Raw genomic sequence first — 51,439 nt, 5'->3', positions numbered from 1 at the left:
ATAGTGATTTGGGGACCCAGACCATCCCTTAAGCCTGCTGTCGTCCACATGGTCATGGCTGAGTGGCCGTGGCCTGGGTCCTGCCGGTGGAAGAGGACGGTGAGCCTGGAGAGGTACACGTGATCTCGGACAGGCCCCCTGCCTGCAGGTAGCACAGCCTGCTCCTAGTTACGTTCCTTTGCTGAGAAATTCGTCACATGACCACAGCTCCCTGCAAGGGAGTCTGGGAAAGGCAGGTCTAGCCAGTGCCCAGAAAGCAGAAAACGGTTTGTGGAGGACAGTCGATGTTCTCTGCCACTGCCTGAGAACCTTTACAAAGAGGACTTTAATTATAATCAGATCTGTGCTTCCCGGGTGCCAAGTGCCAGTCCAAGAGCTTTATATATATTGACTCATAGAAGTTGTGTATCTAGGAACTTACAAAAATAGAACCTTAATTATAATTACAGCTGCCATTTCCCCAGCACTTCCAGAGTGCTGCATTTTATTTGCATGAGATCATCAGGTCCTTAGAATAACTCTGTGAGGAAGGGATTGTGATCCATTAATTCATTTAAGCAGTATCTTCTGGGTCCCTGCTGTATGCCGAGCATTGGGAATTTAGCAGTGAGTAACATAAAATCCTTGTTCTCCTGGAGCTTACATGGGGCCGAGGTGGGGGGTGGGGGAGTGCAGTGGGCAGGGCCACTGGTAGAGACAGATAGTAATCAAGCTGGAGGGAATGCTGGGTGGTGGTAGATGCCGTGGAGAAGAATAAAGCAGAGAAGGGAGAACACTTCTGGAAGGCGGTTGCCATTTTAAATAGTATAGCCCTCCCTGAGGAGGTGACAGAGACCAGAGAGAGCGAGGGGGCTGTGCACTTGGGTGGGAGGAGGCAGGAGCCTGCCACCTGTCAGGGCAGAGCTGGAAGGATGTGGGCAGAGGGGAGCAGAGGGCCAGCTCCTTACAGCTCTGTTGAAACCTTGGCTCTCGCTCTGAGAAGGGACGTGCTAATTCATAGAAGTTTGGCACCAAAGCTCCTTTGAAAATAGAAGCCTAATTATAATGATAGCTGCCATTTATTGAGCATTTACTGTGTGCCAAGCCCCGTTCTAAGGCGCTTTACGTGTGTTAACTCATAGAAGCTTGGCAACTAAGAACCTTCAAGAATAGAACCTGAATGACCATAATGGCCATCATTAAATCAGCACTCACGGTGGACCAGGCCCTGTAAGCGCTTTGTATGGACAATCGCATCGGATCCTTATGAGGTAGGGGCTGTTATTTATTCATTCATTCAACAATGACGTATTGAATACCTTCCAGACGCAGGCACTATTCTGGGAGCTGAGAGTAGAGCAGTAAACATGATGAACAAGAATCCCTGCCTTTGTGGAGGTTCTATTATAGAGAAGACAGAGACTTAGATATTTAAGTAAAATATATAAAAAGTATAGAACGTTAGAAGGTAGTAAGTGCTGTGAAGAGAAACAGAGTGGGTGGGGAGGCTTGTGTGTGTGTGTGCGGCAGTTCCAAAGAGGGTGGTCGTGGAGGCTTCAGGGAAAGGGGGACTTCAGGCAGAGATGGGGAGTAGGGAAGAGTGGGGCCCCTGCACTGTCCACAGGAGCAGTGAGTGCAAAGGCTCTGAAGTGGGGCCCTACTTGGGATGTTGGCGGAAGAACACTTAGGGCATGAGACCCGTTGCTGAGGAAGGCAGGGGAAGACTAGGGGAAGGACAAGGTCAGGGAGAGGCAGAGGGCCGGGCCCTGCCGGCTGTTCTACCAGTTTGGGCTCTGCGTCCCATGTCTGAGTCCTCGTCGTAGCCCTTAGAGGCACAGGGGCTATTATCGTGACCATTTCACAGCTGCTCCAGCTAGGGCACAGGGAACTTGACTTAGCTGCTACAGGTCGGTCACACGGCTAATAAGCAGAACGCAGCTGTGATTCCAGATGACTGGATGCGGTGCGTACCTTCTTAACCATGAAGCCACATACCAGAAATGGCAGCCTGGCTCTCCACAGCCACCGTCTGACTGGCCAGGAGCGTGTTTGGTCTCCATAGAGTTACTGGGGTCTTCTAATCATGTGGGTTACCAACATTTAAAACTGGGCAGATTTCACCTCAAAAGGGAGGTTTTTTGGCTTCCCTTGAAAATCGTGAGATCTCGATCGCTGAGCCCACAATCCCAAGGAGCAGTAGCTTTCTGGAGCTGAGGAAGGCTTACCTCCTGCTAATGGGCGTTCCCTCCCACGTGCCCATTCCTCAGCATGTGGCATCTGGACCCCTCACACCTTGCCTGCTTCACTGCTTATGGTACCCTGCTTGGCCACAAAGAGCGTTTGCATCCTGATGCCTGTTACAGGATCTCATACCAAAGCATCTGTCAAAGCCCACACTTTTCATCCTAGAAGCTCAGAATCTGGGAACCTGACATTTATCCACTCTTTGAATTGAGACTTTCATAACCATCACAGCTTAACATCAATGAATCTCAGAATCGTCAACGCAGAAATTCACAGCTCGTTAAAACACCACGGATGGATTTTAGTTCCTGGAGCAGCATGCTTAAGCCCTCTTCTGCCCTGAGACAGGGCTTTGTTTGTTTGTTTGTTTGTTTTTTTAAACCAGACTTTATTTTTTTAATGCAGTTTTAGGTTCATAGCAAAATTGAGGGAAAGATAGAGACATTTCCTGTGTACGTCCTCGCCCCCACACACGCATACCTTCCCCTGGCATCCACATTCCCCACCACCGTGGTCCGTTTGTTACAACTGATGAGCCTATATTGACACAGCATAATCACTCAATGTGCATAGTTTACACTGGGAGTCACTCTTGGTGTTTGTTGCACCTTCTGTGGGTTTGGACAAAGCGTAATGACCTGAGTTCATCATTATAATATCATAGACTGTTTTCACTGTCCTAAAATTCCTCTTGTGTTCATCCCCCGACACAATCCTTGGAAACCAATGATTTTTTTTTTTTTTTTTTTTTTTTTTTTACTTTCTCCATAGTATTGCCTTTTGCAGATTGTCATATAGTTGGAATCATAAGACAGGGCTTTCTAAGCATAGATGTAGAGAATTATCTGTTCATCAGGAAAAATTCCTAAGGATATGAGAGGACTAGGAATCAAGAGACCTAGTCTGCTGCCAGGGTCGGCGGGGGGGGGGGGGTGGTCATTCAGTTCCCCAGGGCCTGGTTGAGCTATGGAAACCAAGCTAGGAATTCCAAAGAGAGGATTGAACACAGGGGATTGGGTGTGCAGCTGGTTGAAGGCTGAAAGCACAAATGTGGACAGTTGAGGCCCCCAAGATATTCGTGTCTGCACAAAGCTCCCACCTCTAGGACCGGGCACAGAAAGAGAAGGGACATTACCAGAACCCAACAGGAGTCTGGAGGGACAGGCCATGTGCGGCTGTACCTACACCACAAGAGAGGCACGGTACCTTGTGCTGAGGGTGTAGAAATGCACTGGAGCCTGAGCCGCTGCTGTTAGAGGGGTTCCAGCAGCCCAAAGTGAGGGGAGTCCCTTCCCCCTCTTTCTGTCTACCTTCTGCCCAGACCTCTCTTGGGCAGAACTTGAGGAAGCCAGCTCTGGAGGGAATCTGGGAAATACAGTTGCAGAAAGCCCAGCATTACAGAGCATCATCGGGAGGGCTGCAGGCCGAGAGACTCTAGTGGGCACAGTCGAACATTTTTCTTGAGCCTCTGCAGTGAACATTGTCCTAGGTACTGGGGAAGTGAGGAAGACACACCGCCTGCCCTCAGGAGTTTGGATTCCAGAGTATGGACACAGATAATGACACGCACAAGCGGGATAGTCCCAGGTGTTGGAGGGTGCTAGGAAGAAATAAAGCCAGGGTGAGGTTCAATGGTGCTACTTTGGCCAGGCAGGTCAAGGAGGACCTGTCTGAGGAGGTGGCATGTGTAGAGTCCTGAATGATGTAGAAACAGCCTTGTAAAGTTCTGGGTTAGAGCAATCCAGGCAGAGGGAACAGCAGGTGCAAAGGCCCTAAGGCAGAAGCCAGCCTGGCATGTGTTGCTGGAGCGTAGTAGAGCAGAGAGGGAGTTGAGACTGCTTAGCGGGTGGGGGCCCCATCATTGTTGGATTTTCTGGGCCTGGGTAAGGTGTCTCTGGATGTTATTTATGGAATCTCTTTGGAGGATTTTAAATGAGGAGTGATATGAATTGACTTACACAGGGGGTGGTCTGTAGTCCACTGGAGGGGGCAGCAGTGGTGGCAGGTGCAGGGGGAGCAGTTAGGAGAGCGGCTACGGGAAGGGCCGGTCAGACTCGGGAATCTAGTAGTATACAGTTGACCAATCTGATGGTAGTGGTGTAGGCGGGGGCCGTAGGAGTCACACTGGCCTGTTTTAAGGTTTTGAGACTCCTATTTGTCATCATCCAAGTGATTGTCTCATGGTTGGGGGGGCGTCTGGGGTTTGAGCTGAAGATAAAGATTTGGAAGTCACCAGTGATGCTATTTAAAGTCCTGGGAATCTATGACATCTGGAGAGTGGAGAGAACAGGAAGAACACAGGCAGGGCGGCTGTCTGTCTCAGGGGAGCATGTGTGATTAGAGCCTTAGGTTTGGACATCTGGTTTGGAAACTTCTGGGCTGTCACCAGGTGCAGAGGAAATATTTGGCTTTGGTGAAGCCGACATTTTTGGGAAAAGTGATGGCCAACTGACTCCAACCCAGTTTCCCCACAAGTCACCCCAGCAAAGAGATCCAGGCTAGCTAGCCCTGCACGAATCTTGTACAAACAAATACACACACACACACACACACACACACACACACACACACACACACAGAGCCCCCTACTAGAGGTAGTATTTCCCAGGGTGGGAATCCCAGTTTCCAGGCTCAGAGTAGATTGTATGTCTTATCACTTAGACAAGAGGTCAGCAAGCTTCTATTATAAAGGGCCAGATGGCCCTTTACTATTTTAGGCTTTGTGGGCCATACGGCCTCTGTTGCAACGACTCAGATCTGCTGTTCTATGCTGCAAACAGCCTGTAAGTTACGCTGCCTGTGACGGAGACCAAAAATAATGGTGACTTAAACAAGATAGAGGTTTATTTCTCTCTTACATGGTAGTATGGAAGTGGATCTTCTAGGGGCGCCTGGGTGGCACAGTCGGTTAGGCGTCCGACTTCAGCCAGGTCACGATCTCGCGGTCCGTGAGTTCGAGCCCCGCGTCGGGCTCTGGGCTGATGGCTCAGAGCCTGGAGCCTGTTTCCGATTCTGTGTCTCCCTCTCTCTCTGCCCCTCCCCCGTTCATGCTCTGTCTCTCTCTGTCCCAAAAGTAAATAAACGTTGGAAGTGGATCTTCTAGTGCTAGGATGAGGACTCCGTTCTGTGGAGTCAACAAGTGACGCAGGCTTCTGCTGTCTTGTTGCTCTACCATGGTCCTAGGTGGTTGGGTGCCGTGTCCACACTCCAGGCGGAAAGGTACAGGAAAGGCGTGTCCCTCTCTGAAGCTTGAGCACTCTACCCAGGAAAGAACCTGGGTCACAGGGCCACACCCAGCTGCAAGGGACTTTGGGAAATTGTGTTTGTAGCTACCACGTACGTAGCTAAAAATTGGGGGACAGCTATCAGTCTCTACCGTGTCCCCGCTGTGGGTTTTAAAAACATCCATCAGTTCGAATAGGATCTATAATTATTGCATGCAGGGCACCGGCCATTGACTCTAAGGGCAGGGCAGGTCACCCAAAGTCCTGACCACATTCAGCAGTGCCCTGGAGGGACACTCCACAGGGTTAGGCCTTTCAAGAGCTGAAAATAGGATCTTAATGGGAACTCTCCCAATGTTGGCCAAATACAACAGGAAACAGAAGGTATCTCTGTTTGATTCCAAACCAGATTCCCTGCAGGGCCAGGCCAACTCTGACCTGAGCTCTCCCCTCCCTGTGCCCTTATATTTTCTGGGAATATCTGCTCAAAGGCCAGAGTTCCTTGTTTAGATATTTCAATACAGACCTTTTCTGTTTTTAGATACTATTTGTTATTTTATTCATGTCATCTCACCTACACCCAGAAAAAAATACTCTAAGACCAGAATGGTACATAAAATTACTTAAGTGGGCAATAAATTATCGGGGTGTGTGTGTGTGTGTGTGTGTGTGCACCCGAATCCACCCAATACCATGGCCCCTCTGTGAGTGGGAAAGACTGATGGGGGGTGGAGTGGGAGGAGATAAGAACTTGATTGTAACCCCTACATGACTCAGAATACAGCTCCCAACTTGGCTGCCCCATCCCCAAAGGCCCACGTTGCTGCACATCTGGGATCCTTCCAGTGACATTACAGTCCCACAACACCTCGCCTTCCCCTCCCCTATTCAGGCACAAATCTGGGGGAACTTGTTCCTATGGCCCATGGCATCCATCTGGGAAGAATTAAAGGTGATTACACAATCTGTAGCTAGTTGTGATTTCAAACTATTTAATTGGGAATGAGGGAGATACAACAATTTTCCCTTTTGCTTGCTTTTTTTTTTTAAACAAAAGATTTCACTATTGTCTAATTTCACTGTATCCCTGAAGGCCTTTGTGTCCTCCAAAGACTGAAGCTCTAGATGAGAATCTTCTGGGTCCTATTTATCAGAAGTCCTTTGCCTGTCCCGGGAGGGAAGCAAATCCTTCCAAGGCCCCCATCCTATACCAGAGGTGGGTTCCAGCAGCCACAGAACCCCCGCTGCCCTAGGGAGGGCTTAACCTTCACTCAGAGCTCCCCCCGGGCATGCCGGATGTAGTGTTGATGCAGCCCAGCCTCCTGGGCAAAGTCCTGACCACACTCAGTGCAGGCGAAGGGGCCAGGAGGGGTGCGGGTCTCATGCGCCTGGCGGTGCCGCCTCAGAGAAGCAGCCTGCCCAAAGGTCTTGCCACAGTCAGGACAGGGGAAGGTAGGCGGGGCAGCGGCGGGTGCAACTGGCACGGAGGGCCTGGTGGCTGGACCGTGGCCACGCTGATGGGCGATCAGGGCCTTGGAGGAGGGGAAGGAGCGGGCACAGGTGAAGCAGATGAAGAGAGCCCCCTGCAGCTTCTGGGCCACGAAGTCCGCTGGGTGCTCCCGCTTCATGTGACGCTCCTGGAACTTGGAATCGGCGAAGGTGATGAGGCAGCGGGTGCACTGCGGGGCCCCCAGGTGGCCTGAGGGACGTGGGGAGAGGTCGGGGGAAGCCAGCAAGAGTCACCAGGACCTCTCCCAAGCCCCAGAGTCATGCCAACAATTCACATTCAGTGCTTACCACGTGCCAGGCTCTATGCCAGGGCTGGACAGTGGTCCAGACAAACTATTACTGGGCCTGTTTTATGGATGAGCAGACTGAGGCTCAAAAAGGTGAGGCAACCTGCCTACAGTCATGAGGCTAGGTATGAAATGAACCCATGGAGTCAGAACTGGAACCCCGGGGGTCTGCCCTTCCAACAGAGCCATGAGCACAGCCCCTGGAGCGAAACTGCCTGGAATCGAATCCCGGATCTACCTCTTCCTAGACAAATACAATAGTTTCCTCATCTGGAAAATGGGGTAATGACCCTATCAGAATCTACCTCACTGGGTGGTCGGGAGGAGTAAATGAATTACTTTATATAAAGTGCTTAGAACAGTGCTACACAGTGGTTTGCAGTTACTGGTGCTGAGAAAGGGAAGAGCAGCCGGGGCCTTCATACCTCCCTCCCAGAGAAGATTTAAGATTGCCAACCTGTCTTTTGCCTCTGCTTACTGGCAACATCCAACCCACAGCAAAACCCTTCCTTGAAGCTTTCCCCAAATCACCTACCACAAAGCCCCAATCCTAGGGTAAGTCCTAACTCTTACTGAGAAGCCTTCACAGTGCCCCAGGGTGCGTGTGCTTCCTTAGCTGCTATTAGCAATAAACCAACTTGTTCAACTGTAGGCGTGTTCCTGGTGGTCTTTGGCTGGAGGGCCTTGACAGGGTGGCGGCTCATTGTTACAGATAATCTCTTTGCCTCAATTCTCTCACCCGAAAGTAATACTTAACCAAGTTCAAAGGGTCTGTCCGGAGGACTTGAGATAATGACGGTTTAACTCATAGAACACGCCTGGCATGTAATAAGCATTCAGCAGAAACTGTTGCCACCATTCTGTCGAACTGGTTAACATCAAACCTTCCCTTTCTCTGCCGCTAATCCCCATAACAACAGCCGAGTCACCGGAGTAGCCGCAGCCTCTTGTGACAGACTGGGAAACCCAGGCCCAAGTCACACTGAAAGTCTGGGGGCCAGTTGGGACCGGAACCTTGGGCTTCCTCTCAGTCTCTGCCCTTTCCCAGTCACATCTCCCACCCCAAGCCCCTCTGGATGCTACTCTGTCCCTCTGAACTGTGGCCCCTTGAAGCTAACATGGACAGATCAGAGTGGGTACATCTGAGCAGAATAAGAGTAAGGGTGGAGTGTGGCGGTTCCCGGCAGGGCAGCTCAGAAACCATTTGTTACAGCCCCTCCCCAGCAGGCAAGTCCTTGTAACGCCTTGGACATTGAGATACTACGCAAATCCTTTTAGGAGCCTCAGCCCCTGCACCCCACCCTCCTCTGGCCAGCAGCACTCACACACGTCGCCTCCTGGACTGCGGGGACTCCTCTCCTTGGACGAATCCTGCTGCTCCATGGTCTCTTCAGGATGCGGGTCCTCCATAGTGGCTGGGATCCCTCTGGTCAAGAGTAGCACGCATGACAACAGTAAATCAAGTGAAGTAGCTCATCTGTCTACAGCGTTAAAGGGCCGCTAATCCTATGACCTTTGACGGGCTCTCTTGCCCCCGTAAGACACCATCTTCTTGAACTGTAACCTAATGGAGCTCTGCCCTAGAGAAGTTTCAACCCTCCCAAAAGATTCGACTCCCTAGGTTTGTGACACCCCTTAGAGCCTTCTCACCTGTGTGCGACCTATGACCTACATCAAAACTAATTCCCTGAACTCAGGGCACGGAACCCTGGATCTTTGACACCAGCCTCGCCCCCGTCTCCCACGTGTCTTGAGGCGGGTAGTGGCATCCAGGCTTTAGCTCGCCTCTTCCCCGGAGGCATCTTTCTCTGACATCCTGTAACTCTCCTTCCACCCTGAGCCCCCGCCGCCCACGCGCGCCTTCAACCGCGGCGTCCCGCTGCCCCCGAGCACTGCCCTCGGGTCCCTCCTCCCGAGGCGGGTAGCCCAGGCCTCTGCTTTTCTCCAGGCAGCAGAGGGCTGCCTTTCGTTGCGCCGGTCCGTCGCTCGTCACAGCGCCGCCACCCGGAGGGAAGCGGGGTAGGGCCCACCGAGGCTCAAGGTCCCAGTGGCTTCCATGCCCTTTCGCCTGAGGAGCCTCTCCAAGCCGAGATGCCGGATGCCATCCGGCAGTGATGCAGTCGCGCCAACCGGGTCCTCAGAGTAACGGGAGGGGTCCTTCTCTGCACTGGAGTGCGTTATGATGACGTGACATGACACCCTTGCCGTACAGACCTCAGCTTCTGGCGCACGTGTGGCTAGGTGCTCATGGAGCGCAGGCGCTCTGGTTCCCTCATTGTTCCTAGCCCCGCGGGCTGCAGGAGCTGAGGAGCAGGCGTACGTCTGTTGCTTTGCGCAGGCGCCGCGAAGGGCCGTATCCCCGAGGTCGCGCTTCCAAGACACACCCCCTCCTTAAAGGACTGACGTCAGGTAAGAGCCCCTGGAACGTGTCTGGACGTTCCCAAATCCGGGCGCTCTCACCTCTTCGGCCTCCGTCCGCCGGACCCTAGGGGCGGGGCTTCTCAGCGGCTGATCAGCCGCCGCCAGCTGTGCTCTCGGGAGTGCCGGCTTTTTGCCCGGTTAGTGATTTGGAAGGGAGGAGCGGGGTATAAAAACATCTTTGTGTCTGAGGGAGGAGGGGCTGGAGGCCGGATCTTTGAAACAGAAAGATAAAATGTATCCAGAAAAAGGGCGGACAAGACGCCCGGATCCCTGGGGAATAGATAGGGCCTGGGCGCCGGATTTCTCCCTGGGAGTGACACCCAAGAATGGAAGGGGACAGGGTGAAGGACTGAAGTCTGACACCAGAGTGGGATGACTGGGAAAGGAAAAAGCTGGGTACTCCCTGACCCGTGTCCGCCCCACCCTTTTGCTTTCCAGTTATGCCACCGCCGCGGGGCGACGTGACCGCCTTGTTCCTGGGGCCTCCGGGCTCTGGAAAGTCCGCTCTGATTGCAGCGCTGTGCGACAGAAATGTGGAGACGATAGAGATCCCCGAGGGACGGCCGTACTCAGGGATCCCCAGCCTGCGAGCGGCGGGCCCCGGCCTCTTCCTGGGCGAGCTGAGCTGCCCACCCGCAGCGCCGGGGCCCTGGGCGGCGGAGGCCAATGTGCTGGTACTGGTCCTGCCCGACCCCGAGGGGAATGGGGAGCCCTTGGCCCCAGCGCTGGGAGAGGCGGCGCGGGCCGCCCTGGCCCGTGGGACCCCGCTGTTGGCTGTGCGGAACCTCCGTCCTGGGGATTCACAAAATGAAGACCAGGCCCGGGATCAGACAGCGGCCCTGCTGAACAGCGCGGGGCTGGGGACCGCGGCTCTCTTCGTGCTGCCGGCGGACTGCGGCAGCCGAGATGACTGTAAGGAATTGGAGCGCCTGCGGGTGGCGCTGCAGAGCCAGGCGGAGGTGTTGCAGAGGTAAGCGAGGAGTTTCCCGGTGGGTTGGAGACCGGGTCCTTTTAGGCCCAGAAGACGTTCTTTGAGATCCGCGAGATCCCACCCCCAGCGAGTTTGGGGCAGGCCTTGATCGGATAGCTGCGGGAGGGCCAGTTCTCTCGTCCAGGTCCCGCCCCTCATTGCAGATTTTGCGGTCACCGAGGCTCTACCCCAAGCCAGTGCTGAGTGCTGGACCCTTTCCTGTCTTCTAGGCCCCGCCCCATCCAAGGGTCAGCTAGAGGTTCAGACCTGTTCTCCAGGTTCAGCCTCCTGTGAGCGTTCTGAGGTCACAAGCCCTGCCCCAGTGAGAATTTTCGGAGAGGAACTAACACCCAAATAGCAACGCCCCCCCCCACCCCCGCCCCGGGCAAAAGTTTGAAGGAGGGCTCATTCAGCACACAAGCTTGCGATCCCCGCGAAAATTTTACCCAAGGGTTCACTCTTTCCAGCATTCCTCATCCTCCACACCATCAGCTTGGTCGTCAAGCTATACCAGTCCACACCTTCAGTGAGCCTTGTTATTTCTGGGTTAGCTCTCCCACTTCCTTTCAATAACCCCATCTTGTTTCTGTGCCCACTTGCTGCCTACCTCCTGATTTTTTCCCCCCAACCCCTGGCCACCACCTATTTCATAGTCAAACTGAGGCTCGATGCTTTTTTTTTTTTTTTTTTTTTACCTTAGCCACATCTCCTTGATGAGCATTAGTAGGTGAGGCTTTCCCCGTCATTGGCTCTTATTCCCCTCCTTACACCTAGTGTCAGCAAAGAGTGCCCTGGTGACCTTGCTCCTGTCGACAAGTGCTCCGCTTTCCTTTAGTCCACAATACAGTTGCAAGTCTGTCTTGGCCCGAGCTCGACCTTCTGTAACTTTTGCTTGGCCTTTCTTAATCCTGCAGATCCCTTGGAAAAGGCCCCCTTGCCCCGCCCCCAGCCTCAAGACTGAATCCAGGGGATGCTTTAGCAGGTTCCCCTTTTTAGCCTCTTTTGGAAACCTGATCTCAACCAACCCGCCCCATCCCTGCTTTAAGCCCTGGTTTCTTTGTGCTGTACCATCAGTCTGGCCCCTCCCTTTCCTGCTCCCTCTTCTTTCAGAGATTATTTGGGGAAAACTCCACCCCTCGTCATCGTAGCCTACTCCAGTCCCCAGAACTCAGCTCTCTTGCGTTTAGATCCTCTTCTGCCCTTTATCCTCTGTCTTCCTGTCCCCTCAGGCTCCTGCCACCGGCTCAGGATGGCTTCGAGGTCCTGGGTGCAGCAGAGCTGGAGGCTGTGCGGGAGGCCTTTGAGACCGGTGGCCTGGAGGCGGCACTGTCGTGGGTTCGCGCTGGCCTGGAGCGGCTGGGCAGCGCGCGGCTGGACCTGGCCGTGGCCGGCACGGCTAATGTGAGCCTTGTGCTGAACACGCTCCTCGGGTTGGATCCCGGCGATCCAGATGCGGAGCCTGTTTTCATGCCCGCGGGGCCCACACCCTACCCGGCCCCGGAGCGTCCCAATGTGGTGCTCTGGAGTGTGCCTCTGGGCTCCGCGGGCATTGCTGCCGCCCCCCATCCCACCCACTACGACGCCCTCATCCTCGTCACCCCGGGAGCGCCCACTGAGAAGGACTGGGCTCAGGTTCGGCCCTTGGTGCTGCCAGATGCACCGCTGGTCTGCGTGCGAACAGACGGCGAGGGCGAGGATCCAGAGTATCCCGAGGAAGAGGGAAAGGCAGAGAAGCCCGGCAGCGAGAGCTTAGAGAACGCTGGCGGAGGGGAGTTGAAGAATGCACGCGGTGAGGGAAGGGAGAAACGTGGCGCTGGATTGCAGAAGGGTAGCGGGGAAGGTTCAGAGAAAGCAGGCAGCGGGGAAGGTTCAGAGAAAGCAGGCAGCGAGAGTTTGCCACGTGTTGGCGGCGGCGCGAAGAAATCGGGCAGTGGGGACTCAGAGCGTGCGGCCGCACTGAGCCCCGAGGATGAGACGTGGGAGGTGCTGGAGGAGGCACCGCCACCTGTGTTCCCCCTGCGGCCCGGCGGACTCCCCGGGCTCTGCGAGTGGCTGCGGCGCGCGCTGCCGCCCGCCCAGGCGGGGGCGCTGCTGCTGGCGCTGCCGCCCGCGTCTCCCCACGGGGCCCGGATGAAGGCCGCGGCGCTGCGGGCCGGGGCGTGGCGTCCGGCCCTGCTGGCTAGCCTGGCGGCGGCGGCGGCACCCATACCGGGGCTAGGCTGGGCGTGCGACGTGGCGCTTCTGCGGGGTCAGCTGGCGGAGTGGCGGCGGGCGCTGGGGCTCGAACCCGCGGCGCTGGCTCGACGCGAGCGCGCGCTAGGCCTGGCCCCTGGGGAGCTGGCGGAGCGGACGCGCTTCCCGGGCCCGGTGACGCGCGCCGAAGTGGAGGCGAGGCTGGGCGCGTGGGCCGGCGAGGGCACCGCCGGGGGCGCGGCGCTGGGCGCGCTCTCCTTCCTGTGGCCCGCGGGCGGGGCAGCGGCCACCGGCGGCCTGGGTTACCGCGCGGCGCACGGCGTCCTGCTGCAGGCCCTCAACGAGATGCAGGCCGATGCCGAGGCGGTGCTGGCACCCCATGTGCCCGCGCAGTGAGGGGTGGGATGAGGGCCGGGGCTTCCGGGCTCCCAGCGTCCCAGCTGCTTGGCCCCGCCAGGAGCTGAGGACTCCCAAGTCCCGGTTAGAGGGAGGGGGGTTAGGGGTACAGGCTCTGGCCTGGGATGTCTCGGCCACTGGGGTAAGGGAGCTGGGGGCCACCGCTCAGAGTCCCGGATGCTTGAAGGGGATGGGGGCTCTGACTACTGATAGGGATGTGTGGCTTGTAGTCACCCGAATTCCTGGGTCCTGAAGGGGAATAGAGTCTGGGGGACAGAGCCCTTGGTTTCCCTGGAGACCACAGGGCATGACACCAGACTGTGGCCTGAAGGAAACTGAGGGGTCGGCCTCCTAGAAGGGGTTATATCGTGGTCTTCAAGGGAAAGGAAACCGGGTCTGTTGGTCATCTAGCCCCCAGGGGAGAGAAGAGGTGAAAGCCTGGTCTCTACCCCAATAGAGATTCCAGTATGGAGGACGGGGTCCGGGTACCCCCGGGAGCTGGAATCTTTGGATCCTCTAGGCTTCCTGGAGGAAATGGGTCTGCATCCAGCCTCCCAGCTCCTCAAGAGGCAGTGGTGTGGAATCTTCATTGGGGGTCTCACACTCCTGGCTCCCAAGAGGGCGGTAGACCTTGGTTTCTAATTCCTTGGTGGTGGGAGGTCTCCATCTACAGAGGGGAACAGGGCCGGGGCGGGGGAGGGGGGGGGGTTGTGCGAAAGAGCTGGAGAACAGCTCTTGGGGGATAGATATCTAATATTTGTTGTTCTAGGGGCCTGGCGACCCAGATTCCTTTCCCAGCTGTTGTGGGGAGGATGGTCCCACAAAAATGAAGAGGGGGAGGCAGGAGGTCCGGGCATGGTGGGGCCTGCGGGTAGCCAGAGACCGGGAATGAGGCCTCCTGGGTGTGGAAGGGCAGAGACCTCAGAGGTCTCTCCCACAAATCCCTTAGGGATTTGGATCCCAGCAATTGCCTTTCTCTGTGTGAGTTTGACTGGGAAAGGGATATGACTGCCCCCATTTTATAGGTGTGGAGTGATTCAGGGGGTCTTTGGGGAGTCTCTAACTTTGTCCCTCTCTCCTCTAGCGGTTTCTATCTCTTTTTGATCTTGATTTCTTCTGTCACTAAACCTAACTCTTTCTGGCCTTGGTATTTTGTACTCCTGCCTTTTTGGGCTAAAGCAGCCATAGTGCTGCACTAACCCAGACACTTCTGTGTTGGCTACCTCAGGTGTCCCCACGAGGTTCTGCCTTCTGGAGTACACAGAGTGCCGCAGAGAGCAAGAGGCCCACAGAACAGCTAGGTCGTGTTCCAGACCGCGGGAGTGCGCCGTGAGTGAAGCAAAGGCAGAAACCACAGTGCCTGGCTATGTTCTAGACTGCCAACCATGGGTAGAAAAGATGCCACAGGTCACAATTCTTCAGTGTCAAAAAACAGAAGGGGGGGACCTGAGAGTCCTTTCAATAGAATCTCTTTTATGAGAATGGGGGAGAACAGAGCCCAGGGAGAGCAGACTCTAGGCCCAACAGCACACAGGAAGGTCCTATGTGGTCTGGCCCCTGCCTATTCGAACTCCCTGCCCCTCCCCCATCTCCCAACCAGCGTGATCTTCCTTGCAGTGCCTGGGTGGGCCACATTGGGTCCTACCCCAGGACCCTTGCATTTGTGGTTCTTTCTGCCTAGAATGCTCTGCCCCCAGATCTTCCCATGACTGGTTTCTTTTTGTCTGGCGAGTCTCAGCTCAGATGTCCCCTCAGAGAGGCCTTCCCTGACCACTGTAACTGAAGTAGCCCACACTCCCCCATTACTCATCTCGGCCAGTTGATATTTCCCTTGTAGCAATTATTACTGTAACAAAATTACCTTATTTATTTATTTATTTATTTATTTACCTATTTAATGGCTATTACCCTCTTGCCTGTCCTGTTCTCTTCTGTAACCCCAGCACCTAGAAGAGTGCTTGACACACAGCAGGTGCTTGTAAATATTTATTTTAATTCATTAATCCATGGCAGACCTGGGTGTAGATTGTCAGCCTCTTGCCACAGGACAGGGACAATGCACCGGGTGGGGAGAAAGAGAAGGAAGCATCTGATGGGAGAGAAAGCTCCTGTCTGAGATCAGGGGACCTGGAATGCAGGCCCGGCTTTGCCACTGTCGCTCTGGGTGACTTGGACCGGTGCTTTGTTTTCCCATCTGTGAAATGAAAGGGCCTGACGAGAACCATAAATACTTCCAAGATCTTATCTCCTTTGACAGCGGGAGACAAGGGTGACCACTCCGAGGGGTAGACACTTGGGAGATGGTATCCCCATGTCCAGCTTGAACCCCTCCCAGTGACACAGTTTATCCCATCAACGTTGAGATGGCCGTGGGGCGCCTGGCTGGCTCAGTCAGTTGAGCGTCCGACTCTTGATTTCGGCTCAGGTCATGATCTCATGGTTCGTGAGTTCAGCCCCCACATCAGGCTCTGCACTGATAGCGGGAGACCGTGTGGGATTCTCTCTCTCTGCCCCTCTCCTGCTCACGCTGTCTGTCTCAAAAAGAAACATTAAAAAAAAAAAAAGTTGAGATGGCCTGGCCGAGATGAGATACTGAATGGCTTCCGGTCTGTAATCTCCAATACCACACTGTCTCTCAGTCTCATGTGCCAGCCGTGGGGACGCAGGAGAGGAAAGCAGTGCTGTCCAATAGAAACAGTGTGAGCCACATCAATCATTTGAAATTGTCTGGCAGCCACATTAGAAAGGTAAAAGGAGGGATGCCTGAGTGGCTTAGTCAGTTAAGTATCTGACTTCAGCTCAGGTCATGATCTCACAGTTTGTGAGTTCAAGCCCCACATGGGGCTCTGTGCTGACAGCTCAGAGCCTGGAGCCTGCTTCGGATTCTGGGTCTCTCTCTCTCTCTCTCAAAAATAAATGTTAAAAAATTAAAAAAAAAAAAAAAAAAAGGAAAGGTAAAAGGAGACAGGGTCAAACTACTGAGAATATGTTTTACTTAACCCAGTATATCCAAAATATGATTTCAACATGTAGTCCATATAGAAAAGAAAGACACATTTTACATCCTTTTATGCTGCCTTTGAAATCTGGTATTTTACACTTCCAGCACCATCTCGTTCAGAAACTTTCAACAGAAATAGTTCTGTTTAGCTTTCCTAAAATGTGTTGTTGGAGAAATGGATCCACATCCCCAAGTTGTCCCACTGATATTGAACGGTCTTCCAGCAACGGAGACATGTATCAATTTTTAATGAAAAGTAAATGAAATCTAAAACTCCCTTTCTCAGTGCCACGAACCCCGTTTCCAGTGTTCAGTAGCCACATGACCTGGAACACTTGCATTATCCCAGGAAATCCTATTAGCATAGCTCCAGGGTCAGACAGCCCTGCTGACATTGGGGTGACCTTGGGCAAGTCCCTGAGCAAGTGGCATCTACCTCATGGGGTAACTAAGAATAGTGTGTGTACAGATGTGCAGCCCTCTGGAGAAGCCTGGCCCACTGGGAGCTCAAATGTGACCCTGGTCCATGCCTCCAGCCCCAGGCTGAGCGGACTCTAGTCTAGGCGCCTGTCTCACACCCAGAATGTCTTTGCTCACAGAGTGCCCTCTTTCTGCCACTCTCACCTGTCTGACACCTCTGCCCTGTGCCTCGCTACTCCAAACTCCCTCTGCCCCCATGCCAATGGGGATCGTGCCAGAGATCCTATCTGAGGAAGCAAGACCCAATTCCGTTTGCCTTTGTCTCTGTCGGGGAGTGCTGATTGTGTCTGTATCATCGTGTATCGCCACGGGTTGGGCGTCGTGACTAATCTGGAGGGTGGTTGTCTTTTAAATTATGACTTTGGGTGGGAGGCGTAAGGTGGCCAGTGAGGCATGTGTCCCGGGTAGCATCCAAGCAGAAAAGACCAAGACTCCCTTGAGAACTGATTGCTGGATCCCCGTGGGGCGTGTCTACATCCTACTTCTGGCTGGAAGACCCTCGAAGGCAAGAATTCAAGGAAATGTATGCTGAGTCTTGGCGTTGCCACTGCCAGCAGCAGAATAGGCACAAAACAAAAAACTTGAAGAGACAATCTCATCACCTTAGCTGAGTTTCAGATATTTCTGGGTTATGATGAAGACACTTGTATCCATTGGGGTGGGGAACCGTGGAGGGCTAATCAAGGGTGTGGTTGGCCTGTGGTGCTTTCTTGCAGGAGTGAATAAAGACGAGTAGAAATCCCACTGTGTTGTCTCTCCTTTGAGGGTTTGAAGGGGTAGGAAGATGCTTGGGATTTCGCCTGGGTCTGAGGAAGGGGCTGGAGATAGTGCTGGGTCTGACGGAGAAAGGGACCAAGGGTGGGGACTCCTGGGCCCTGGGAGAGGAGGGATGGTGAAGGTCTGTATGGGAAAGAACCCCTTGAGCTGGAACCCAAAGACCTCCTGTGCCTGAGTTTTGCCACCCTGGGAGTGGGGGAGAGGAGCATGGAGGTGGGAAAACGACATTTAGACCTTAGGAGCTTGTGACGGTAAAGCATCCTAGCTCTGGAAGCAGTTTGGCCCATTAATGCCTCCAATTTGTTCAGCTTCTTTGTAGCTGTGTCCTTGCAGAGTCCATTCTCTTGACTCGAAACCTGGCCGTGTGATTTGCCTGACCACAGGAACAACAGCAAACGCGATAAAGTAGAGGCGTAGAAAGGGCTCACATACAGGGGTTCCTCTCTCACCGCCCTTAGAATCCCTTCCGCCACTGGGACACCAAGTCCAGGCTAACCTGCTGGGTGAGTAGAGGCCAGGTGACCCAGTCAGCCTTGACACCCCCACTGCCAGCCAGCCAACCCTCTGAAACCGAGCTGCCAAGCCGACAGGAGCCGCACCCAGCAGAAGAACCACCCAGCTGATCCCAGACCAAATTGCGGAATCATGAGCTAAATAAAAGACGATTGATTGTTCAAAGCAACAAAGTTTTGGAGTGGTTCAATGTATAAAGATACAGCCAAAGATCACCGATGCGGGCCTTTTCCCTCTGTGCTGTGGTCCTTTCTACCCCTCAACACGACCCGATGATCAGATCTTAAGCTCTGCCACTTTGTAGTTGCGTGTAACATCCCGCGTCTGAGCCTCAGATTTTTCTGAAAACAGGGCCGAGAGTAACAGTCCCTATATCACAGGGAGTCTTTATGAAGAGAAAATGAGAAACACCTGCTAGGGGGCCGTGACAGCTTTGTGCCTTTTACAAAATATGTCCACACTGGGGAGCGACTTCCTAGCCCCCCGTGGGGCTTGGGGGCCATGTGATTAGCTCCATCCCATGAGTTGTGTCAAGCCATTTCTGGGTCACGGCATTTAATCACCCGTGTGAGACTTTTCCGGTGCACAGAAATCAGCAACGCTCGAGCTGGAGGCTGCTCTATGATTACCATGAGCAGAACACCCCGTGGACAGTGCTAGACATGGGAGCTCGGAGGGAAGCGAGTATTTGTGAGTGGGACTTGTTCGACAAATCCTACTCTTCTCCCTCCCACCGGAAGGGTAGTACACCTCCTTGCCTGGTTGATGTTGGCTTTGACCACAGGATTGCCTTCAATCAGTGGAATGTTAGCACACCTGACTTCAGCAGGGGCTTTTAATGCACTTGGTTACTGTGCTCCTGTGCCTGCTGTTAGAGCATTAGCCAGGGAGCCACTGATCCCAGAATTTGAATCCTCCCCAACTGGAGCCAAACCAGCTAATACAAGGCCAGAAGCAGAGCTACCCCAGCCACCCACAAACCCTCAGCAAAAAGCATGCTTGTTGTTTATGGCTCGGTTTGGGGATGGTTTGTTACGCAGCGTTACTCCAGCATTAGTCGACTAATACAACTTGGTTGCTTTAAACCACTGAAATTAGGGACTTGCGTGTTACTGCAGCATACTGATTGATGACAATGCTTAGCACCTTCCAGATAATGGGCACTCATTAAGAAGCAGCTGTTCCGATGATTATTATTTACAGATGTATTGTTTCCAGAACCGACATTGTCATAAAGGTGCCAGGCACTGCACTAAGTGCCTTTTTTGCTTTTCTTTCATTTGATGCAACAACCCAATGAGGTTATTACTATTAATACCCACATTTTGCAGATGTGAAAACAGGCAAAAAGAGGGAGAGGGTTAATCAGGAGAGGTGATCATGGACTCTGGGGTCTGACCCTCCCTAGAGGTTTGCCCCAAAACAAATGGCCACACAACCCGTGCCTCAGTTTGTTCATCTGTAAATGGGGATAGTAATATCAAGTTCACACAGTCGTTGGGGTTATGAAATGAGGTACAGCACGGAGAACACTGCACAGGGGCCCAGCGGGGAGGAATCCTGTAATAAATGGTGGGATCTTCTCTCCCTTCCTTGCAAAGAGAGGGTTCGCAAGGGTTAAGACCCTTGCTTTCTGCACCCTCGCTTCCTGAGATGCAACACATCACAAGAACTCGGGCTTGCTTTGTTAACCTGTTTAATTTATAGGCACATGGGCAGGTGTAGACTGAGGACAAAGGGAGACTTCAAGCCACATGATCCTCAGCGCTTTACTCCGCCCTGCTAGGGGCCTGGCGGGCTGGAAGGCAGTCTGCTCGGCGGAGGAAGTACAGATAAGAGGCTGAAGGCACCTGCGCCCCCGCCTTGGCGAAGCAGGCACTCTCCGTAGCACAGCCCCGAGTGGCAAATTTGGGGGTGATGAGACCTGGGAAGGGGGTTTCAGAATGGAGTCGGCCCCTAACTCCTCCTTCCTCATGACCCCGTCCTCCCTCCCCCACCCCTGTCCTCACCCAGTAACCTGGAGCCACCATCTCCCCTAGAGCCTGGAAGCATGGGCCTCCAGTTCTGGGGCCCCTGCCCCCTCTAGAGATCCGGGTTCCCCTCACCGGCCTGCACGTTGCCAGCGAAGTAGACGCAGTGGGTTTCCTGGCCAACGCAGCGGGCTGCCTGGGTCCCGGGGCATGTCTCCTGAAAGGGCGCGATGCAGGCCGGGCACTGGAGGCCGTTCTCCGTACGATTGTTCTGGGGAGCTGGGGATGAGTGGCGCGTGAGAAGCAGGGGGACGATTCAACCCTTCCCTCACCTCACAACACCCCTGGGGAACACGGGTTGCCAATGGATGACGGACACTGCATTTGGCCGTAAGGAAATCGGGTCGCAGCAAGCAAGTTGTCCCGATGCGGGGCAGAGCACACACCGCGGGCTCTTGGGGCGAGCTGGAAGCGACTCCCGATGCGGGGCTGGCACTTACGGGGCACCGAGCCCTGGTTGCAGCCGTCGCTCTGGCAGCAACGCGTGTTGGACACCATGTAGTCCTTGGGGCCCATCGTGGTGGACACGAATCCCGAGTAGCAGTCGCTGTACTTCATGCAGGCCTTGTAGGTGTTCACCGCGTGGCGGCCCTCTGAAGGACGCGGGACAGGAAGAGAGGGCTCCGGCAGCGCCCCCTGACCCCACTCTGGCGTGGACCCCGGCCTCGGGGTCTCTCCCAACCCCCGCCACTGCCTAGAGTGGTCTCTTCCGGCGCCCCAAAGCCATGCCCCTTTAGCTACCCGGATCCGGTCTGGAGTCGTTTATTAGGTGACGCCCCCCCCCGCCCCCCGCCGCCCCATTATCCTAGCCCCCAGCCTGGATGGTCTCTTTCAGCTCCCCACTGCCAAGCCTGACTTGGGCCCTTCCGCCCAGCCCCGCGGCTCTGCCATCCTCCAAGGGTCCCTGCCCCAAAGCGTCTTTGGCTACCCCCATGCTTGTGTGAAACTGTCTCTTCCAGTCCTCTTCACCTTCGCCCTCCCTCCCACCTTCCAAATCCCTTCCAACAAACCCGGGGAGGCCGCCCCAACCCCTACCCTGCAACACCCATATCCTCTAAAGTGGTCTCTTGCCTCCCTCCCAGGCTACCCCCAGCCTTGCCTGCAGTGGTCTCTTCCAGTCTTCCTGGCCTTCCCCCTCCCCACCGTGTGGTGGCCTCTTCCATTCCAATCCAAGGATTTTCCTCTTCACCCCCGAAGGGCTTTTCCCACCTTCCTCTCCCTCCAACCTCAGGGTCTGATCTCCCTCATGTATGCCTGGGGTGGTCTCTTCAAGCCCTTCGGGTCCTTTGGCCCACCCGCCAACGCCACCACTCTCTGTCTCACCCTCCGTACACACACACCCCCACCGGTCCGGGTGGCTTCTTCCTACCCTCCTGGCGGCCTTCATCTCCTGCCCCAGCCCCATCCTCTCTCCTCAGCTTTGAATCAACACTCCATCGCTCCCCTTCTCCCCAACCTTCCTCAGGTCTGGGACGGTCGCTTCCATTAAAGTCATGCCTTCTCCCATGTCACCCATCTGCCTCTGGCTCTCTACCTCTACCTTTCTTCCTGATGATTTGCTCCATACTTCAGGGTTACCGTTCCTCTCCTACCTGGCACGGTCCCTTTTATGTCTCTTCCTCTACCTTGGTGTCATATCACCTCCTCCTGTCAGGAATGGTCCCTTTCCCGGGTGCCTGGGTGGCTCAGTCGGTTAAGCTTCCCACTTCGGCTCAGGTCATGATCTCACGGTTGGTGAGTTCGAGCCCCTGTCGGGCTCTGTGCTCACAGCTCAGAGCCTGGAGCCTGCTTCGGATTCTGTGTCTCCCTCTCTCTCTGTCCCTCCCCCGCTCGTGCTCTGTCTCTTTCTCTCTCAAAGGTAGATAGACATTAAAAAAAAGAAGAAGAAGGAAAGAAAGAAAGAAAGAAAGAAAGAAAGAAAGAAAGAAAGAAAGAAAGAAAGAAAGAAAAGGAATGGTCCCTTCCAGCCCGCACCACCCCAACCATCCCCTGGTATTTGGGATGGTTCCTCCCTCTCACCCAAAGCGGTCAACCTGATCACATTCTTCCAGACCCACCCCAGCCTCTTCTCTTCGATTCCTCCTCCCCTTCCATTCTACCTCCTGCCTATTAGATACTTGCCCCTCACCAGTTCTGTTCCCCTGTGTCCTTTCCTTTCCTCACCACCTCCTGCCTAAGAAAGTATATCTGCCCCCCACCCACCATCTAATATTTTGGAGAGTCCCATTTTCAGAAATCCCTGACAACAATGGTTCCCATCATCCCATTGACTTCGCTTTTTTCCACCCACCACCTCAAGACAGTCTTTCCCTCTTCCCTGACCTCCCACCACCAGAACCGTGACCGTGACAGTCCCTCCCTGATGTGGCGCTATCTTCTACCCTTGAGGCACAACCCCTTCCCCAGGGTGGGACGCCAGGCTGTCATACTTGTGCAGGACTCCCCCACGACGACCACGCATGCGTCCTTGCCGGCCTCGCAAGTCTTCATTTTTCCGCTGCACGTGGGCCCGGAGCCCCTGCACACTTCACAGCTCAGTGGGCACCCTGCGGTGTAGAGAGCCAGGCTGTAGTCATGAGGGGTGTGGTCAGCGGAGCACGGGTTTGACTTCAGAGTCCAGAGGGAGATGGAGGCACAGGGGACCGGGTTTGGAGTCCTGAGGGAGGAGGGACAGGTGTCTCTTTAATTGCTCATGGGTGGGGCACTGACCGCTGTCCAGGGAAATGTCCACTGCTCTGGCTGGGACGCGGTGGTGATGCCAGCAAAGCTGCTTCCACGGGCGGGAAGCGACTCCACCAGGGAGCCTGTTTACCTAATTAGAAGGCTGGGGACTTGGGATGCTAGGGACTCCTGAGAAAGCTCGGGGACAGGGAGGGATCCTGGCGAAGGTTTCCATGGGCTTTGGGAAGCTTCAGGTCCAGCTGTTTCTTGGATGCAAGACCAGATGTAGGTCTTGGAGGTGGCAGGAGCTCAGGCAGGGGAACCCGAGGCTGGGGTCTTCATCCCAGATCACGAAGGGAGAGTCAGGACCAGGAGGGCTGAGGGCATGGACTCCTTGGTCCTAAAAGAAGACAAAACTCGGGGCCCAGACACCTACCTGGGTCCTGGGAAAGGTGGGGCTTGTTAGAACTCCTGAATCTAAGGGAGGAGGGGCTGGAGGTCTGAATTCTGTAGAGTCCAGGGACAAAGGAAATCTGTCCTCCATGCCTTCTTCCCATGGTTTTTTGTTTTTTGTTTTTTTTTTTAGATTTCCATTCCTAATCATGCTCTCATCCAATTTCCTAGATTCATATGTCTTATTTTGAGACCCTGCCTGGGGGGGGGGAGGGGATAGAGGATTCGGAGCCCCCTCAAGCTCCCCCAGGGAGCCAACCACATGAGCTTCTCCTTTGGGGCCCCAGGCTTTCTCTTCCTTTAGCCTCTGCCTTCACCATGAATCTGCATTCCCAGGACACCTCCACTTCCCTCCTCAAGGACTGTGGTGAGTGCTCTCTCTCATGGTCCTCATGGTCCACACCCCTTCTCACTTACCCAGACCTAGGAGGGTGCAGAGCAGAGTGAAGGCCAGCAAGAAGGTCCCCGGTTTCATGGAAGCCCTCATGATGAGTGAACCTGCAGTCCTGGGTCCCCAGCCCTTATAGGGAACTGAGGAGGGGCGGGTCTGTATCCACCTTCACCCTGGGGTGAGAAATAGCTGAGGTAAGATCTCAGGGCGGGCCTTTGTGGCTCTGGGTTGGGGATATGGAACCAGAATTCAAAAGGGACATGGGCATTTCATGCGCAGCCCCCTGCTCCACAGGGACCCCAGGAGTCTGGGCTTCTAGCCCCCTCTTCCATCAGGACCCAGAAGGTCACTTTCCTGTTTTCTCACATTCTCATGGCCCTTCTCCCCACCCCCCCCACCCCCCGCCTTTTTTTTTTTTTTTTTTTTTTTTTCTGGCCTGAAGCCCAAGGTCAGAGTTGGGTCACTTGATTTCCTGTAGGTGTAGAGTGGCTGCTAGGAGGACTGAGATCCCCTCTCTTCTCTCTCTTTCCAAGGAGTTACCCAGCGTGGGTGAGGCCCTACCTGGGAGCGCCCAGCATGTCCCGGCTCGTTCTGCGGGGGCCTGGGCGCCCTGTTTCTCTTCCTTCTTCGTGTGCTTGGCTCATATTCCCTGTCTTGTGTTTGGGCTGTCCCCAGCTCTGATCCTGCCTGGGGCTGCACCCCTAGGTCTCACAGGGACCAAACAGAGGGATGCCTGTCAACGGTCAGGGGCGGGTGTGGTAGGAGACAGATGCCCACAGGTCACATATTGGAAAACTGAGGCATGGGTGGAAGCACTCTAGGCTCCGTGTGTGGATCTGGTTTGAATGCGTGCTTTGTGTCTTATGTAGGTCCTTGACGCACTCTCTCTTGGCCTCGGGCATAACCCTGGAGAGATCGGAGATTTTGTTCGCGTGTGTGTGTGTGTGTGTGCGCGCATGGTGTGAGGGTAGCAGGGAAGAGCGTAACCGCAGGAACTGGTGGAGAGGATCCCGCTGAGGTAGGCTCCAGACTCCCTAAGAAAATCGACTCAGGTTTGCGCCCTCTCGATTTCTAAGGCTTCGGTTTGGGCGGTGACTGCATTGTCCAATGAGAATGGCGAATTTCTTCTAGGGGCCAATCCCGGAGGCCGCTCCTGTTGCCAGGCGCCCAGAAAGCAAGGAGTGAACGTCACCGGGAGGAGGGGCTAGAGAGTGGTGAGGCCGGGGAGAGGCGGGGCTTAGAGGAAAGCCGGTTGCTAGGGGACTAAGCGCCTCGTTCCCGAGAGGCGCGACTGGGCTTGCGCAGTATTTACGCGAGCTCCGGCGCGCCGCGGTTTGAAAGGCCCGAGCCCTGTGCGCTTGCGCACTTTAGCCCGCGCAGGGAGCGCCCCCTCTTCGCTTCCCCCCAAACTCGGACTTCTTTCATCTTTCGCGCCTGGCGAAGCCCAAGACGTTGACATGCCGGAGATCCGTCTCCGCCATGTGGTGTCCTGCAGTAGCCAGGACTCGGTGAGGAACTGACATGGGGGGAGGCTGGACGACGTAAGGGAATCCCTGCGGGGGCACTGCGAGAACTTTGGGAGTGTAAAAGGGAACTTCACGGAAGTCCACGGCGGGTCAAGGGGAAATTCCAGGAGGCTCTAAGGGAACTCTGGCAGAGGTGTGGAATGGGGGAACTTGCGGAGAGGACAGGAGGAAGTGGGGAGCTTCCAAGGGAAAATGTTATCCGGGACTCAAGCAGAGTGTGGTGGGATTAACGGGGAATTTTAAATCTGGGGGATAGCAGAGGGCTCTGGAGAGCTGGGGACCGAGCTCTCATCCCTGTACCCTTACTTTCCTTTTTCTACTCTTCTCTGCAGACCCACTGTGCAGAAAACCTTCTCAAGGCGGACACTTACCGAAAATGGCGGGCAGCCAAGGCAGGCGAGAAGACCATCTCTGTGGTGCTCCAGGTGATCCTGCCCTCCCCCTGTCTCCTTCCTAGTAGGAGTCTGGAGACTCAGGGTCCAGACACTGCTCTTCAGTCAACTGGCAGTGGGTTAAGCCTTCTGGACTTCAGCTTCCCTACCTGGAAAATGGGCAGTGTGATGGCTGTGCCCCTTAGCAGAGAACAAAGGTGGTCCAAGGACTAGGCCTAGGGTGGCTATAGGAATCAGTGCATGGCCTGGGTAGGTTGCTTCTGCTTTCTGAGCCTCAGTTTCCTCACCTGGAACAGAGTGAATAGTTTTCATGTATCTTGCCTTCTGAAGTCCTTGGGCTCCAGGTTGCAAGGTGTTCTGGAAGATCATGTAAGCCAATCAACCCCATTTTAGACATGGGAAAACTGAAGCACAGAGAGGGGAGAAGTGAAATGGCCGGTCTAAGCACCATTTCTGGAATGCTTGCCAGGTTCTTCTGAGTGCTTTTGTACGTGCTCTCACCCAACCTTCAGCCCAGGCTCTGAAGTTGGAGGGAGGCTCAGAGGAAAAAGGGTGGTTTGACCCCAGGTGGTGACAGAATTCTAAACGGGCTAGTGGAAGGAGAGAGCTGAGTGTGTTTGAAGCATCTGCTCTGTGCTGGATCCTGGGCTGGGTGTTTTACCTGCGTGATCTCACAGGGGCCGTTAGCACCATCAATAAATAGCTTGCTAAGACTCGAACCCAAGTGGGCACTCTGAGCCACCTTGTCACACTTGCTATGTGTTCATACGCTGGCTTTCTTGATTTTGCCCATATTCCTTCTGAATGGAGGGGTGGGGAGGGATGTTGGGGAGCAAGGCTTTCATGATTGTGTTGGACATATTCTCAGTCTCTCTCTTGCCCAGTGGTTCCAAAAGAGTTTTGGGTCACAGACCCTTTTAAGAATTAGAGAGAAGCTGAGGATTCTCTTCCCAGGAAAAGTAAGACTCTAAGACTTTCTGATTTTAGTTGAAACATCTAAGTGTCTAACATAGTAATAATAATAATGAGAGCTAATATTTATTCAACATTACAACTGCCAGTTACTGTTCTGAACTCCACACATGGCTTAAGTCATTGAATCCATAAAAACCCCATGACCTAGAGTCTGTTATTACCTCCATTTTACAGATGAGGAAACTGAGGCCCAGGGAGGTTATGCCACTGGCCTAGAGCCAATGCCTTAAACTGAGAGAGGTACAGGTTGCTCACGATCTAGTCTTGGGATCTGGGTTCAAGTCCCCAGCTCTCCCTCTTACTCATTCTGTGACCTCAGGCAAATGTTTGCCTTTCTCTGAACATCTTTTCTCATCTGTCCATTGGGAATAATGAGATCTAAGCCCAGGGTTATTGTGAAAACTCGGTGACATAATGTCTGCACAAGTGCTCCATCAACATGTAGATGTTTGTGTAAAGGGAGGGATTCATGTTTTTATTACTGGGTGACGATTCTGCTGGGCCCTCTGAGGATCAGGTGACCCCAGGAGAATCACATTCCAGTCTATACCCCAGTTGCAGTGGGAGCAGAGAGACCAGAGGCAGAAGAGACACGACGTGGGGAGGGGCCAGAGCAAAGCACAGGATTCTCTGGTCCAGAAGACAGGGAGGTACTGCAGCTGTCACCGAAATGGGAAACCCAGAGAAGGGGCAGCTTGGGAACCTGTAGGTGGAATGTCTGGTGTGCTGTGACTTTGGGACATCCAAGGGGAGGTACTCAGGAGACACTTAGGAATCGGAACTGAACCCGGAGACAGACGTGTGGAAGTTGTCAGCACAGGGGCAGGACCTATAGACTCAGGAGTGAATGGATTCTTTTTTTTAAGTTTATTTTGAGAGAGAGGGAGCGGGGGAGGGGCCGAGAGAGAATCCCAAGCCGGCTCCGCACTGTCAGCATCGGGCTGCCACTGGCAGTGTGGAGCCCGACACAGGGCTCAATCTCACAAAACTGTGAGATCATGACCCGAGCTGAAATTAAGAGTCAGATGCCCAATCGACTGAGCCACCCAGGCACCCCAGGAGTGAATGGATTCTTATGTTCATTCATTCATTGAGTAATTTTTTATGAAGCACCTCCTGTAGGCCAAGCACTGTTTTAGGTCCTGGGGACAGGACAAGACACAAATATGTCAGTCCTGTGGAGCTGTCATGTTAGTAGAAAAAGTGACCTAACTTTTCTAACATGTCAGATGGTGGAAGAAAATTCACCCATCAAGAGGAACGGAGAATGCTGCAGCTGGGGGAGGAGGCAGTGGCAGGAGGTTTCTATTTTAACAGGGATCCAGGAGGGCCTCCCTGAGAGGGTGACATTGAGCAGAGTGAGCTGTAAATATCCAGGGAGGAAACACAGACTGTGAGGCAGCCTGGTGCCTGGCGTGCCGGAGGAGCTGCAGGGGGGCTGGTGTGGGTGCAGTGGATTTAGCCTGGTGGTGGGGGGGGGCAGGTGGGACATGAGCTAATGGGGTGGGGGTGGAGGGCCCCCAACACACCGAAGGCCTGAAAGCCACCGTTAAGTACTTCAGCTTTTACTCTGGACGAGACAGGAGCCACTGAAGGGCTCTGAGCAGAGGAGGAGCAGAGTCGGACTTCGGTTCCTACAGAACCCTGGTGTCCGTGTTGAGAATTAAAGCACGTTAAAGAATTAAAGCCACGTTAGAGACACTTCGGGAAATCTGACCGCATTCGGCGACTGCCAGGATGCAGGGCGACTCCACATTCACGGTAACTTTGGGTCTTTTCAAGCAAGTGAAAAAGGCAGAACTTTCTGGACACCGAAGCCCGTAGACTGATCTATGGCACGTTCTTCTCCCCTGTTTTTTTTTCCTCCAAACAATATGATGCAACATCTGGATATTGCCACACAGGGTTCAACCCTCTGCTCGTGATGGCCACACACACCTTTTTTGTTTGCGGCAGCTGAAGGAGGCTCCGTGGATAACTTGCTCCCGGGAGGGGAGTTCCAACTTCTTGGCTAACCGCTCCTGGGCCGGAGGGGATGGCTGGGACCAGGTCCAGATTGCTCCGCTGCCCCACTGACATGCGCTCTTTGAGAGAAATGCTCAACAGGGGCGCCTGGGGCTCAACAGGGGCGCCGGTTAAGTGTCAGACTTCGCTCAGGTCATGATCTCACGGTTTTTGCGAGTTCGAGCCCCGCGTCGGGCTCTGTGCTGACGGCTCAGAGCCTGGAGCCTGCTTTGGAGTCTGTGTCTCCCTCTCTCTCCCCCCCTCCCCCGACTCACACTCTGTTTCTCTCTCTCTGTCAAAAATAAATAAACATTAAAACCAGAGAGATGCTCAACAACAGGGTGGCACACGTTTGGATTTTGTTGCTCAGTGGTTTTCCAACCACTCAGTTGGCCCCCATGGTGTTTCAAATCGGTTTTTATTTGTGTAACGTGTACAGCAAAGCACACGGTTCAGTGAACCCTCACACATGACAACCTAGGTGCTCCCCCCCCCCGCCACATGGGTAATAGAACGTGCCCAGCCCCCCATCGCCCCCTGCACTCCTTCCTGTCACCGCCCCCCACAGGGTAACCACCATCCCTGACTTTGAACCGCACAGATTCGTGTGGCCTGGTTTGGGATTTTACATAGATGGAAGCACGCAGTATAGACGTCTGTGTCTGGCTGCTGTCACTCAGCATCCTGTTTGTTACTTTGATCCCTGTGGGTGGGTGTAGCCGTGGATGGTTCGTCCTCATTTCTGTATGGTGCTCCATGGTTGGTGATAACCCTTGGACTTTATTTCTTTTAAAAATTTTTTTCATTTATTTATTTTTGAGAGACACAGCCCAAGTGTGAGTGGGGAAGGGGCAGAGAGAGAGGGAGACACAGAAGCCGAAGCAGGCTCCAGGCTCTGAGCTGTTAGCACAGAGCCCGACCCGGGGCTCGTACTCACAAACCGCGAGATCATGACCTGAGGCGAAGTCGGACGCTTAACCACTGAGCCACCCAGGAGGCCCCGTCCATTGCCCTTTTATTAGCTGAACTTTTTGAATGAGTATCATGTGTATACAGTGCGAAATTTAAAGGGCACAAAAGGGTTTACACCTCCCTCTCCTTGCTTCCACCCCCTCCCACTCTGTCCACCGGCAACCACTGTTAGGAGTTTCTCACGTGGCCCTCCTGGGTCACTGTGTACATACAAGCACGTTAATATCCACCTCTTCCACCAAGTGCCTAGTATGGACACTATTATCCCCCATGCTTTCTTTCAAATGACAATGTATTTTGGAGACCTGCTGGCACTGGGCAAAGTTCTACCTTACTCCTTGAATTTTTTTTTTAATGTTTATTTTTGAGACAGAGAGAGAGACACAGAGCATGAGCAGGGAAGGGGCAGAGAAAGAGGGAGACACAGAATCTGAAGCAGGCTCCAGGCTCTGAGCTGTCAGCACAGAGCCCGACACGGGGCTAGAACCCAGGAACCTAGGTATCATGACCTGAGCCAAAGTCGGATGCTTAACCCACGGAGCCACCAGGTGCCTCTACCTTATTCCTTTAAATGGTGCATAACACTACCTTTCTTGGACATGGAACCTGTTTGTTTGATGTTTTGTTTTGTTTTGTTTTGTTTTGTTTTGCGAGGGAACAGGGAGGGGCAGAGGGAGAGAGAGAGAATCTTAAGCAGGCCTCGTGCTCAACACAGAGGCCGACGTGGGGCTTGATCCCATGACCTGCGATCATGACCTGAGCTGAAATCAAGAGTCAGATGCTCAACCCGCTGAGCCACCCAGGTGCCCTGGAACATTTTTCTTTTTTAACACAGTGTCTCTCAGGAACTCTGTGAACCTTCCCAGCTGCATTTGTTTTACTGTCATGAGTTAGGTCTTCTTCCTGAGAAAGGTGCACATGAACCTGGCCGCAGAGGACAGACAGTTAATGCTTAAGCCCTTCTCCTAACCACTGACCCTGAACAGTCTTTTTTTTTTTTGAGATAAAATCCACGTAACATGAAATTCACCATTTAACCATTTCCAGTATACAGTTCAGTGGTTTTGGCATATTGACAGCGTCCTGCCATCACTGCCATTAATTGAGAACATTTTTAGTGCCCACAAGAAACCCCATAACCGTTCCATATTTACTCCCAGTTCCCCTCTCTCCAAGCTGCCCCCAGCAACCGCTGGTCTACGTTTTGTCTCTGTAGATTTCCGGACATTTCACATAAATAGGATCACATGCTATGGCCTTTGTGTCCGGTTTCTTTCACTGAACCACGTTTTTGAGGTTCCTCCGTGTCGCGTGCATCATTACTCCTGTGTCTTTCTACAAGAACACTGTTCCATTACGTGGACATACCCTACAATGTACATCCATTCAGAAATTGATGGACGTTTGGGTTGTCTCCACGTGTAAACACTAGGGTCTGGAATTCTTTATCAAAAAGAAATACTGGGCGCCTGGGTGGCTCGGTCGGTTAAGCATCCGACTTCAGCTCAGATCATGATCTCAAGGTTCGTGAGTTTGAGCCCCATCTGGGGCTCGGTACTGACAGCTCGGGGCCTGGAGCCTGCTTTGGTTTGTGTGTGTGTGTGTGTCTGCCCTTCCCCTTGTGCTCTGTCTCTCTCAAAAATAAATATTTTTAGAAAAAGAAGAAGACATACGGGGGAGTACGTGTGCATGTTTAAAGTAGAGGTAGTTGATGTATGCAACTAACATCATTCATTCAGGATATAGATAGGGGCTTGTGCTTTGTCGTGTGGGAGAGGTAAAGATGTTGAGTTTTTACCTCAAGGGTTAAAATAGGGGAGTTGAGAAGGAGTGTTGGTTTACAGTCAGGCAGGTGGGTTCCAAATTTCTCTCCTAGTCATAAGCTGCATGTGACGTGAGCTATTTATTTGACCTCTGACCTTTAGTTCCCCCATCTGTAAGACTGGGATAGTAACAGACCCTTCCTTCTAAGGTGGCTGTGAGGAGTGATGGCTGGCCCAGGGAGAGCTTAGCTAGCCGTGATAGACAGAATAATGGCCCCAGAAAGATTTCCCATCCTGATCCCTGGGACCTGTGAATATGTCAGTGAACACGGCAAAGGGGACTTTATAGATCTGATCAAGTTAGGGATCTTGAGACGGTGAGATTGGCTTGGATTATTTGAGGGGCAAGGAGACCCAATATCATCACAAGGGTCCTTATAAGGGCAAGAGGGGGGCAGGAGAGCCAGAGAACGAGATGTAGAGATAGAAACAGAGGTCGGCGTGATGCTGTTGCTGGCTTTGAGGGTGGAGGAGGGGCCACAAGCTGAGGGATGCATGTGGCTTCTAGAAACTGGAAATAAGGCAAGGAAACAGATTCTCCCGTAGAAACTTCGGAAGGAACGCAGCCCCGCTGACACCTGGATTTCAGCCCACGTAAGACCAAATTTCAGACTTCTGACCTCCAGATCTGTAAGAGGTATTGCTTTCTGCCAGTAAGTTTGTGGTAATTTGTTACAGCAGCAGCAGGAGACTAATACACCGAGCCCCTGGCACGCAGTGAGAATCTGAAAGTGTTGGCCATGATGACCCCTTTGTGACAGATGGGGACACTGAGGCAAATGCCTCACCAAAGCCACCTGGTCAGGAAGGGCAGAGCCCGAGTTACAATTCAGGGGGCATTTGTTCCTTCAGCAGGTGGTTAGTGGGGGCTTCCCGTCCATCTGTCCATCTGTCCACCAGGCGCGTTTCGAGGTAACAGTAGCAGCTGATATTTATGGAGCACTTGCTCTGTGGCAGGCACTGTTCAAGGGGCTTTGTGTGTGTTCCTCATTGGAACCTTCACACGACTCTGAGTTAGAAGTTGCTACCGTCCCCATTTCACAGGTTAGGAAACTGAGGCACAAGGGGTGAAATGAAACTATTTGCTCTGGGCTCACACAGCACTAAGTAAGCAGAGCTGGGAAGGGCCAGACCCTGTCCTCGGTGTTCAGGACACAGTGGGGGGTGGCTTAGATCTCGTGTCTGCCCTCGTGGAGCTTAAAAGTCTGGTGGGGGGAAACAGATGGGCGACAAACGGAACTAAAAAGTGTAGTTACGTACATAATATTGAGTGGGGATACTGAAGAAAAATAAAGCAGGGTTAGGGGTAGAGCATAGCACCTGGTTAGGAGGTGAGGGGCCAGCCTACTTAGGTTGGCCTGAAGAGGTGACATCTAAGCAGAGACCTGAATGACGGAAAGAGCCAGCCGTGGGAAGGTTTGAGGGGAGAGTGGTCTGGGCAGGGGGCATGGCAGGTGCAAAGGCCCCGCGGTGGGAAGGAGCTGGCCTCTTCTTGGCACAGAAGGAAGGCCCGCGTGGCCGGAGGAGAGCCACCCGGTGTGGCAGGAGGCTGAGAAGTCAGACTAGGACTTCCTGGGCAGCGCCACACACTGTCCCAGGACTCAGAGCTGGAAAGGCAAGAGGCCAGCTTGGCTCAGCCTTGGGAAGCCCCTTCCCTCAGCACCGCCTCTTTCTCCGACACACCTGTGATGTGGTGGAGGCGCACGTGTGGGACGCCAACCAGCCAGCCTGCCTGGGCTCCAGGCCCCGCTCTGCCACTCGCCAGCTGTGTGACCTGGGGGGCGTTACGTAACCGCTTCCTGCCTCCGTTTGCTCACGTGTTAAATGGAGATAATAATAGCCCCCTGCCTGGCAGAGCCGTTGTGAGGAGAGAAGACAGACACATGCGTGACGTGTCTGGTGCAACGTGAGCACTTAGATGTTTGCTGCCAGTGTTACTGTGGTTGTTATTCTGAGTCATCTGAGCCCCCTTCAGGAGGAGGGTTATTATGACGGCCCGCCCATCCCCCACAAAAGGAAACTGCCGCTCAGAGAGGTTGCGCGTCACCCAGGGTTGCACAGCTTAGAAAAGGCAGGGCTGGATTTGCACCCAGGCTTGCCTCCCCCAAGGCCAGGCTCCTTCCTCCCATGTAGTGATGTCCCTATTTCTAGCAGTGTGTGGGTGAAGTCTGGGCGACCTCCTGACTGGGGCTGATAGAGCCGACTAGAGCGTCAGACGATCCTGGGGGTGGTGGCCTAGGTACCTTTGAGTGTTGTTAATAACTTGTCACTCTAGGAGCCAAATAAAAGAGCCCCAAACTGGAAAGAAGACTGGCCTCAGCCGTTCCTAACTGCCTTCCACCCCCACATGGCTTTGTGTGCTTTACCTGTCAGCGGGGAATAGCGGAACGTTTGCAGGAAGCCCTCCTATGGGTAGCTCTTTTCTTCTTCCAGCACATAATTAAATTGTCCAGTGTTGACTAATAATGCCTCCTGATTGACAAGGGTAGAGCGCCTACTACCTGCTGTGCAGTGTGGCCTTAGTCTTCATGTGTATGACCTTGGGTCTGGTGATTATCCCCATTTTACAGATGAGCAAACCAAGGCTCCAAGAGGTTGGTTATATGACAAGGTCGTATAGCTAGTGTGTGGCAGAGCTGGGATGCAAACCCAGGAGTCAGTGGTGAGCAAAACCACACTGGGCTCCTACCCTGAGGGAGCATCCATGGAGTCCTGTGTGACTGGGGGTAAGAGTGACACACGTGCCATTTGTGTGCATGATTAAAAAAAAATTTTTAGGGGTGCCTGGGTGGCTCGGTCGGTTAAGCGTCCGGCTTCGGCCCAGGTCATGGTCTCGCAGTTCGTGAGTTCGAGCCCCACGTTGGGCTCTGTGCTGACAGCTTGGAGCCTGGAACCTGCTTCAGATTCTGTGTCTCCCTCTCTCTGCCCCTCCCCCACTTGAACACACACACACACACACACACACACACACACACACACGTGCTCTCTCTCTGTCAAAGATAAACATTAAAAAATATTTTAAAAATAAAGTAGAAATTGTTTGAGAGAGAGAGGGAGCATGAGTGGGGGAGGGGCAGAGAGAGAATGGGAGAGAGAGAATCCCAAGCAGGCTCCACGCTGCCAGCGCAGGGCCCGATGTGGGGCTCGAACTCACAAAACCATGACATCACGACCTGAGCCGAAGCCAAGAGTCGGATGTTTAATCCACTGAACCACCCAGGCGCCCAGTGTGTGTGACTATTCGAATGACGTTGTAACTCTGGCAGGTGCTACCAAGGAGGGCTCCGTGGTGGCACGTTATACACCGATCTGGCAGAGTCTGGAGGAGTTGGGAGAATAAGTATAGGGGCTTACGCCTTCATTCAGTGAATATTTTCTGAACTCTGACCCTGGGCCATGCCCTGTGCCGCGTGCGGGGGACACGGTGGCCCCACTCACCCTGGCCTCCGCGGTGTCATAGAGTTGACACTGCAAGGAGCCCAGAAGGGGGTCGTCCCTCTCCCGAAGTGCCACAGTGAGTGGCAGAGCAGGCACTGACGGCGGGCTCTCCCCCTCCCACAGCTGGAGAAGGAAGAACAAATACACAGCGTGGACATCGGCAATGACGGCTCGGCCTTCGTGGAGGTGCTGGTGGGCAGCTCGGCCGGAGGGGCTGGGGAGCAAGACTACGAGGTAAGCAGGGCCTTGAGATGGGCCCCACGCTGTTCCCTGCCCCAAGCACCCCCGTCACTGCTCCCCGCCTCCCGCGCCCAGGTGGAGATGAGTCACACTGCCCTCCGCCTCTGGAGGAGCAGACCCAGGCGATCCACTGCACACCAGCACAGACACCCAAGTGCGCATCGGGGTGGTGTGAACAGCCAGAGGCGCTGGTTTGTTCTAAGAGGCCGTCGCTGCTTGAGAGCAGAACTGCTTTTCTCTGGTCCCAGAGGTTCTCACAGATGTCCTGGCAAATTGAGATTCCGTGCTGTTTGGGATGCCTCTGTTAGTCACTTTATACGCGCAAATGTTTACAAGGAGGAATGCCTTTTGCTCTATTACAAGTATTTTAAGAGTTGGCACGATCTTTTGTTACAGGTTGAATTCATTAGCGCTGGGCTGGGGAGATCATAGTTAGCCAGCTGGCTAATTCACAGAATGTCTTGGGGTAGAAATAAACCTACTTGAAAAAGCAAGTTTATAATTATAAGTAAACAAACCAGTTTTCTACAAGGTGAGGATTTTTCTTACAGTGACTAATGGTTTTTAATGGAAGTATATCTTGCATCCGATAAAATGAACAGATCTTTTTTTTTTAATGTTTATTTTTGAGAGAGAGAGAGAGAGAGAGAGAGAGAAGGAGAGCACACATGAGCGAGGGAGGAGCAGAGGGAGAGGGAGACACAGAATCAGAAGCGGACTCCAGGCTCTGAGCTGTCCACACAGAGTCCGACGCGGGGCTCGAACTCACAAACCGTGAGTTCACAACCTGAGCTGAAGTTGGATGCTTAACCGACTGAGCCACCCAGGTGCCCCTAAAATGCACAGATCTTAATGTACAGGTCAATGTGTTTTGACAGCTGTGTACATCTGTGTAACTGGCCCCAAATGAGGACACAGGGCAACAGCCCTGGAAGGTCCCTCACACCCCTTTGCATTCACTCCCCAAACCCACACCCTCACCAGCTCAGGCAGCCTCTGGTCTCTTCTCTGTCACGACGGGCTAGCTTTGCCTGTCCTAGAATTTCCTACAAATGGAATTTCACAGTTTATACTCTTTTCTCGTGGCTGGCCTTTTTCACTCATCGTCCCGTTTTTTGAGATTCTTCCCTATGGCATGTCAGCTAAGTAGTGTTCACTGTAGGCAGAGACCATGATTTATTCCTCCATTCTCTTGTTGATGGGCATCTGGGCTGTGGCCACTTTCTGATTATTATGAATAAAGCTGCCGTGAACGTTTTCGTACAAGCCTCTGCATGGTGATCTCTTTAGGGTAAATACCCAAGAGTGGGATTGCATGGTCTTAGGGTAGATGTAGGTTTTAACCTTCTTAGATATCGACAGTTTTCCAAAGTGGTTGTACCATTTTATATTCCCTTCAGCAGTAGATGAGAGAGTTCTGGTTCCTCCACATCCTCACCTATATTGATGTTGCCAGAGTTTTTAATTTGTTAAATTTCAGCCATTCATATGGCAGGTGGTGGTATTTTAATATGGATTTAATCTGTATTTTCCTGGCAAGTAATGACATCATATAACCCTTCGTGTACTTTTTAGCCCTTCATTTATCTTATTCTGTTTAGTGTCCATTCAAGTCTTTTTCTTGTTTTTTATTGGGCTGTCTTTCTGTCATGGATGTTAGTGATGGGTTTGTTTATTTTTTTCCGTCTTTTTTTTTCAGATACGTATGTTGCAGACTCCCCCCTTCTCATTATCTTTAAATTTCTTGTATTGAAGCATAATTAACATACAGTTTAATATTGGTTTCAGGTGTGCAGTGTAATGATTCAGCAATTCTATACATCACTCAGTGCTCATCATGATCATTATCTAACAGTGCCTTTTGATGAGCAGAAGCTGATGAAGTCCAGTCGATCAAGGTTTTTTGTTCTTTTTTCTTTTTTTTTTTTTACTGCATAGTGCCTTTTGTGTCCTATAAAAAACATTCACCTGTCCCAAAGTAATGATGATAGTCCCTGTATTAATTTCTCATTGCTGCTACAACAAATGACCACAAACTCGGTGGCTTAAAACTGTAACACAGACTTACTGTCTCACAGTTCTAGGCGTCAGAAGTCCAAAATCAGGTTCAGGGGACTGAACTCTTGGTGTTAGCAGGATGGCTCCTTCTGAAGGCTCTAGGGGAGAATCCATTTCCTTACCTACTACAGCTTCTAGAAGCCACATGCATATCTGTTTCTTGGCCTGTGGCCCCTTCCATCTTCAAAGGTAGCAACCACAATACTGTAATATGTTTCCATCCTCACTTTGACTCTGACTCTCCGGCCTTGCCCTTTATTTATTTTTTTAAATTTTTTTTTTTTTAACGTTTATTTATTTATTTTTGAGAGAGGGAGAGAGAACACAAACAGGGAGGGGCAGAGAGAGGGAGACACAGAATCTGAAGCAGGCTCCAGGCTCTGAGCTGTTAACATAGAGCCTGACGTGGGGTTCAAACCCACGAACTGACGTTGGGTGCTTAACCCCCTGAGCCACCCAGGTGCCCCTCGCCCTTTCTTATAAAGACCCTTGTGAAGACACTGGGCCCACCTGGATAACCCAGGCTTATCTCACCATCTCAAGGTACTTAATCACATCTGCAGAGTCCCTTTTGCCATATTCACAGGTGCCAGAGATTAGCACATGGCCCTCTTTGGGGTGCTGTTATTCTGCCTACTGGCATCTTCCGTGTTTTTTTTTTCTAGAAGCTTTATAATTTTAGATTTTACGTTTATTTATTTGTTTTATTTTGAGAGAGAGAGAGAGATAAAGAGCTAGAGGGGAAGGGGCAGAGAGAAAGGGAGAGACAGAATCCCAGGCAGGCTCTGCACTATGAGTGCACTCATAGTGCAGAGCCTGATGCAGGGCTCGAACTCATGAACCGTGAGCCAAAGTCAAGAGTTGGATGCTTAACCGATTAAGCCAGCCAGGGCTCCCTAGATTTTACATTTAGATCTCTGATCCATCTCAAATGAATTTTTTTATATTGTATGAAGTAGAGGACAAGGTCCTTTTTTCCATTTTTTTTTTTTTCTTTTATGTTTGTTGAAAATACTAAAAAAAAAAAGATTTTCCAGGCACCCATCCTTGGGTCAGCCCATTCCTCTGTCTCTGGAGTGTACTGTCACTTTTTGCTAAAAAAAACAAAAACAAAAACAAAAAACTTTGCTGCTTTAACTCTAAAGAAAGGAGAAAAAAAAAAAAAGATTTTCCTGGGGCACCTGGCTGACTCTGTCAGTGGAGCATGTGACTCTTGATCTCAGTTGTGAGTTTGAGCCCCCCGTTGGGTGTAGAGATTACTTAGAAATAAAATCTTTAGGGGCATCTGGGTGGTTTAGTCAGTTAAGCCTTGGACTTTTGATCTCGGCTCAGGTCACGATCTCACCATTTGGAGTCTGAGCCCCACATCGGGCTCTGCACTGACAGCATGGAACCTGCTTGGGATTCTGTCTCTCCCTCTCTCTGCTTCTGCCTCCCTCTTTCACCCTCTGGGTCTCTCAAAATAAATGAACTCCAATAAATAAATAAAGTAAAATCTTTAAAAAAAAAAGGATTTTTCTTTTCCTACTGAATTGTTTTGGCTCTTTTATTGAAAATTAATTGATCATAGATATGTAGGTTTATTTCTGTACTCTCTATTCTGTTTCATTGATATGTATGTTTATCTTTAGGCCAGTACCCCACTGTCTTCAAGATAAATATTGAAATCAGATTGTGTTGGACTTCCAACTTTGGTTTTCAAGAGTCCCTTGATTATTCTAGATCTTTAACATTTATTTCCATGTACATTATTAAACCAGCTTGTCAGTAAGTTTATTTCTGACTTATAGAAAACTTACAAAAGTAGTACAAAGGATTCCCCTATAATCTTCACTCCGATTTCTCAAATGTTAACACATATGTACGTATTTTTTACTGAACTGAAAGTCATTTGCCCATGTTATTTCTGTTAACAACAGCGGATATTTCCTAAAAAGAGGGATATTCTCTTAACCTCATTACATTTATTAACGGTAGGAAATTAATGTTGATCTAGTCCTCTGCCATCTGATCTCAGACCTTTTTCAGATTTTCTTCATTATCCCAGTAACGTTCTTAATAGCAGAAGAAAATTCAGGATCATGCATTGCATTGATTTGTCATGTCTGCTTGGTTTCGTTTCCCTGGGAGCGGTTCTTGTGACTTTCTTGGTATTTTATGCCGTTGACATTTTGGAAGAGTAGAGGTCAGTGACTTTGTAAAATATCACTCATTGTACAGACTGTGTGACGTTTCCTCATGACGAAATTTAGGTCATACAGCTTTGGCCCGAACACCACAGAGGGGATGTTGCGCTGTCAGCGCGTCGGATCACAGAGCACACGCTGTTGAGCTGCTCTAACACTGATGGTGTTAACTTGGGTTATTTTATTAAGGACCAGGTTTGGCCACTGTGAAATTATTGTCTTGCCCTTTGGAAATGAATAAGTATCGTTTAGGGAAATACTTTGAGGCTGTATAAATACCTTGTTTCTGCACAAACGTGTAGTCACGAGTTTTCGCATCTGTCACTGGTTCTTGCCTAATTATTGCTGCTGTTTGAATTATATTCTAAAAAATTTTTTTTTTAATGTTTATTTATTTTTGAGACAGAGAGAGAGCATGAACAGGGGAGGGTCAGAGAGAGGGAGACACAGAATCTGAAACAGGCTCCAGGCTCTGAGCTGTCAGCACAGAGCCCGACGCGGGGCTCGAACTCACGGGCTGCGAGATCATGACCTGAGCCGAAGTCAGCCGCTCAACCGACTGAGCCACCCAGGCGCCTCTGAATTATATTTCTTAAAACAATGTCATTTCCCAGTTGTTGATAGTACAATAACAACACAGTTGATATTTGTGTATCGACCTTGTATCTTGTGACCTTGCTAAATTGAGTTACTAATTCTTGTAGGAGAATCCTATGGAATTTGTGTAGATCCCTGGGGATATTTTTTTTTTTTTTTTAACAAAGATAGTGACACTGTATGTGAATAAAGATAGCTTTCTAACATTTGCGCTTTTGTTTTTCCTTTTTCTCACTTTCTCACGCTGGCTAGTATCTCTAGTACAATGTCAAATAGAGCTGGTGAGGGCACACATCCTTGTGTTGCCCCTGATCGTACAGGGAAAGTGTTGAGTCTTTACCACGAAATACGATGTCCGCTGGAGATTTGGCTTACCCACGTCCATTGTCAAGTTGAGGACGTTCTTTTCCAGACCTGCTTTCATGAGAGCTTTTTCGTGAACATGTGTGGACTTTAATCAAGCGCTTTTTCTGATCTGTGAGGTATATTTTCACAAACGAGGGTGTCCTTTAGCAAACATTCTCGTTCTCAAGGTTATATTAAGTTGTAAAAAGGTAAACTGAAGCACGTTGAATTTTGGCCAGTTTATTTGAGCAAACCATGCAAATCGGGGGCCCAAACTGAAAATGATTAGGAGTGCTGTGTGGGCAGGCTAGGGCAGAGTTTTTTGTTGTTGTTGTTTATAATTAAGCTAGCTCCTGCTGCCACAACTTTGTTTTTAAATGTTTATTTATTTTTGAGAGACAGAGAGCAAGCAGGGGACGGGCAGAGCGAGAGGGAGACACAGAATCCGAAGCAGGCTCCGGGCTCTGAGCTGTCAGCACAGAGCCTGACACGGGGCTCGAACTCACAGACCACGAGATCATGACCTGAGCCAAAGTCGGACGCTTTACCGACTGAGCCACCCGGGCACCCCAAGCAGAGGTTTTTGTAGAGAAGATGCCAAAGCAAACCAAAGAAATGACTTAACTGGCTATAGCTTTAAACGATTGCCTCGTTTGGAAAAATCTAGTTACTTGGTAGCTGTTAGAATAGTTGTTCTTGAAGTTCATTCTCTCAGACTTGAGAAATTGAGTCCGCTGTTTATGATTCGTTGTGTATGCATTTAATTTTCTGACTCTGGCTTAGGTTTGGGCTTATTCACAGAGGCTCCCTCATCACTAGAGTCACCCAGTCTAAAACCCCCACTTGGTAACTGTTTTAACAAAGTCAGCAGTCCTTGGAACTATTAAGAAAAGTTCTCTGTTCTTCTTGGCATAGAGATTTGGATCAACATTCTATTTATAACGATGACAACTGAGGAAGTGTGTTTTTAGCTAAAATTCTATCGTATCTGTGTAGGTGAATGTCTATTATTCGCCCTCTGTCTAGCAAGATGAAATGGCTACTCGGGGCTTTATCTTTTCAAAGTCTGAAAATGCCTATGCCCAAGAGTAACTCCTAACCAGGACTGAATTAAAGACTCCAGGACTTGTGATGTTTGGCTTCCACCCAGAGACCAAGTAGGGCTGGAAGAGTCAAGGAAGAAAAGGAAATTCAAGGGCAGAGCAGGGCTAGTCCACTTTGGTGTCGCCTGTCCAAATCAGGCGTAAGGCCCCGACTGTCATAACCAATACCACTTTCTACAAAATCAATATGTTCTTTTCTTCCCTCTCCAAATTCTCCAAGGGAAATACATAAGCTTTCGAGGTTAAAACAGTCTAGAGAATAAAGGTTTAACCCCAGAGCCTCAAACACAGTGTTGGATAATAAAACAGTCTGGACAGCTAGAGTTGTTTTCTCCTTACAGTGAATGGGAGGAGCCTGTATTGAGGAAAGGAACCTCCAAGTGCGGACCACAGCTGCCCACCACAGTCTACCTTGCCCCTTCACCGTAGTTACTCAATGGTAAATTCAGCTCCCCTGTCGGCTCATAATCGGGCCCTTTGCCAAACAAGTCAAGGCCAGGGAGATGGCTTTCCTTCTGTATAACCGGCCTTGTCTTTGTTGTTTCCTTTTCATAATCAGAGCTGAGCACAAAGAGACCGATAGATTCCATGCTTTCCTCAGCGAAAGGCTTTGTTTTCTGATTTCACAAATCTCACGGCATGTCCATGAGAAGACACTAAGTAAAACAGAATATACCCACCTCAAATTGGATCACTGTGTAAGAAAATTTATCGTTTCCTGAGGAGGGGAGTACAGCATTAGGCAGACCCACAGTTGATATGGCAGTCGGAGGTGGAGGGGGCTCGGTTGGCATCTGTTGTTTCTTTTGGACTTGCCTGCGGGATTACAAAATGATTGCTGCTGCTCCATCCATCACGTAGTAGCACCCAAAGCAGGAAGTGGAGGAAGTAGAATGGCAGAAATTCAGTGGCTCTCTTCCGTCCTGTTTCTCCGTGTTGAGGAAAGATCTCTCCTAGCAGCCCCCGGCACCCTTCCTCTTACCATCCCATTGGCCGACTGGGTCATGTGCCCGTCCCCAAGCAGCCATTGGCAGAGGGAATTGGATTGCTTGCACCAATCCTGGTTCACCCCTTAGTGTTGGGCACACAGCTCTCCCACTCTTTTTCAAAACTGCCTGGACCGTTTGATTCTCTTTTGTCCCTTCATCATGCTGTCATGATGGAGCTCCCTTTGTTTCTTTAAACTATTAAATATATTTTCTTTGTGGCGCCTGCGTGGCTCGGTTGGTTAAGCGTCTGACTCTTGGTTTCGGCTCAGGTCATGATCTCACAATCTCATGAGTTCAAACCCCATGTCCGGCTCTGTGCTGGCAGCACGGAGCCTGCTTGGGATTCTCTCTCTCCCTCTCTGCCCCTCCCCAACTCGCACTTGTCTCTGTCTCTCTCAAAATAAATAAACTTAAAAAAATTAAAAATGTATGTATATACACTTTCGTTTATATTGTGCGTCTGATCATTTCAGTGTATGCAGCCTTTGTGAGTCTGAGTCTGTACTTTGTGGTTTCTGTTGCTTGTTTCCACGTGCCTCACAGCAGTGTGTGTGTGTGTGTGTGTGTGTGTGTGTAACTGTCAACTTCTGTACTCTGAGAAGGTGTCTGTGGGAAATCTCTGAGGACTGGTTTGAAGTACATTCCTCCAAAGAGGATTTGCCATGGTGTCAGGTGATCCTGTCTGTGTACGTGGGACCACTCAGAGCCTTCAGCTTGGGTTTTTCCATGCAGATAGCCAATACGAATCTTTTACTCCAAATGCTCAAGAGCACAGACTTGTGCTTAGGAATCCTCCAGAGAAACTGTTCATCTTTTCTCTGCTGTCCTCCAGAACTAAGGCCTCCCACTGAGTCACTCCACAAGGCACATTTTCCCCTAATTTGTTCATGGAGGGTATTGCCCTTCAAGGTGACTCAGCTCTGTGTGATTTGGTGGTGGTAGCCTCTGAGCTGCTCTTCTTCCTGGCTTGGAGCCCAGGCTTTGTCCTCTGTCCCCTGTCTGCCCCTGCCACCCATTAACATTAAATTCACAGGGCGCCCGGGTAGCTCAGTTGAGTGTCGGACTTTGGATTTCAGCTCAGATCGTGATCTCACGGTTCGTGGAGCCGAGCCCCGCGTCGGGCTCTGCACTGACGGTGAGGAGCCTGCTTGGGATTCTCTCCCTCTGTCTCTGCCCCTTCCCGCTCTTGCTCACTCTCTCCCCAAATAAATAAACATTAAAAAAAAAATTAAATTCCCTGGCACCCAGAGTCAGCACTCAATGCCACCCGCCGTATCAGTCAGGGTCCTGCCAAGAGACTGAGAGTCACCAGTTATTTTAACAGAGAATTTAACATAAAGAATTAGCAACTAGGTATTGGACCAGAGAGGCAGGAAGAGTAAGGTGTGGTGAGGTAATGCAGGGAGCAGCTACCTCCCCTAGGGCTGGGGGACCGGAAGGACAAGGTTGGAATTACTGAAACTTAGACGCTTGGAAGCTTCGAAGTGGGGTTCCTCAGAGCTGAAACTCGGACCCTGAGGGGCGGGCGCTGGAAGCCCTGGGAGGGGCTGCGGGATGCCGGTTCTGCAGGTGTTAAGAAGCTGAAACCAGATTCATCTGCTGCCCTGGGGAGGGGCAGCTGCAGAAGCAGGAGTACGCGAGGGGTGACACTCACGGGAGCTGCTAGAAGGAGGGAGCTCGTCCCTGCACCCACGTCCCTCCTCTTGCCTCTCAGCCTCTCTCTCTCTCTAGCTCCCCCTGTTGGCAGTGCCCTAGAAGGAGCAGCAGGAGAAGCAGAAATGTCCCCCGAGCGAATCGCTTAATGACTCCCCTACCCCATTGGATTCTGCTCTCTCCTTTTTTTAAATGTTTGTTTGTTTGCTTGCTTGTTTAGAGAGCGAGAGCCCGAGCAGGGGAAAGGCAGAGAGAGACAGAGAGAGACAGAGAGAGAGAGAGAACACCCCAAGTAGGCTCCACACTGTTAGCACAGAGCCAGACGCGGGGCTGGATCCCACAAACTGTGAGATGGTGACCTGCGCCAAAATCAAGGGTTGAACGCTTAGCTGACAGAGCCATCCAGGCGCCTCACTTCTCTCTCATTTCTGGCCGCTGATCATTCCTCTGCCTTTCCATTGACTCAGCCGTGCATTTCCAAAAGGTGTTTGAATATTAGGCCAGTCGTTGTGATTATTCTGTGCTGGGGGTTCCTTAGGTGGTGTAGCTGGCTCTGTGGCCGGATATAGAAGACTCCGTGAAAGAATTCAGAGGAGGTTCATTCAGACTTGGCAGTGGAGGGCTCTCACTGGAGCCTGTGTCAGGGAGGAAGTGACTGGAGGCCCAGAAGCAAGGGAGGGGACAGACGTTGAGGTGCAGGCTGGATCTGGCCTCCCTAGCCCCGACTTGAGCCCCTGTTCTTTTTCCAGCCACTAGGAGGTGTCATTGAAATCAGCCATCCCTAGTTCTCCTTCGATGTTCCTTCTTCCAGGTCCTGCTGGTCACTTCGTCTTTCATGTCCCCTTCTGAGAGCCGCAGTGGCTCAAACCCCAACCGCGTTCGCATTTTTGGGCCCGACAAGTTGGTCCGGGCAGCAGCTGAGAAGCGCTGGGACCGCGTCAAAATCGTTTGCAGCCAGCCCTACAGCAAGGTACCTGGGGTGGGAGCTGAGGGTGCAGGGTCCTCGGTCCTGGGCAAGGAGAGGGGCGAGGGGCCAACACTGAATCCCAGAGGACTGAGCTGGGAGGACGGGGCATCTGGTCTCCCTGGGGGATTATGAGGCGGCTGGGTCCCGGAGGTTTCTGAAGTGGGTTTGCGATCCTTCTCACAGGTGAGGCTTCATTTCCTAGAGGATGTCTGAGAAAGGCGGACTGCAGGACCTCAGGGGAGGAGAAGGGGGGCTGCTGACTTGTTAGAGGAGTAGTCTAATAGTTACCATCAGGGGATCCGGGGTCTGACGCTGGGCCCACCACTTCTTAGCTGTGTGACCTTAGGCAAGTGACTTAACCTTCTGGCCTCAGTTTCCTGATCCTAATAGGGTTGCTGTGGGTTAGGGATGCTAAGCTGTGCTACCCAAGAGACTCAAGTATATCATGACACCACACAGTAGAGGTAGACTTCTTACCCATGGACCTGTCTTTGGGAGTGTCTGGCCGGTCATCCAGGCTCCCCTAGCAGGTAGAGCGGGAAAGAGCCTGGAGCAGTTCTGTGCTCCCGAAGCGGTGCACAGTGCTCCCTCCCATTCTGTAGTCAGGAATTTGAGCATGTGGGAGAGGATTCGCTTGGACACCGGCAGCCTTTGTCACTCGCTTTGAGGCTGACGGAGCTGATGCACGTAAAGGGCTTGTCGCCGCACCTGGCCCAGAGTTAGGGCTCACCGCCAGCTTGATGCTGTATTGTCGCCATTGTCCTCTGGGCACCTCCCTAGACGTGTGTGTCCATAGGAGGGAAAGAGCCAGAAGGGGGTTTCCCCAAGGGGCTCTGCCTTGGCCGCACTTCTTGACTCCCACCCGCCTTTCCCAGGACTCCCCCTATGGCCTGAGTTTTGTACGGTTTCACAGCCCCCCAGACAAAGAGGAGGTGGAGGCCTCACCCCAGGTAAGCTCTGCCCACCACCTCCCGGAGCCCTCTCCCTACCTCTTCACCCCACCTGCCAACAGCCACTCACCGTACTGACCTTGTGAGACCTTAGAAGGTGACCAAGCTTGGCCAGTTCCGCGTGAAGGAGGAGGATGAGGGTGCTAACTCCCTGAGACCCGGGGCCCTCTTCTTCAGCCGGATCAATAAGACATCCCCCGGTGAGTGTGGAAACGTGAGTCCCCATTGAGTCCAGGGTTGGAACCTGGACTTGGGTCTGAGGGAGGAGGAGGCTAGAGGCTCCCAGGTCTGAGGGAGGAGGGGGCTGGGGGCCTGGATCACTACCGCGTTACGAGAACAACGTTCTGCCCCATGGGTAGGGGGTGAAGGGTCTTAGGGCCCAGCCCCCTCACCCTGGATCCACTTTCTCCCTCTGTAGCCACAGCCACCGACCCAGCAGGACCCAGCTACGCAGCTGCTACGCTGCAGGCCTCTAGTGCCGCCTCTTCGGCCTCTCCAGTCTCCAGGGCAGTGGGCGGCGCCTCCAAGGTGAGATTATCAGACCCTGGTGGGGTGGAGAAGGAGGGGAGAAGCCACAGGCCTCGACTCATCCCAACCCCTCAGCCTCAGGAGTCCCCCAAAGGGAAGAGAAAATTGGATTTGAACCAAGAAGAAAGGAAGATGCCCGGCAAAGCATCAGCCCAGCCCTCACCACCTGCCCTCAAGAGACCCAAATGTGAGCCCTGGATTCCTTGTTGTCACAGGGGCCTGTGTTCCTGCCTCCTGGGAGAGGAGGGCTGGGGGCCTGGAATCCTGGGGTCTGTGGGAGGAGGGGCTGGGCGCCCTAGACTCCTGGGTCTGCGGGAGGAGGGGCCGGGGTTTAGTCCCAGCAGTACTAAGTGAATCTACTCTTTGGCTTCCCCAGTGCCAGCTCCCACCCGTACCCCAGCCAGCAGCACCCCAGTCCCTGCTTCAGCACGAGGCACAGTGCCAGGGAAGACCCGAGAAGCCACGGAGCCCAGGGGGCCTCGAGCTGGCCCGCAGGAGCTGGGGAAGATCCTTCAAGGTGTGGTGGTGGTGCTGAGTGGCTTCCAGAACCCCTTCCGCTCAGAGCTCCGGGACAAGGCCCTGGAGCTGGGGGCCAAGTATCGGCCAGACTGGACTCCAGACAGCACCCACCTCATGTAGGCCGGCGCCCTCCTCCCCGCCGTGCTCCCCGCCACCCCTCTGTCTCCTCCATCTTACTTTCTGTTTCTTCCTGTCTGCCCGTCTCTGCCTGTGTCTCTTCAGTTCTCTGTATCTTCTGCCTCTTTTCTGATTCCTACATCTGTCCCTTGGTCTCCTAATGTCTTTTTCTGTTTCTCTCATGGCCTTCTCTTTCTCTTTTATTCATGTCATGTCTTTCTTCCCCTCTGTCCTCGACCCTCTTTCCCGTTTGCCCCTCAGACCACACCTGGCTGACTGCACCTTCCTTCTTCCCCCACCAGCTGTGCCTTTGCCAACACCCCCAAGTACAGCCAGGTCCTAGGCCTCGGAGGCCGCATCGTGCGGAAAGAGTGGGTGCTGGACTGTCACCGAATGCGGCGGCGGCTGCCCTCCCGGAGGTGAGGCCTCGCTGGATTCATGGCTACATACACGCATGTGCGCGCACACGCCATTCCTGCCCCGCATCCCGTGGCCCGTGCCGGGCAGAGCTGGGGATCTGGAAGGAAATCAGACTGGGGCCTCTGTACGTGGAGAACACAGGGTGGGCTCGCCCAGCGTCAGCAGGCTTCTGAGAGGAGGGGCGGGGGCTGCGAGGCTGCGGAGGAGAGAGGACTCGCCTGGCGTCCCCGAGGGCTCCGTGAAGTCTGCTTCGGGAGCATGAGAGGCATGGCAGGCTGGAGAAACAGCATTCGAAAGGCTCTTGTGCCTGGCACGTAGGAAATGCCGCGTGAGCAGGAGCTGTTAGGGTCCAGCTAGGGGATCCCCTTTCCTGGAGTGTCAGCCACGTAAGGAACCGTGAATGTGGCCTCAAGGTCTTTGAAACAGGTTCAGCGGGGCCCTTCCAAAGGTGGAAGGTGAAGCATCCTGAGTGCTTCACAAATGCCAGTCCCCGTGGCTTCCTGAGCACCCCTCCGCAAGACAGGATGTGCTGTTTATCTGAGGCCTGATTCCTCCCCTAGGTACCTCATGGCAGGGCCAAGCTCCAGCAGTGAGGATGAAGGGGGCTCTCACAGCGGCAGCAGCGGGGATGAAGCCCCCAAGCTCCCCCAAAAGGTCCTATGCCCCCTGTCTTGGTGGGGGAGGTGCGGTGGGAGGAGGACGTGGGTCTGTGGTGGTACCCCAGACTCTCCACTCCTGCCTTCTGTGAGAACACACGCTCACGCCCGTGCTGTCCCCTCCCTCCTCAGCGCCCTCAGACCAAAACCAAGCCCCCTCAGGCAGCAGGACCCAGCTCACCCCAGAGACCCACAACCCCAGAAGAGACCAAACCAGCCTCACCAGGGCCTCGGGAAGATGCTGACACTGAGGGGGAACAGTCAGGTCAGAGCCTGAGAGGGGAGGGCCCTGGACTCCTGGGTCTAGGGAGGAGAAGGGGCTGGGGGCCTGGACTCCTGGGTCTGAAGGAGAATAAAGCTGGAAACCCAGATTCCTATATCTAAGGAAGGTGGGGCTGGATCCCAGACAGTGGATCTGGGGGAGAGGAGGCAGAGGGTCCCAGGTAACTGGATCTGGAGGGCCCTTGAGCTTGGGGGTTGGCATGCCTGCATCTGTGTTTGGGCAAAAGACTGGAAGGGAGGATTACCAAGCACGTGCCTTGCATTGACTAAGCTTCCACCTGCAGAAGAACTGGGCAATGGGGCAGAAGATTCTGGGGATACTGAGGATGAGCTGAGAAGGTAAGGCAGGGCTGGGGGTCAGGGTGGCCCCAGGCTCGGGTGGAGGGGATCTGATCTGCACGCTCTTCCCCCACCCCTGTTGGCTCTCTCAGGGTGGCCGAGCAGAGAGAGCAAAAGCAGCCCCCTGACCAGGGGGAGAATGGCGAGGACCCGTATGCAGGATCCACAGATGAGAACACAGACAATGAGGGTCCCCCAGAGTCTCCCGACCTGCCAGTTCCGGAGCTCCCAGGTAGGAAATCCCTCCCTGCCTCCCGAAGTGGGATTGGTCTTTCTCACTTCTCCGCCAGCCCTGGGATCGCTGCTGCTCCCCCTGCTCCTCGTGACTTGTGACTTGCCCCCCCCACCTCCTTCCCCCGCAGTTCCTGCCTCTGCTACCTTCTTGTTGCCTTGGGCCTGTTCCCTTCTGCTTGGCATCCTCCCATGACTTCTCTCTCGGTTCCCCCTCCTGACTTCCTGCTGTGACCACCTCCATCATAGCCCAGGGCTTTCCACCCAAGTGCGAACGGCACCTCCCTCACCTGCCCCCCCGGGTTCGGTTCTGTTGGTGTGGGATGTCACCCAGGCACACAGACGATGTGGGCGCCGATCTCTGTTGGGACCCGGGTGGTGTTGGCATTGCTGTTTGTCACCCAACATGAATGCAGGGGGCGCAAGCTAGGGGGCAAGGGTCAGAGCCTCGGCCAGTAGAGAATGGAGGGAGAAGATGGGCAGCCAGCGTCTGAACAGAGGTGAGGGTCGGTGGCCACTGGAAGAGGCCGTTTCCACCCGGTTCCTTGTGGGTGATGGGCACATAAGTGCTTTGATCTTCCATGGCCCCAGAAGTGGCATCAGCAAATTGATGGTCTGGAAAGTCCTACTAAAATGGAACAAAGGAAAGAGGCATCCAGAAGGTCAGAGCCAGAGAAGGCACTGGCTGAAAAGGGGCGAGGCAGCCAAGGTGAAGAAGTGACAGGCTACAAAGCTTTTAACCGCACGGAGCTAGCTAAGTGCCACCTGCCCATCTGGGATTTACCTCATGTAAGAAACACATTGCAGTAATAGTAATTCGTCTTTCACCATTAAAGAAAAAAAAAAAGCTCCAGAAACACGTTGCAGTAATAGTAATTCGTCTTTCACCATTAAAGAAAAAAAAAAAGCTCCAGAAAGGTTCTGATGGGACTGCCCAACTGGGAACCGTCTGTGAGCGACATCTCTGCCAGGGTGTTCACAAACACCCCTCTCCATCCACTACACTGGCCTTCCAGTCCTGCCTCCAAGTGTTCTGCGGCTCCTGGCTGGTGCTTTGAAACTCCAGTGGCCTCACACTTGGCTCTCCCACCATCTCCCCTGCAGACTTCTTCCAGGGCAAACACTTCTTCCTGTACGGGGAGTTCCCTGGGGACGAGCGGCGGAAGCTCAGCCGATACGTCACAGCCTTCAATGGGTCAGTCTCCAGGGGGTGGGGGCGAGGGTAGGGAGGAGGGGTTGTGGGAAGGAAAGTGATCGGGCCCGTGGAGGAGGTGAAGGGCTGCAGGGTGGGCACAGGCCCTGCTCGCTCTGCTGGGCATCCCTGGATAGATAGCTTCCCCTCCCATCCCCTTCTCTAAAATGAGGCTCCCCCGACCTGCCTTCTGAAAGGATTAGCAACAGTGGGAGGCCTCGGTTTTAGCGCTGTGGCAAGGTTGGCACATGGGAGAACGGAAGGGGGTGCCCAGGTAGCCCTTGGGAGATGTAGGTGAGGAGGGAGGGAGGACGGCCTTGGACAACAGTTGGGGGCTAAGATGTCCAGAGAGGGGACACCAATCCTCTGCTTCTCTCCTTCTCTCGCCAGGGAACTTGAGGACTATATGAGCGACCGGGTCCAGTTTGTGATCACAGCACAGGAGTGGGACCCCAGTTTTGAGGAGGTGTGTTCCAGCAGGGCAGGCAAAGGGCCACCCAACCCGCCCTTGTGTCCCCTCCGTCCCCTCCTCACTCACATGTTCCCATGTGCACCCCACTCCACCCTGCAGGCCCTGATGGACAACCCCTCCTTGGTGTTTGTCCGCCCCCGATGGATCTACAGTTGCAACGAGAAGCAGAAGTTGCTTCCCCACCAGCTTTATGGGGTGGTGCCCCAGGCCTAAAGTATGAGCCTGCGTGTGTGTGCACGCGTGTACTCAGGCGCACACACACCCATGTGCGCACACACACAAGATGAGCTTAATAAAGGTGACCTGTTTGGAACAGCTGGCCGTCTGTCTTACTTGGAAGTCTCCCAGAGGCTCCCAGCTTTCTGTCTTATGTTTGGTTTCTCCTTCCCTCTGAGGGCCAGGTGTCTCCGGCCACCTTGAGACTCCTGTCCTGGGGTCCTGGAGAGAACGAGTAGCTCTCCATCAGGGGGTTGGTCGGGAAGAAGCTCTTTGTTACTTCTCCCTGGCCGTTTACCCCTATGGTGGCAGGGAATTGAAGTTCTGAACCTCTGAGCCCATTCCTGGGTCTTTGTTTGTCCCTCGTGGGCCCTGGGCTGGAGGCCTGGGTGCTCATGAGGTATGCCTTTCTCTTGAAGTCCGTCTCAGCCTCCCTGGGCCAGGGACATCTCCCTTTCTCAGGGCTTTCAGAAGTGGCCGTATACCTGTCACCAGGATGTTTTACATTACCTCATTTGGGAAGTAAAATAGGGGAAGGGGCATTTTAATCAACCCACCCAAATCCTGGACCCCCTTCAAGCCTGCACCACATTTAAGTTGGGAACTGAGAGTGTGTTAGAGAATCTGGGCAGAAGCTGGGATGGTGTTCTGGGCAGAGACCATGGTGTGGGCCAAGGCCAGGACATGGGAACAAGCCTGGCTCCCCAGGGGCAGTTGCTT

General features: G+C 52.8%; 4 protein-coding genes across 9 annotated transcripts; 2 read left to right on the top strand and 2 right to left on the bottom strand.

The window, feature by feature from the left end:
• Positions 1–702: 702 nt before the first annotated feature.
• IRGQ (immunity related GTPase Q) lies at positions 703–14,595 on the top strand. Of its 3 annotated transcripts, none has more exons than XM_027037712.2 (3): positions 703–1,250; positions 10,103–10,634; positions 11,864–14,595. In XM_027037712.2, exons 2-3 carry the CDS (start codon positions 10,105–10,107, stop codon positions 13,221–13,223), a joined length of 1,890 nt encoding a protein of 629 aa, XP_026893513.1. In that variant the 5' UTR covers positions 703–1,250; positions 10,103–10,104; the 3' UTR covers positions 13,224–14,595. The 3 variants fall into 3 exon arrangements, with proteins under 3 accessions (XP_026893513.1, XP_026893511.1, XP_026893510.1); XM_027037710.2 differs by lacking the exon at positions 703–1,250 and adding an exon at positions 9,517–9,652; XM_027037709.2 differs by lacking the exon at positions 703–1,250 and adding an exon at positions 9,664–9,801.
• ZNF576 (zinc finger protein 576) lies at positions 6,423–9,599 on the bottom strand. 3 transcript variants are annotated; one of them, XM_015070765.3, is made up of 3 exons: positions 9,458–9,599; positions 8,569–8,669; positions 6,423–7,146 (listed from the first exon to the last, which is right to left on the bottom strand). In XM_015070765.3, the coding sequence occupies exons 2-3, from the start codon at positions 8,651–8,653 to the stop codon at positions 6,719–6,721; spliced, it is 513 nt and encodes a 170-aa protein (XP_014926251.1). In that variant the 5' UTR covers positions 8,654–8,669; positions 9,458–9,599; the 3' UTR covers positions 6,423–6,718. The 3 variants fall into 3 exon arrangements, with proteins under 3 accessions (XP_014926251.1, XP_014926252.1, XP_014926250.1); XM_015070766.3 differs by lacking the exon at positions 9,458–9,599 and adding an exon at positions 9,140–9,363; XM_015070764.3 differs by lacking the exon at positions 9,458–9,599 and adding an exon at positions 8,894–9,361.
• Positions 14,596–19,673: 5,078 nt separating the features above from the next.
• PINLYP (phospholipase A2 inhibitor and LY6/PLAUR domain containing) lies at positions 19,674–23,894 on the bottom strand. The gene is made up of 5 exons (XM_027037708.2): positions 23,556–23,894; positions 22,454–22,570; positions 20,465–20,617; positions 20,100–20,243; positions 19,674–19,918 (listed from the first exon to the last, which is right to left on the bottom strand). Exons 1-5 carry the CDS (start codon positions 23,623–23,625, stop codon positions 19,764–19,766), a joined length of 639 nt encoding a protein of 212 aa, XP_026893509.2. The 5' UTR covers positions 23,626–23,894; the 3' UTR covers positions 19,674–19,763.
• Positions 23,895–24,806: 912 nt separating this feature from the next.
• XRCC1 (X-ray repair cross complementing 1) lies at positions 24,807–50,818 on the top strand. 2 transcript variants are annotated; one of them, XM_015070769.3, is made up of 17 exons: positions 24,808–25,037; positions 25,388–25,480; positions 34,783–34,893; positions 44,642–44,800; positions 45,673–45,747; positions 45,842–45,947; positions 46,166–46,275; positions 46,351–46,462; positions 46,652–46,910; positions 47,214–47,330; positions 47,892–47,985; positions 48,120–48,252; positions 48,554–48,608; positions 48,701–48,840; positions 49,944–50,034; positions 50,422–50,497; positions 50,603–50,818. In XM_015070769.3, the coding sequence occupies exons 1-17, from the start codon at positions 24,987–24,989 to the stop codon at positions 50,714–50,716; spliced, it is 1,896 nt and encodes a 631-aa protein (XP_014926255.2). In that variant the 5' UTR covers positions 24,808–24,986; the 3' UTR covers positions 50,717–50,818. The 2 variants fall into 2 exon arrangements, with proteins under 2 accessions (XP_026893506.1, XP_014926255.2); XM_027037705.2 differs by lacking the exon at positions 34,783–34,893 and having other exon boundaries at positions 24,807–25,037.
• The last annotated feature ends 621 nt before the right edge of the window (positions 50,819–51,439 follow it).

The sequence above is a fragment of the Acinonyx jubatus genome, chromosome E2 (assembly GCF_027475565.1).
Source record: "Acinonyx jubatus isolate Ajub_Pintada_27869175 chromosome E2, VMU_Ajub_asm_v1.0, whole genome shotgun sequence".
NCBI classification, from domain to species: domain Eukaryota; kingdom Metazoa; phylum Chordata; class Mammalia; order Carnivora; family Felidae; genus Acinonyx; species Acinonyx jubatus.
Note: the sequence above shows the minus strand (reverse complement) of the source record. Positions and strands in the feature narration are given on the sequence as shown.

Bases quoted from the DNA above. Each gene is read 5' to 3' on its own strand.
- ZNF576 (XM_015070765.3), bottom strand. From the start codon at position 8,653: ATGGAGGACCCGCATCCTGAAGAGACCATGGAGCAGCAGGATTCGTCC. The intron at 7,147-8,568 runs GTGAGTGCTGCT...CACGTCCCTCAG, and splicing joins CAGTCCAGGAGGCGACGTGT to GCCACCTGGGGGCCCCGCAG.
- IRGQ (XM_027037712.2), top strand. From the start codon at position 10,105: ATGCCACCGCCGCGGGGCGACGTGACCGCCTTGTTCCTGGGGCCTCCG. The intron at 10,635-11,863 runs GTAAGCGAGGAG...CTGTCCCCTCAG, and splicing joins CAGGCGGAGGTGTTGCAGAG to GCTCCTGCCACCGGCTCAGG.
- PINLYP (XM_027037708.2), bottom strand. From the start codon at position 23,625: ATGAGGGCTTCCATGAAACCGGGGACCTTCTTGCTGGCCTTCACTCTG. The intron at 20,244-20,464 runs GTAAGTGCCAGC...ACTCATCCCCAG, and splicing joins CAACCAGGGCTCGGTGCCCC to CTCCCCAGAACAATCGTACG. The intron at 19,919-20,099 runs GTGAGGGGAACC...CCCCCTTCCCAG, and splicing joins CGCTGGCAACGTGCAGGCCG to GTCTCATCACCCCCAAATTT.
- XRCC1 (XM_015070769.3), top strand. From the start codon at position 24,987: ATGCCGGAGATCCGTCTCCGCCATGTGGTGTCCTGCAGTAGCCAGGAC. The intron at 25,481-34,782 runs GTGATCCTGCCC...CCCCTCCCACAG, and splicing joins CCATCTCTGTGGTGCTCCAG to CTGGAGAAGGAAGAACAAAT. The intron at 34,894-44,641 runs GTAAGCAGGGCC...TCCTTCTTCCAG, and splicing joins CTGGGGAGCAAGACTACGAG to GTCCTGCTGGTCACTTCGTC.